The sequence below is a fragment of the Indicator indicator genome, chromosome Z, assembly GCF_027791375.1.
Source record: "Indicator indicator isolate 239-I01 chromosome Z, UM_Iind_1.1, whole genome shotgun sequence".
Taxonomy (NCBI): domain Eukaryota; kingdom Metazoa; phylum Chordata; class Aves; order Piciformes; family Indicatoridae; genus Indicator; species Indicator indicator.
In genome coordinates, this window is record NC_072053.1 from 20,707,121 (window position 1) to 20,758,136 (window position 51,016).

Consider the following 51,016-nt stretch of genomic DNA (forward strand, 5'->3'; position numbering starts at 1 on the left):
GCTTGATCTCAGATAAAACTTCTTAAAAATGTTCCCTTACTTTCCTTAAAGAGTAAGACCTTTCAACAGCAACTGAGAGATTGGCAGAAATCTTGCAGGTGGAGGGCTCAAAGGGTTTTAGATCTCAAACTAACAACCAAGACCTGGGACTGCAGCATAAAGTGCTGACAGAAAGAGATGCTTCGGTACTATTAAGTGACATAGATTTCTCTTATAATACCTTATGGTTGTAATATTTCACTTCTTATATCTGTAACACGTCTAGTGTTGGGATGCTTTTTAAGTCATATGAAAAGCAAGCTAACTTAAAAGAAACCCCTGATTTACGTTTGATCTGGGTTTATGATCAGGGTCCTTTAGCCATAAGCCCGGAATGTTCCAGCAAGTATAAGCATTAGTTGAGAAGGCCTAGGGCAAAACTTGTACCATGTCTGGAGCATGAATGTACTGCTGTTGTTCCCATGAATGCAGTAGGCAAGCAGGTGGTGAATTTGTTCATGGGTATTTAAGGTTAGCCTACAGCAATAATGTAGGGCTGTGGCATTAAGCATAGTGTTTCCCATCTCGATGTGAAGAAGAGTTTGGGAATACTACTTGGTAGAACAGAACAGATTAATCACTGTGGAAACATTGTATGAGTACTAGAATTTGATACTTTACTGCCTATAGTATAGCAAATACAGCATTATGTTATTAATGTGTTGTAAGTTGTTTTGATTTTTATTAAATTTAACAATGTAAGCAACACCTGAGTCACTAATGGGCTTGTGCCCCTTAAAGACAAGTTAATGGGTGATACATCTTTTGAAAGCTGAAGTAAAGGAGTGACTGGAGGACAGAGGATACTGGATATTCTGCTGCTTCACAGTTTGCAGCCTTGGGCTTATGCCTTAACTTAGTTTAAGGAAAAGGGTACATCTTTACAGCACAGTACTATTGTTAATTCTATTCTCTATGCACAATGTAACCTCATACAACTTCTGCATTTAATAAAGATCTAAGGAATCAATATATTGTACAAAATGACTGATGGGTGGGATAATACTTTGCCTGACTTGCCTTTATGTAATGGGTTTAAAAAAAAAAAAGGAAATCTGTCCAAGTAACGTCTAAACAATTTTTTACAGGACATGGTGTCATCACCAATACATTTAGCATGTGAAAGTCTATTGAATATTAATAGTATTAAAGTTCAGTGTTGGAAGAGAACAAACCTTTCTATTGCAGGTCTTAGTTATGATGCAGATGTAAAGGACATAATGGAAGTCCTCTGGCTAAGATGCACCACTGACCTTTTCCCAATTTAAACTATTTGGTAGTTCCAGGCAACTCATACCAAGAACTGCAATGTCTATAGTCTCTGCACTTGCTTGAAGTCTTAAAAACCATTATTAAAACAAACTGCACAGAAAGTGAGAAGATGGTGAGCACATGAAACAGTTTTGAAATATGACACAGGACAGCTTCATTATCTTAAGTTTTACGTTTTTATTACACAATGTATAAACACTTTAAAAAAAAAAAACAAAAAAAAAAACAAAGAATGACAGGTCAGGTCTAGTTTTACAGAACACAGTGCAGACTGGCACTAAATGAAAAGACCATGGATTTGATTCAGTGGGTAGAACACGTGCACAGTTCACTGCTGGTCCAGGCATATTAAATCACTGTTAAGCCAATACTTAGTCCTGTCACAGAATACTGTCTATCAGGTTAAGGTGTCTGTACTGCAGTCCTTTGTAATAAAGGATTCTACAATCTTTAATTAAAATAGGTAGCTGCTTATTGTTTATCTATTATAGATCTCTGAATCATCCTAATTATTTAAACCAAGCATTCACCAGTAAATGCTTCAACAGATATGCAATTAAACAGACAAAACCAGTAGAGGACACTCATGAGTTGGTCAAGTTTCCATTTTGCTATGTTAAGAGTTTGACGGAAATCTCACTAAACCAGATGGTATATTGTATCTGTAGGGCCTGAGAATACTGCCTTTTAACTTTATGATTCCTATTCGTAATAAGGAATCACAGTTTTCTTTGAGATGCCTAATCTGTCTCCATTAAAACACTGCAGCACACAAGTCTCCGTAAATAAATAGGGAACTTGGTTTCTGCTATAAATTGGCCTATGCAGGTATTCAAGGACACTTTCAATACCTAAAATTTTGATGTAAACACAGTTGTAAAGTCATAAATTAGAGCTAATGGCATTAGTGTGTGGTTTGTTACCGTAACAGCATCTCGACTAGTGCACTAGTCGGAGTCACACAAGCTGGTTATAGGTGGAATAACTACAACACCCTTGTCTCTGTTCAGCCATCTTTAATGAAAGATTAGCCTTTTGCATCTTTACCTGTAGACCAGTTTTGCAGATTCTTTTAGACATTAAAAGTTTTCTTCTGGTAGTTCCTGAACTTTTGATTTTTTCCCTGTGGTCTGCAGTCGAGGTAACTCAAGCAGATAGTGTTGACTCATTCTGCAGCACATTTAAAAGGTGAAAAGTACACCAAGAGTGACAGCTTATTCAAAAAGTTCCATCACTACCACATTTTCCTAGAAATGAATGGTTTGGTGAAATCAATTTCCTCTTAAATTCTGGTTTAGAGTGAATACACTTTTATAGAAGGAAAAAATTCTTTATCCACTTCTTAGAAATTAAACTGGCCGCTTCCGTGAAGGACAACAAAAAGCATTTTTATAAATATATTAATGCTAAAAAGAGGGGCAAGAGGAGCCTCCACTCTTTACTGGACGTGGAGGGTAACATTGTAACTAAGGGTGAGGAGAAGGCTGAGATTCTAAATACCTTCTTTGCCTCCATTTTCAACAGTAAGGCAGGAGGACTTCAGGATAACTGGCCTCCTGAGCTGGTCGATGGGGTCAAGGAGCAGTGTTGTACTCCTGAAATCCATGTGGAATTAGTTCGAGACTTGTTGAGTCACTTGGATATTCACAAGTCCATGGGACCTGATGGGATACATCCTAGGGTGCTGAAAGAGCTGGCAGATGAGCTGGCCAAGCCTCTCTCCATCATTTTCCACCAGTCCTCGCTCACTGGAGAGGGCCCAGAAGACTGGAAACTGGCCAATGTGATGCCCATCCACAAGAAGGGATGGACAGAAGAACCTGGGAACTACAGGCCCGTCAGCCTGACCTCAGTGCCAGGGAAAATCATGGAGCAGATTGTCTTGGGGGCAATCACTGCGCACCTACAGGATAGCCAAGGAATCAGGCCCAGCCAACATGGATTTAGGAAGGGCAGGTCCTGCCTCACCAACCTGATCTCCTTCTATGGTCAGGTGACCAGCCTGGTGGACGTGGGAAAGGCTGTGGATGTAGTCTACCTGGACTTCAGCAAGGCCTTTGACACTGTCCCCCACAGCAAACTCTTGGCCAAACTGGCAGCTTGTGGCTTGGACAGCAGCACTCTGCGCTGGGTTAGGAACTGGCTGGAGGGCCGAGCCCAGAGAGTGGTGGTGAATGGTGCCACATCCAGCTGGCAGCCTGTCACTAATGGTGTCCCCCAGGGATCAGTGCTGGGCCCCATCCTGTTCAATATCTTTACTGATGATCTGGATGAGGGGATTGAGTCCATCTTCAGTAAATTTGCAGATGACACCAAGCTGGGAGCAGGTGTTGATCTGTTAGAAGGTAGAAGGGCTCTGCAGAGGGACCTTGACAGGCTGGACAGATGGGCAGAGTCCAACAGGATGGCATTCAACAAATCCAAGTGCCGGGTGCTGCACTTTGGCCACAACAACCCCATGCAGAGCTACAGGCTGGGGTCAGAGTGGCTGGAGAGCAGCCAGGTGGAAAGGGCCCTGGGGGTACTGGTTGACAGGCGCCTGAACATGAGCCAGCAGTGGCCCAGGTGGCCAAGAGAGCCAATGGCATCCTGGCCTGCATCAGGCATAGTTTGGCCAGCAGGAGCAGGGAGGTCATTGTACCCCTGTACACAGCACTGGTTAGGCCACACCTTGAGTACTGTGTCCAGTTCTGGGCACCTCAGTTTAGGAAAGATGTTGAATTGCTGGAGCATGTCCAGAGAAGGGCAACGAGGCTGGGGAGAGGCCTTGAGCACAAGCCCTATGAGGAGAGGCTGAGGGAACTGGGACTGTTTAGCCTGGAGAAGAGGAGGCTCAGGGGTGACCTCATTGCTGTCTACAACTACCTGAAGGGAGGTTGTAGCCAGGAGGGGGTTGGTCTCTTCTCCCAGGCAACCAGCACCAGAACAAGAGGACACAGTCTCAAGCTGTGCCAGGGGAGGTTTAGGCTGGAGGTGAGGAGAAAGTTCTGCACAGAGAGGGTGGTTGGCCATTGGAATGTGCTGCCCAGGGAGGTGGTGGAGTCACCATCCCTGCAGGTGTTCAAGAGGGGATTGGACGTGGCACTTGGTGCCATGGTTTAGATAGTCATGAGGTTTAGGGTGACAGGTTGGACTCGATGATCTTTGAGGTCTCTTCCAGCCTTCTTGATTCCATGATTCTATGATTCTATGATTCTTCTACCTGTAAAGATCAGTTTAGCTTTTGTGTTTAGCAAATTGGCCATTCTGGAGAACATTTCCATCAGACCCAAGAACATCTGCTACAGACGTCTTCATTCAAAAGTAGTTTGAAGAAAACTCACTTCTGGAAATAGATCTGTAGTAGGCAGGACAAAACACATTTGTTTCAAGTCATGTAATAGAAGAGCTGCTGCTGTAGAGTCTTTACTTCATCTAATTCTGTACCCTCTATGCAGTTGCACAGCACAAGACTTTCAAAGGCAGTCACAGTTCACAGTTTAAAATATTATCCAAAAAAACACTTGCCTTTCTATAATGAATTTTTCTTTCCATTATCAACTTGCTTACCTAACACATGATCAGAGGCATGGAAAGTGAAAATTAATATGTTGGAATTCAAAAATTCGGCATAGGATTGGAAATGTGTAAAATATATAGTGGGGAGACACAGAATCATATAGTCCAACCCCCTTGCCAAAACAGAATCACCTTATGCAGGCCACACAGGAACACATAGGTATTAATTTGTATTCCAACTACTAGCACCCAGCATATCATATTCTTCTTCAATTATAAAGAAACTCAGAACCTGAAATTCCAAACCATTCAACCTAGTAAGGCCAAATAGCTTTCTTAATGATAGCAACCTACACACACTGTTGTGACTGAACACCTGCTAGCCTGCCAATTCATTCAGCGAACAAGCTATTTCTTACTTTTAACAGATTTCTATAGTTTGTATATTCCTATTAATGGGATCAGGAAAACCCTTGGGTTTCAGGTACCTCCCTGGCCAAAAAGAAAAGAGCTACTTCATTAAAGATGTGATTAGAACAGACTTTTACTTTATATGTAAATCTATAAAGTAGAAAAAATGCTGGAAGAGCAAAAAAAATTGTCACAAGTTGTATGAAACTACAAAGTTGCAAAATTTTTGAAAAGCATACAAAAGTTTTGTATTTCCATTTCTATTACATCAGCATCAGGATTTACCAAAATCTATGTGTCCTTTCATCTAATTGCTAGATTGACAGTCAACTTTTCTACAAAAGTGAATGTATGAAGGTGTTTAGATTTATCAGTCCCAGACTGTTACTAAAAAAATGTACATCTGAATATTTACTGCTACTGACTTAATACTTGAACCCATTTACCTGTGTTGAAAAAGATGGTCTTTCATGTTTGCCTTATAGGTTAAAATAAATTTTAACTGAAATCAGAGAAGAAGACTTCAGATACATTTCTAACCAGATACAAAAGAATTATCAGGCTAAGGTTTCCACAACCCAAAGGAATGAAAAGCATCTCAAGTGTCCTACAAATGCTTTTGCACCCAAAAAGGCCAATTTCCAATATAGTGCAGCATTGTGATGTGCTGCATATCCCCAGGAATTCCCTCTCTGGATCCAAAATTGTTTCAGCAGGAGACACTAGAGTTCTTCATTCTTCCAGCAGAACAGTGCACAGTGCGTCCTCTTTGTCGATCATTATTGAAGCTATCGCCCCATCATTGAACTCAAAAGATGTTCCTCCATCTACAACCATACAAGCATCCCAACAACGGGAACGAACACAGACCCTGCAAAACCCCAAAGAAAGAGTTTTCAGAAAACAGCTTTTAAAAATTAACTATTTCACAAAAGCACTCATCTTAGGACTGCTTCTTGGTCATTCCTTTGTGTGGGTCAGTAAATGGCCTAATCACATGGCAGCGTACTTGGAGAAGAATTTATCATGGAAGGATGGATGGATTTAGAATCCTCCAACCTATCAGTACTTTGTATAGACTCAGCAAAGCATCCAGAAAGGACTGAAGGACTTGTTCAAACAGAGGCTGTTGTCTCATCATTCAGAGAACTGCCTATAACATAACACTTTATAATGAAAGCTGGACTTGAGGCATATTCTTTAAATAAAACTACTCACAATCCCATTTAACAGTGATTTACTTAACCTTTCACAAAAATAGTTCTCAAATAATTTACGATACTAATATATAGTCTTCACGTTAAGTGAAACATGCAGTTTCAACTAGCAATGCTTGGGATTAATATAATCTGGATGTTAATATAGTCTGTTACATATCTCTTACATGAACCATTCACAGAAAGAAGGGTAAGTAATCGCAAGCACAAAGCTCAAGACAAGAATGCTTGCTGGGCAACACCATAAATATGTTTTGCAGCCTGTTACTGTCAATATTATAGTTTGTATCTTTAAGCTGATAAATTTAGCTCATGAAATTTCAGGCAGTTCTTTAAGAGCTGCAGAAGGCAGAATAAAGCTACCAACCATCTTTCTCTTCACTTACCTTTCAAAATGCATTTACTGGAATTTATCTTACTTGAACCTCTCACCACCTCTTAATATTTACTCACTTAAGAACTCACAGATCCAAATGACTAAGAAGCAATAAATGTTTAAAGCCATGATCCATACACAATGGGGATCTAATATTTTAATATTTAGTCACAGTAGCCAGAGATATCCTTTATTACTAAGTCGTAAAACATTGTTGAAACACTGATGTGGCTCAAAAGGAGCAGAATCTGGGTCTCAGTTGAGACAGAGCTCCTTTAGACATCTGACATAAAAGGCTGAATTAGTATCTAATTAACACTGAAATACTGTAGTAATTCTGAACATAAAACTAACAGTTGTGTGCTTTTATATTTAATTGTGGCATGTTCCAGAAAAATCAGCCATAGAATTATTTAGGTTGGAAAAGACCTTTAAGATCATGGAGTGCAACCATGAAGCCAACACTGCCAAGTCCACCACTAAACTGTGTCCCTCAGTGCCACACTTACATGTCATTAAAATGCCTCTAGGTGTAGTGACTCCACCACTTCACTGGACAGCCAGTTTCCATGCTTGATAATCCTTTTGGTGAAGATTTTTTTCCCTAATATCTAATCTAAACATTTCATAAGTTAAAATGACTGAACTATCAAACCATTTATAAGTTGGAGGTGCATCTAGTCCAATCTCTCACTCGAAGCAAGTCTTCAAAGACGGCTTAGGTTGCTTAGGGCCTTGTCCACTCAAGTTCTTAGCGTCTCCAAGGACAGTAATAGCACTACTTTAGATGTCCTGTTATACTGCCTGACCATTCTCACTGTGAAAAAAAATTTCCTTTTTTTTATCAGACCCCCAGATCCTATCATGTCATATGTATTGCCTCATATTCTGCTCTGAAAACATTTTAACTTGGTCACCTCTGTAACCCTCTGATGGTATCTGAGGACAAAAACTAGATCTACCCTGCTTGGTCTTGTCTCCTGCAGCCTAAATGAAAGGCATAACACAACTTGGAAATATTTTCTTCCTGTTCTGATAACACTCAAACCCCTCAAACTGGATGTTGAAAACACTTCAAGAGCAACTCCTGGATCACTCATACTTTGACAAATACAGAGAATGAATTAAATCTGTAGTGACTCTTACAGCAGACACTTACTTTGAAGAGAAACCACGCTGCCGGCTACTTGAAAAAACTCTGTTTACAATAGGTTCCCGAACACTGAAAAACATCTTTGGCTCTTCTGGACTGTAGAGCAAGGACTCATTATAATCATTTGTTACTGTAAATAGAGAAATTATCCATTAGGTTTTCAAGAGAAAATTAAATTATTCTCAAAAACACAGATTCCCCTAAGAAAAACCAGATTCCCTGAGAGGGAAGATTCATCTGCCAAAAAAAATAAAAATTCACTCAAGATTGCTTTCAGTTCTACTGCATGACAAACACTCAACACTCAATAGCTCTCTTCAGGTTATTAAAGTGTCTAAAATCTAAAACAAAAATACGAAAATCTAAGTAAGTGCTTTCATATGAAGTCAGACATTTTTTACCAAATGTGGCTAAATAATGTTTGCAAGAAAGACTAATATTGCAAGAGCACTGAAATACTGAAAGCAGTGCTGAGTATTAAGAGTACAGACAAAATGACCCAGTCAAAGCTAAGATGTCTTAAAGAAACGATGCCTTTTTCACTAACCTTTTTGTACTAATTCCATGTTCAATGGCAAATTCAAACTTCCATGTTTTTTGCCTGTTTCAAGAGAAAGAGCCTCAGTGAGCTAAGATTATCTTTATATAAACTCAACCAGTAATGCCACACTGTTCACTCACCAATCTTAAGGATCTCTTCAACAGCTTGATGTGCTACCTTGTTAATATTATAGGACCTAGACAGAAAAATAGAAGTCTTGTTTGCTAAGGAATACAAAGATGGGAGAAAACCAAAACCAAAACAAACTAAAAAATCTTTCAGACAGATAACTATGTTTAACATTCAGGAAGAAAATAAAACAAAAAATGCTATTAAGTGTGAGCTGACATCAGTTGCTTTAAAAAAAAAATGCTTTAAATTGACTCTTGGTTTGACATCTACCTATAGGTTTGTAAATCTTAGTAATAAAGTGAAATCTTCAGGAAAGAAGAGCATGACACATAGGATGTAGTCTCCTTACCATTAATCCTCCTGCCCTAAAACCTGAAGAATTGCTGATTTAAGTTTGCATTAAAAAAACACTGAAACATGACATTGTACAGATTGTGTGTGTTCTTATCCCTTCTGTCCACCTCTTGCTAATTAATTCCTACTGTTAGTTCTCATTTATGGGAGCTAACATTTCATTACAAATATGTCTTCTTGTTCTTACCCTAAGGTGTGGGCTTGAATCTCACAAGTGTCAGTATATACAGAAAAGGAACAGTCAGATCAGACACTTTTGCCACATTTGGATGCACAGCAAGTCAACATGAAGGCTCAGTCTGAACCAAGTCTAAACTCCAATAAAAGTCTCTTTCACAGGATAAAAAAAGGGATTAGGTACTGATCACAGTCTCTGTGTAGCAATACTGAGAACAGCTCAACTGCGCAGGTCTCAATATAGCTTTAAAACGCTCAGTCCAGGACTTCTGTCATGGCAGTTAAGTATCTCAGACTGCAACAGAATATCCACTATACATCTTTACAGACTACAGTGCTGCTAAGGGTGGTGGTCCAAGGTTCTCTCTTATGCCCACCAGCAAGCCTGAGCAGATGAAACTGAGCAAGGAACTGAGGATGCATACTTTGAAATGGTTCTCTCTCTCATTTAGATATCCTTTTATGCAAGTTTTGGCAGCTGCAGGAAGTACTTGGACATTCAAATGCCTCTTGGTTCTAGGAGGTGTGAAATCTGAGAAGAGCTGGTAAACTACAGGCTAAGAACATCACTCCCCTGAGGCTTGGCCTCAGTTTAGAGGAGTCCAGCAGCACACAGTGATTACAGCAATGGAAATGGGCAACCCTGGAGTTCAGTCCCTGCTTCTAGGACTGCTCAATACAGAGTATATAAGCAATGAAATACCCAAGAACAACTTTGAACTAAAACTGTACATTCCCAAAGTACTGAGCACTAGGAAAGTTCCCCTGGTAGCTGTATGCCAGTTTCATCCTTGGCAGCCTCCAGGACCAAGTTATGCTGACTGAATACAAAATTCTGAATTACAATGAAGAATAAAACCCAGTAACCCTGGTTACAGCATGAATATTCATTTTTTTAAATTTCATTAAAAGCTTCAGTCTTAATTCATCTTAGCCTGCCACACAAATCCAGGGCCTGTTGTACAATTTTAAACTATAAGCAGATTTCCAAATGAAAGAGGCTCTCACTGTACGTGTCACTCACATCTCAAGGCTAAATTGATTAGATTTACATGCAGTACTACTACTAGTTTAAACTGAAGTTAAGGTAAGTTATGCCTTTGATTAAGCTAGCATAGCTCTGTTTGGATGCCCATCTTTAAGAGGAATATTCTGGCAAAAAGTCTGAGCCCTTTTAGTTAAGCCTGAAAGAGGCAAAAGGCTTGGAAGGAGAATGGACAGTAGATGTGCCAGAGAACACTTAACACTGTTTCCAAGTACATGATTTCCCATTCTTCTTAGAGCTTAGGAGTTTTCTGAGCTACTTCATTTAACTATTTTTATCTTAGCAACATGAGTAGTTCAGATATCTCTCCAACATACTCTGCAAGTCAGAGCACAATCTCTGTCCCCGACTACCCCAAATCATTCACCTCCATATGTGGAATGTCCTCTTTCACCAAAATTACACCTAAGGTAAACATCTGTCTTAATAGCTCAGCACTTCAACCCTTCCACCCTCCATGCCTGGAAGTGAGGGGTGCACTGCTCTTCTCATACACTTAAAACAGCCTTGAACCACACCAACGGTGAGCGTATTTGGACGTAACTGGCACATGCTGACTTACCCACAGCCCAAGACAGTCTCAGTATGGACAAAATGCTTAAGGAGAATAGGTCCATCTAGCTTATCTGAAGCAACGTTTTGTATCAAAGCAGCAACATGCACTTACCATGCTTTTGATCCTGTTCCAGTACATACATTAAGTCCTGAACTCTTCTGTTTTTCCCAAGGACCATCATCAACTGATATCTCATAATAGGAGGCCCTATGAAGCGAGAATTTAAAACTGGGTTTGCAGGACTTAAAGTTCTCCCTGCATAAGACAGAACACATAGCCTTATCAGGCACATAAAAATTTAGAGGGGCTAGTTTCAAATCTGGATGAATATTTCACAGGCTTTGAACAGTGCTTCCAATTTGGCAGCCACTTTTGATTCATTGTTTTATAGCAGTGTTTACAGTGGACAAAAGTGATTTGCAGCATGAACTTGTAAGCAGTTTTTCTCAACCACTTTCCATATTAAATTATGCACAAAGAACTCCATAGTTCATCTGGGAATAGCTTTGTATACAAGCAGAATTTGCTGGACTTACAAAAATGAAACGGCAAATACATTAACCTTCCTTGTATAATTGCTGAACTACTGGAAAACCCCCATGTGTATGCTGTGATTTGGTCTCATAAAATTACTTCAGGGAATACTAAAAGGCCAGACAGTCTACAGTCCATTTTAAGCTGATTTCTTGATCACTTCAGTAATTAAAAACCCACTCTGATTCTTCAGTTTTAGTTTTACAAGTCAGCAGGCTTACATTTCTCTCTTTTCTTCCTAAAACTCAAGTGTACTAAGTCTTAGAGCGCATCGCCATTACGCGTGACATTATTCATGTATCAGGGGATTCCTTATGTTAGGCCTAAAGAGACCAGACAATCTCTCTCTGTAAACTTCAGAATATTCAAGAGTACATTTACAAACTAAAGTTGCTACTATTCGTAGTGCCTAATTCAAACAGCATAATATAGTCTTCAGATAATAGATACATTCCTAAGAAAAAGTCACATTCACTGTGTTTGTTACAACTAAGTTTCACATTTCTTAGTATAAGGAACTCACTGAGCTGGTTAGGATGATGAATGTCCCAGTCCGGATAGACCAGGAAAACACCTCTTGAGTATCTGGTGTCAAACACTTTAACATTCTGTATACTCGCTCTTGAGAAGATCGGAAGATAAAAGAACTAGAAGCACTAGGGGTGCACAGCTCTATTCAGTTTCTTTTTTGCAAGCTGTGTGTGAAAGGTGTTTTTTTCCTTTCAGTTTCCTTGTTTTCTTAACTGACAAGCAGAATAGGGCCTCAGAAGAAGCACTTAAAGAGTCATTTTCTCTTAATATATAGCAGACTCATGTATTTGAACCTTACAGAAGAATTGTCTCTGTGACATTATCTAAGTCTTCAAGTGTAAGGTTCTGTTAACACAGCATTTATTACTAGAGAGCTATTCCTACAGGAATTGTGTTCCCTCAATGCTTCTCAGATGTAGAGGAATCAAAAAGCACAATGTATTTTGACACTCTAAAGGAGGGGGCTATTATAAAGTGTTGTAAAGCAGTTCTGTGTTCCTCTGTCACTCTATATTAAGGAAACATTTTAGAATATTGATTTTTAGAATATTGATTTTAGAATACTGATTTAGTAGAAAGCAAAACTGTAACTCTGAGACTAATTCCTTCTGGCAGTCTGAGGCTGCAGTCCAGAAAGAGGATAAAGCACTCATGGAATATTTATACTGTTGTTAGCAGCAATCACAGTGTTCCAGGCATTGTACAAACACTCTGTGTTATGATGTTATACTCTGAAACTGGTTTGTTGGGCCTTTTGGGGTGTTTTGGTTTGGTTTTGGGTGGCTTTGGTTTGTCTTATTGTTTTTTAATACCAAATAAAGAAAGACTCTAAAGTACAAGTAAAAGTTTGGCCAAACCATGTTCAAGAATCATGTTTTAACTCCTTTCCCACAGCCCCAATCACATTCCTACATTCCTTCTTGTTATTTGGCTGGCAGAAATGCATTGATCTTCAGGACAGAAAGGACAGTCAAAAGGTAACCTGGATAATACTGGATAGTACCACTGTTTAGAATCATAGAGTCAGTCAGGGTTGGAAGGGACCACAAGGATCATCTAGTTCCAACCCCCTGCCATGGGCAGGGACACCTCACACTACATCAGGCTGGCCAGAGCCTCATCCAGCCTGGCTGCAAACACCTCCAGGGATGGGGCCTCAACCACCTCCCAGGACAACCCAGTCCAGGCTCTCACCATTCTCATGGTGAAGAACTTCTTCCTCACGTCCAGCCTGAATCTCCCCACTTCCAGCTTTATTCCATTCCCCCTAGTCCTATCACTACCTGATAGCCTAAAAAGTCCCTCACCAGCTTTCTTGTAGGCCCCCTTCAGATACTGAAAAGCCACAATAAGGTCACCTCAGAGCCTTCTCTTCCCCGGACTGAACAGCCCCAACTCTTTCAGTCTGTCCTCACAGGAGAGGTGCTCCAGCCCTCTGTTCATCCTCATGACCCTTCTCTGGACACATTCCAGCATGTCCATATCCATCTTGTAATAGGAGCCGCAGAACTGGATGCAGTACTCCAGGTGGGGTCTCACCAGAGCAGAGTAGAGGGGGAGAATCACCTCCCTTGACCTGCTGGCCACACTTCTCTTGATGCAGCCCAGGATCTGGTTGGCTTTCTGGGCTGCAACTGCACATTGACAGCTCATGTTGAGCTTCTTGTCCACTAGCACCCCCAAGTCCCTCTCCTCAGGGCTGCTCTCAAGCCAGTCACTCCCCAGCCTGTATTTGTGCTTGGGATTGCCTCGACCCAGATGCAGGACCTTGCACTTGGTCTTGTTGAACCTCATGAGGTTGCCTTGTGCCCACCTCTCCATCCTGTCAAGGTCCCTCTGGATGCCATCCCTTCCCTCCAGTGTGTCTGCTGCACCACACAGCTTGGTGTCATCAGCAAACTTGCTGAGGGTGCACTCAGTGCCACTGTCCATGGCACCAACAAAGATGTTGAACAAGACTGGTCCCAGGACTGAGCCCTGAGGGACTCCACTTGTCACTGGCCTCCACTGGGACATGGAGCCATTGACAGCCACTCTTTGGGTGCGGCCATCAAGCCAGTTCTTTATCCATCTTGTGGTCCACCCATCAAACCCATGTGTCACCAGTTTGGAGACCAGGATGTGGTGTGGGACAGTGTCGAAGGCTTTGCTCAAGTCCAGGTAAATGACATCAGTTGCTCATCTATGAAGGTTGTGACCTGCTCATAGAAGGCCACCAGGTTTGTCAGGCAGGATTTGCCCTTGGTGAAGCCATGCTGGCTGTACCCAGTCACCTCTTCACTATTCTTCTGTCTCAGTAGTGCCTCCAGGAGAATCTGCTCCATGATCTTACCAGGCACAGAGGTGAGACTGACTGGCCTGTAGTTTCCTGGTTCTTTCTTCTTCCCCTTTTTGAAAATGGGAGTAATGTTTCCCCTTTTCCAGTCTGTGGGGACTTCGCCAGACTGCCAGGACTTTTGGAATATAATAGAGAGGGGTTTAGCAACCTCCTCTGCCAGTTCTCTCAGTACCCCTGGGTGTATCCCCTCGGGTCCCATGGACTTGAACACTTTCAGGTTCTTCAGGTGATCACGAACCTGATCTTCACTTATGATGGGCAGTTCTTCCTTCTGGTTCTTGCCATTAGCTTCCATGACTATTCCAGGAGTGTGGCTGGAGGACCTTTCAGTGAAGACTGAGGTGAAGAAGTCATTGAGAACCTCAGCCTTTTCCAGGTCACTTGTGACCATTTCACCTGTTTCCTTTCTGAGGGGGCCCACACCTTCCCTAGGCTTCTTTTTGCCATTAATATACCTGTAGAAATTCCTAGTGTTCCCTTTAACCTCCCTGGCTAGATTCAATTCAAACTGTGCTTTGGCTTTCCTAACCAGGTCTCTTGCTGCTCAGGCAGCTTCCTTATATACCCTCCATTCCAGCTGTCCTTTCCTCCATTTCTTGTAGAGCTTCCTTTTAAGTGATAGTGTGTCCAGCAGCTCCTTGCTCATCCAGGCAGGCCTCCTAGCATTCTTCCCTGCTTTTCTCTTTATTGGTATACATTGCTCCCGGACACAGAGGAGTGATACTGACAGTAATTTCTTAGAACAAGGAAATAAGGGTTTTTTTGCACAATGACAACGTTTCTGCCAAAAGTTTCTGATACCTTTGCCTCTGATGACAAAAAGGAGTACTTGATCATGCTATAAGCTACTTCTGCCTGGTCATGCTAAAAGCTTTTTCTGCTTGGTCATGCTAAAAGCTTATGAAATGATATTGAAGAGGAGATGCAGGAGAGGAGGTATTTTAAGTACAAATATTTAAATCTTCAGCCCACTGTAAAGATAGAAGGCATTCAATTACATAAGAACTAACCAGGAAAGATGTAAAATAATGAAGATGAAAGGAAATGACCAGGAATAATGAAAGAATGGCCAGACAGAAAGGTAGAAAACCAGAAACTAACATCACTGTGCTTACATCTCTGAAAATATACTTTGTAATCAGCAACAATAATCAGTGTTATATATTCATGGAGTAGAACTGAAATTTGACAGTAAAGACTGTCACTGAGTCTCCACTGCAATGTCACAAAAAGAAGTGAAGTCATTTACGCCCTCCTTCAACAACAAACATACCTGGATGAAAGAGATTCCCCAATGAAGACTTCATTGAGTGCTCTCACCGGTAAAAGATGTGGACCAGAAATGTCAGATCCTGTAGATAATGAATATAACAGTTTTTAACCATGGCTTGAAACCCCAGATTTTCAAAACAAATCACAACTCAATGGAGGATACACTATGGGTTTGTGCTAGAGACGTAGTGCCTGATTTTCTTCAAGGGCTCAATTTTTCACTGATTTACATTGCAGCCAGTCACTGCTCTTTACTGATACTATAAATACTTGAAAAAAGGTCAACAAGGCAATGACACTTACGTTCAGACACTACTTTCACTGAAAACCGATGGGCAGTCAGAAAGATTGAAGTCTTCTGTCAAATCACTCTTCCAGTCTAGTTACATTCACTCACAGTGACTTAACAGACACTTCGAATAAGAGTTCAAAGAATTATACTTTATCGAATCATGGAATCATAGAATCAGTCAGGGTTGGTAGGGACCACAAGGATCATCTAGTTCCAACCCCCTGCCATGGGCAGGGACACCTCACACTACAGCAGGCTGGCCAGAGCCTCATCCAGCCTGGCTGCAAACACCTCCAGGCCTCAACCACCTCCCTGGACAACCCAGTCCAGGCTCTCACCACTCTCATGGTGAAGAACTTCTTCTTCACATCCAGCCTGAATCTCCCCACTTCCAGCTTCATTCCATTCCCCTTAGTCCTATCACTACCTGATATCCTAAACAGTCCCTCCCCAGCTTTCTTGTAGGCCCCCTTCAGATACTGGAAGGCCACAAGAAGGTCACCCCGGAGCCTTCTATTCTCCAGACTGAACAGCCCCAACTCTTTCAGTCTGTCCTCATAGGAGAGGTGCTCCAGCCCTCTGATCATCCTCATGGCCCTTCTCTGGACACATTCCAGCATGTCCATATCCCTCTTGTAATAGGGGCTCCAGAACTGGATGCAGTACTCCAGGTGGGGTCTCACCAGAGCAGAGTAGAGGGGGGGAATCACCTCCCTTGACCTGCTGGCCACACTTCTCTTGATGCAGCCCAGGATCTGGTTGGCTTTCTGGGCTGCAACTGCACATTGACAGCTCATGTTGAGCTTCTCATCCACCAGCACCCCCAAGTCCCTCTCCTCAGGGCTGCTCTCAAGCCAGTCACTCCCCAGCCTGTATTTGTGCTTGGGATTGCCTCGACCCAGATGCAGGACCTTGCACTTGGTCTTGTTGAATCTCATGAGATTGCCTTGTGCCCACCTCTCCAGCCTGTCAAGGTACCTCTGGATGCCATCCCTTCCTCCAGCGTGTCTGCTGCACCACACAGCTTGGTGTCATCAGCAAACTTGCTGAGGGTGCACTCGATGCCACTGTCCATGGCACCAACAAAGATGTTGAACAAGACTGGTCCCAGGACTGAGCCCTGAGGGACTCCACTTGTCACTGGCCTCCACTGGGACATGGAGCCATTGACAGCCACTCTTTGGGTGCGGCCATCAAGCCAGTTCTTTATCCATCTTGTGGTCTATCCATCAAACCCATGTGTCACCAGTTTGGAGACCAGGATGTGGTGCAGGACAGTGTTGAAGGCTTTGCTCAAGTCCAGGTAAATGACATCAGTTGCTCATCTATGAAGGTTGTGACCTGCTCATAGAAGGCCACCAGGTTTGTCAGGCAGGATTTGCCCTTGGTAAACCCATGCTGACCATAGAGTAATTTATACCATAGGGTAATTGAGGGGATTAACAAATTATTCCTGTTGACTGAGGGCATCTCAGTGAGGAAATGCTAGACAGAAGTTAAGGACAGAATCATTCATCTTAAATTCATCATAAAGAAAACATTTCAGCTACCTAGGGAGAAGATTCTCACTTCTAGCTTCTCATTTGCTTGCTGAGAGTCTGTGACCAGCTTTTTCAGTTGTGAAGTAACCTACCTCAAACTTAGCGCAAGCTAGGAGTGTGCAGACACACACAGACACAATATGGAGCAGCTAACTACAAATGTCTATAGTAACCCTGAGACAGCATTTTTTAAAAGCTCACGTATTTTGTCAGCAGATAATACTATTTAAAAACATCTCTAAACTAACTGTTAATACTGAAAACTGATTCTAAGTGTACAGTCCAGAACAAACATGTAGAAACAAAAAATACTCCCTTCTAAAAACCTAAATCTGAGTCTTCAGCTAATGAGAGCTGTCTGTCTGCCTCTCAAACACTGCAACCACATTTCAACTCCTTCAGTTCTTAGCAATCTTCATCTCCTATTTCAAGTCATCACAGCAAAGTGATTATATTCTGGTCAGATTTTAACCTACTTTGATCTTGGAATCTTTCATTTATGTGAGCCCTGCTGTGTTGCTCTTGGCTCAGCTGCTGTTCATGTAAATCTACAGGGGCTGGGTTAATACCAGTTCCTTCAAGATACAGTCGGATTCTTTGCCGCCACTGCCACCTTGGAGAGGAGAAGAATTTGGTATCAGTAGCTGAAATATTCATTACATAATTAGACAGTATCAGAGAGTCTTGACTCCCAAAGAAGAGTTTCTTAAAATTAGAAGACAAATATATTCAAAGTCACATTTAAAGTTTCATAGCTTTCACTGTAATTTTTAGTTTTAGAAAATTAATTTATAATGTAAATACTCTAAAATTATCCATTTTCTAACTATCCTTTTTTTTGTTAAGTGTAAAACAAGAGGACACAGGCCAAAAGTAGACTACAAAAATTATTAATAACTCCTCTTTTTAGGCATGTGATCCTATCTTAGGAATTCATGACTGATGCAATGATTTTGAGAACAAGCTCTCAGGATTTCATACAGAATACATGCTGTATTTTTACCACCTTTTATTTCTATTTGTAGCTGTCCAGAAAAGCAGCTCTATCCACCCATTTATACATAAAGGCCACAAGCATCCCCTCATTTTAAGAATCTCTCCTACCCTAGGAACTTTAGGATGCCTATGAGGAATTCAAATGAAGAAAGACAGGGACATAAAAGACAATCTTCCTCAGGCTGTTACAACATTCAGGTTTGTTTTTTTTTTTCCTAGAGGTGGTATCAATTCCTTTTTCCTCCTACAGTTTAGACACTATATAAAACAGTTACAGTAGCTTTGATTAAGAAAGCAAATCACAAAGGAGAGTTAAGAGCACATCTTTTCCCAGTTCATACTGTTGATACCTGAGTGACATTAACCAGTTTCCTAAAATTACAGTAAAGAAAGGCTTACACTTTATATAACTACCTTAATAGTTTTTCCTCCTTGCAGAGCTTCATTTGACACATCTTTAGTATAGCTACCTACCTGCCCTTAAATTCCAAGTGTGGTTTTAGGTAGTTATGTAGACAGCATGCATTGAGTATCACTGTGCCAGCCTCCTCAAAGTGCTCATGCTAGAACAGGTCAAAACTCCCAGAAAATAAAAAAATGGGACTGTACTTCTATTATAGCTCTAGTCTGATATCCTGTTACACCACTGACCATCAAAAAAGAATTATGGGTAGTGTGACATAGTTTGCCATTTATAAATCAATAGTGCTGGGTTTTTTCATGGGACTGCAAGGTAAGTGCTTACACACATTGTTGCACTGACTGATACCGCAAGGATAATGAGAAAAGACAATCCCACTTTTCCACTTTCTGGCACTTCACTGTCCTTAAGCAACTCTGAGCTATCAGAAGCTCTTCCAGACAGGCTGATCCAGTGCAATCAGAGACTGAAGGTCAAAACAAGAGCCTTTTTGCTGAAATTGGCAGTCACTTTTATCTTTTGTCCTCCAATCTCACTCCTGACCACAAATTCATTTCTCAACATGGTAGACATCTACACAGAACTCATAATCTGAGGCATTAGGATCTCACTAAGCATCATCTACTCCTTAGGAAGTGCACACCATTAAGTATTTTTCAACCATATTATGTTTTACAAAACCAAGGATCAGTGAATCCTACCTGAACTCACCACGATAAAGCTTCTGCAGTGCTTCAGGAAATGAGTGTGTATATCTCACAGGCAAGCATAAGTGGCCCTCTGATCTGTTAGCAAAAGGGACAACAAAAATGACAGTACAGCTATAAGGACTCGGTACCTTTAAAACAAAACAAAACATGAAACAAAACAAGGACCTCTTTCTGTTACATAAAACAAAGCTAGACTTTGACCTTTATGAACATATACTATTCCTACATAACAGCTCATCAGCAATAACACACCTCTTTCAGCTCCTGAGGTGTATGTGTGTGAGACAGGATGTGTCTCACACTTTCCTTTAAAAACTGGCTGTTCAGCTACTAATCCTGCAGGAATATGAAGGTACTAATATAGTTCCTGTAACCATGGTTCGAGGCAAGGAATTGAAGCTTAATAAACATTGCAAGTTAAAAAGAAAATTTCCTCCATTTATACACCAGTTAGTGATACAAGACAGGTAAGCAACATGCCTAAGATCACAAGAATCTCCTGTCAATGCCAAAACATTAAACACTGCTCCCTTTTCACGAGTGGTATTTGATAGCTGCAGGCACTTGCTATTTGAACCCTGCTATTCAGGCTTCATAAAGTAGAGTATCTATTCACAGCATCTGAAAAGTGGCCACAACCTTCCTATCTCTTGAGATTAAATTCACTTGTAATATTAAAAGCAGAAACCTAAATCTGGAAATCTCAGCAGACAGAGCCTTAGTGAATGCTGAGATTTATCTGCCACCCATTTGAAGGTTATACCAGCCATGCAGGACTGCATCCACCTGCCCATATCAGTCTTCAGGATAGGTGGATGCAACTCGTAGAGTTTATAATAGGACATTAACTGGCTGTGGAGACTGTGTCCTCTTAAGACATGGCATGGCCTACCAGAAAAAACTCCTTAATCTGAGGCCCTATCAGATTTCCAGTAGAATTTACATCTTTTTAAAGAAATCCATTTTCTGTGTGCTTAGGCACCAAATTTAGTTGGCTTTGTTCCTGTTTCCTGTTCTATACTGCCTTCTGTAGTTGCAAAGTTTTGGTTAGAGATAGAAGCTAATTAGCTTCAAGTGCTGTTACCCTGGTATGTGAAAACAGCTCTGGCAGTTTAACAGTCATGCTTATCCAATACTTTGTAACTTTGTAACAGGGTAACTTTGGGGAAACTTCTTAACAAAACAGCAGGATCACTTGATATTTACAGTGCACTAAGCCAGACATTTAAGCTACCAAATGCTGCAAGCATGCCTCATGCATCATGAGCACAAATGCAAATTGTGCCTGGTATTAATGAAGTACTGCCTTCCCAAATGTGTTTTTACCTTTCAGGATCAGTATTTATTCCAATAACTGGTTTAAATTTATCAAAGACCTTACTGGCTGCCAACAACATTGTACCATCTCCTACAGAAAAAAACAGAACAAAAGTTAGTTTCACTTTACTTTCTAGTATCTGAAACAAAACAGTCTCACATGTACTGAAGCATTATCGCTATTGACTCTTCTATCAACAACTGATGAGGTAAGCTGCACAAAAATAAAATGGGACCACAAAACTACTGACACCTTTCAAAGCAGAGTAGTGACAACTGAATTTAACATGAAAAATGTAATTGGAAAAAATATGGCTTATCTGACAGCTGTACATAATTTGACAGGAGCAAGTTTGAGAAGATATTTATGGAAAAGTCTGCATGTTTATCAGCTTGTAAAAAATTTAAGGAAATAAATTCATAAAGTATTGTTAATCAAAGCCACAGGAGACAGAAAATAACATCAAATTTGATATTACTTCATGTGGATTACATGAAAACAACTACTTTAGTTTCATCTCTGTTGCTCTGCTAGAAGCCACAATTTAAAGGTCTTACTTGGGCCCCAATAGGCACACTTGACAAAGCAGTCTTAGATAAAACTGTTGAAGTGAAAATCTTTTAAGTGTCACTGGTTTCTTGAAATATTGATATTCTTTCCTGCCTGTCAAACAGGACAGCTGAATCAGTCCTTGCACGAAATACAAGCTTTGAAAACTTCAGATGATGTATCACTTCCCAGCTGTGTACCACATAACCATGACAAATGTTGCCACAGACAAATAGGCATTTTAATCTCCAGCTTAGAGGAGTCATGTGAAATCTATGGGAGTTTGTTAGGATGCTTCAGGAATGTACACGTGTCCCTTTCTACCCATTCCGCATAGTAACCTTTGCTAAGGGCAAAGTAGACCAGTACAGAGGAAAGAAAGGCAGAGCAGTGGTAAAGTCTAATGGCCACAGATGGCTGAACATTATGTCAGAGCCCAGCAACATACTACATATTTCACAGAACCACAGAATTGCCTAGATTGGAAAAGACCTTTAAGACCATTGAGCCCAATCATTAACATAACACTGACTAAACCATATCCCTAAGCACTATGTCTACACAATTCCAGGGATGGGGACTCCACCACTGCCCTGGGCAAGCCTTTCAATGCCTGATCACCCTTTCAGTAGTGAAATTCTTCCTAATATTCACCTTAATTAGCCCTTGGTACAACAGGAGGCCATTTACTCTTGTTACTTGGTTCAATGGGGTTGTTGTGACCAAATCTGGCATTTGGCCTTAGTGAAATTCCAAACAATTGGCCTTGGCCCATCAATGCAGTCTGACCATGAGCAGCCAAAATCACAAAAATAACACTGAAATAACTGCTGTGATCCAGTGTTAAAAAGAAACAACTTGGCTGCTCTGTTGGTTAGCAGCTCTGTTGGTTCATTTGAAAACCTCCAGTCAGTGGTACGGGCCGCTCAAAGGTTGCATACTTTGACTTCTATCATCCAAGATACTCCAGTCACCAGAATTAAGTGTGAAAGCAAGAAAGACAGTTTGAGAAAGGGGAGGAAAAAGTTGTATGTTAGTCCACCTCATATATGAAAACCCAAGAAGTAGGGTTTATGGCTATGCATAATCACAGGACATGAAGCACTGTATCTTCTTTACTAGAAAACTTACAAAGTCCACAGTTAATACTGTTTTACACAAGACAATTGAGTGTTGTCAAGGTGGTCATGCACTGGGATTCAACTCCCAGTGCTACAATTTTAGATACTAAAAGCAGAGAGAATGACAGAATCTCAAGACATTTTAGACTGGAAGCAACCCTAACAAATCAACCAGTCCAACCTTCAATTGTCACAGCCATTTTATTTTGCCATATTTTCTGACAATTAGGTAAGAGATTTGTTTTCTCAATGTGCATACCCACACATGCTTCAAACACTGCAAAATATTTTTGAAAAATGTATAAAAATATACTGAAATAAATCCTTCTCCCTTCCCTGAAGCGTACCTCCTGCTGATATAACAGCATCTGCCCATCGAACTGTCTCTTCATTATATTCTCGACGTTTAACAAGACGAACTTCTATCCTCTCGTTCCTACAAAGTGCAGAAAAAGCTTGTATGTGTCCTGTATTGCTCCTTGTCACATCATTCTGAAAAACTGACATGTAATTAAGGACCAATTACAGTGGCATTTGGCCTGTAAGCATTTGACACGCAAATCCTTTACATCTTTTTGTTTGTTTTCAGGATAATGTAATTGTTTCAGGAATGACTGGTCATCTGCATCATCCTGGTTTCAGTATTCTTATTTTATTAGAACTTGTAGCACAAAGCTTCCTTTCATTGTTTCACACAACCCACAGTTATTTGCACTGTGTCTGAAATACTCAACATCCACGCATTCTTACCGTAAACTGTCTACAAGATGTTCCACATTTTTTGTATGAATGCGATGCCGCTCCAGTAGACCAGCATAGTTAGATCCCTTCAAGGCAAGCTGTAGGAAATAAAATAATTTTGTCAAAGTTAATCACTACAGTAAGTGCTCTTGAATAATACAAATAGAAGCTATGAAAACCATGTAATTTATCTCAGCAGAGACATGTGCTTTTAGAAGCATTCCATTACTTGCATCTATATACACATACCAGTCAGCCTCCATTAAGCAGTTCACCACATGAGTTACATGGCTGCGGTAGTCAAGAATCACAGACCTTTTAAGGGCTCTATACAAATAAGCAAACAAGTATGCTACACTGTCTTCTGTGCCACTTCAGACACTTTGCTTTCCCTGAATCTGCTAAGTAATTTAAACTGTAGGTAATATCTACATAAAATATTAAATAACTATACTCCTGTCACGCACTCAGAATTATAAACACTGCGCTACAGAGGACAACAACAGAAAAAGCAACAAGAATTATAATTTTGAAAATAAGATTCTTTGAAATATGTAGACCATTAACTTTCACATTGTATGGGAGCACCGCCAAGTGCTGACAAAGGTGACATTTCCCCTGCATCAAAAAAAGCTTAAGGACAATCTACCTTCTACCATTGATACCATCCCTGGATTACAGACCAGATTTTTCAAAGAAATTCACATCAATAAGACAAATAGTATTTAGCAATTGCATTCTAGTAGCACTCTCCTTGGAAGTTGGAGAATTTAAATACTTCATCTTAACCTTGACACACTTGCAGTTCATACAGGCTGGGAGCTATAATTGCTGGCTGAAGATCAGATATTTTGAAACAAATTTCTGTGAGACTAATTCAGTCACCGACTCTATGCATTCATTCTTCACCTCACTTTGTGCTCATCTGCATGTTTTCATGGACATTAAGCAAGCAGAAGAAAGAGTGAAAAAGAGGTTAAGCAAATGGAGTTTATTGATACATTCAAAAAAGTGATCCGGCTTTGAGCAGGCTAGACAAGATGACTTTCTGAGGCTCCTTCTAGCATGAATCATTATACAATTATTCTGCCATTGCTTACTATTCCCCAACCAATGAAAACCAATTTACTAGCACAGAAACAGAATTTCTCCTTGAGTTTGTGAAGAGAAATTCACGCATGCCAGAGGCTTTGAACAGGCATTTCCAGCAATTTATTCAAGTGCCTTTACTCAAAGTTGCATACTGTTCCAAGAGAAAGTGGGTGCCAGTCAGCCACATCTAATCTCATGTCCACAGAGACTACCATACCACAGAACTACACGGAAAAGGGGAGAGGACTGACACGATACGGCAATTACAGTTAACTGCAATCCAGCAAATACAATCTTTATTCATCTTACATCTGCTAATGTCAAGAAATCCAACCATGAGCTATGCATGAAATCAGTCTTGGTGCTGAAGAAATTCCAGAAAAGAATGGAACTGGCCACTCTGGAATGACATTAGTGTCCTGCTCAGTGTGTTAATCAGTGATTAACTTGCAGGAAAAAAATCTTTAGGTGGTCTTACAGCTGGGGTCAGGAAAGCACCTCCAACAGAGAGGCTCCTGGATGTTGTCTTGATGCCACCAACAGCGCTACAGGCAGACAGTGTGAGTAGATGCGCTTATTTAGACTCACACAAGTGCACGGGTGATTAGAGAACATCCAGATAATGCTTTTGGATAATTTTCACAAAACCTGATACTACTGGTTTACAGGGGCATGGCGTGTTATGTTCCATTAATAGCCTCACACACTTAAATCCTTCCTATTACCCAGCAACAACGTTTCTGCACATCCATATGTCTCTTGCTCTTTAAGAGTTCATGGTGTTACACTGGTAACCTGAAGTGCCACTGTGCGGCCATGAGGAGGGAAAGACTATGCAAGGCTATAGGCAGTTACTGCATTGCCCATAGCTGCATCTGCTTCAGCCTCTCATGATCCATTTGGAGTAGAAAGTGGAAAGCAGAAAAGTATAGTTATTCACCTCCACAGATAACATCTGCTGCTGCACATAATACATCTAATTTGCTAGAAGAGGGTTTTTCAATTGCATATTTGAAGCACAAATTGACCTCGTTTTACCACGAGAAAGAAAAAGAAATCCACATGAAATAGTCTTTAAAAATTCAACTGCTACTAGAATCAGTGCTTGCATCCAGGCTTCCTCTAGAAATATCCACTGTGAATGAAACAAGCAGCCTGCCCACTGCAGCATACGTGTTTCCAGCTGCTATTTTGACAGACTGTTAGTTCCACACACAACAGAAACTGCAAAGTTCTTCCAATTTTATGTGCCTCATTTATTTGGCTAATTTGTCAGCATGCTATCTTTCAGCTTGGTTGAAGAGAGCTTTTATCTCGGAATAAGGACAGTGTAATAAATCTCTGTATGACCATTTGGAGGCTTATGAGCCACCAACACCACTGTTGAGCCTACAACTAACATTTCATTGGCATTAGTAGCAAAGAAAGGTACAGAGAGTGTCACTTCTATGGAACAGAGTCTGATCTGTTCTGCACCTTACACACATCTTAGGTGTGTTAAATTATTTCATCAACAGCTTCGGAAAGCAGAGTTGGATGCTCAGTAGTTAAATTGCCAGTATTCTGACAGCTGTACTTCTAGGTTTGCTAAGAGCAGCACTGCAGAAGAGGTACTTTGTGCTCTATAAAAATCAAGCAGGTATCACTAAGCATAAGATAAATCAAAAGTTAGGGCCTTGATTTTAGACAGCTAAGATACATCTACGTAATTAATGAATGGTCCTAATCTACAAAAGACTCCAGAGATTAAAACACCCTGTTCATCTCTAGCCTCATCCCTCTAGCTTAAGAGATAAATAACTCACAAGTTCAGTCACCTAAGAACTCAGAGAGAAACAAGCTGCCTGAACCTCTGCTATATAGGTATTACACACAAACATAAATCATCAGCCACTCTTCATGCAACTGTGCCAAAGAACCAGAAATGCCTATGGGCCTTGTGGTCACAGACCACAAAAGGTGGGAAAGGCACTTGGAGATCATCTTGTCTAAAACCCCTGCTCATGCTTGGTCACCTGAAGCTGTATGCCCAGGAGGATGTCCAAAGGGCAAGATCTTTACAGGTGGAGTCTTGTTGAGTTGAATCTGCTGATGTGTATTCAATACAATGCTGCCATCATGCCAACTTCAAAATGAAAGTGTTGGCTGAAGTAAAATATCATGGGGCTTGAAGTTCAGGTTGTAACATGAGAGGCTTCCTGTTCTGGTTGCTGCTTCCAGTTTCTGGGCTTGGGGTGTTGGTCTTTATTGCTGTCTGGCTGCTGTGTGCTTGGATGGCGGAACCATTTCATCACTGGCTTCTGCTGCTGCTTCTGCTTTTGCTAAGCTCATTGTATAGCACATGATCTCATTAACCCTTTTATCTCAACTCACATGTTTTTTTTATGTTACTTTCCCTTCCATTTGCGTGTGTGGGGCTTGCTTGTGAGAGCATGCTGTGTTAACCCAGGACAGACCATTTTTTGGAACCCAACATGGAGCTCAAAAAGCAGGCTGTCTTAACCAAGACAGTCTCTTTTGGCAGGAGATGAAAAGGCTGAGATAATGAGAAGTGAGGTAACAAGATTCACTTAAGGCTTGAGGCTTGTTAAGGGAGTTTTATATATGTTTGTTGTTGTTTTTCCTGTGGTATGTTCATGGTGTTGATGCATTTGCTTTACCAGGGCAGCTGGGGTTGATGTGCACTTGTATTCGATGTGCTCTGTGTGGTGATGCTCATTATCTCAGCCAAATGGCTTAAAGCTACATTCTTGCTGTGCTGGTTACTGGCATATTATGGTACGGTAATTCCACTAGCCACTTGGTTTAGATGTAATCCCACCCAATTGATGGGCTGGCTTTTATTCAGAGTGATACAGGTCTTTCCCAAGAACACCACCTGGAGATCTGCCCTGAGGCTAGATATTTATGAGTGGCAGGGTGTGGGGGAGAATACAGGCAAGTGTGTAGGTCAGTGGTCACTTCCAGTGTTTTGAAATTTCATCCTTGAGCAAGTGCAAAATCCTGACAAGATGGTGAAATGCTTGGGAAAAGTCTGTTGTCAGCCCAGAAGTTCCCAAGAGACAGAAATCACTGCAATGTGTTGGGATCTGGTCCATGCCTATTGAGCCTTTGTCATGCCTGTTCAGAGCAAGCAGCACAAGAGAAGGTCTCTGAACCAACAGCAGGCATGGCAGCTGTACATGAGAACCAGCCTGTGCCAGTATTGGTTGCCCCTGTATAGAAGAGGAAATATACAAGGAAAGCAGCTCATCTGGCAAAGGATGAGAATTAATCAAGGTCATCAAAAGAACAAGAGGAAGAGCTGGAGTGGTCACTTGGTCTTTATCTCTGGCTTTGGTCTTAAGATGGCCAAGGGCAAATGGTGGATGAAACAAGGAGTAGCCCCCAGCAATGCAAGGGAAGACTCTCTTCCTCTGTACAGACCTGTGTTTCCTCTGTGAAAGAACTGTCCCCAAAGCTCAAGTGAACCCAAGAGAGTATGTTCTATTCCCTACATGTATGCTCTCATGTTGATGTAGTCTACCTGGACTTCAGCAAGGCCTTTGACACTGTCCCCCACAGCAAACTCTTGGCCAAACTGGCAGCTTGTGGCTTGGACAGCAGCACTCTGCACTGGGTTAGGAACTGGCTGGAGGGCCGAGCCCAGAGAGTGGTGGTGAATGGTGCCACTGCCAGCTGGCAGCCTGTCACTAATGGTGTCCCCCAGGGATCAGTGCTGGGCCCCATCCTGTTCAATATCTTTCTTGATGATCTGGATGAGGGGATTGAGTCCATCATCAGTAAATTTGCAGATGACACCAACCTGGGAGCAGGTGTTGATCTGTTAGAAGGTAGAAGGGCTCTGCAGAGGGACCTTGACAGGCTGGACAGATGGGCAGAGTCCAACAGGATGGCATTCAACAAATCCAAGTGCCAAGTGCTCCACTTTGGCCACAACAACCCCATGCAGAGCTACAGGCTGGGGTCAGAGTGGCTGGAGAGCAGCCAGGCAGAAAGGGACCTGGGGATACTGGTTGACAGCCGCCTGAACATGAGCCAGCAGTGTGCCCAGGCGGCCAAGAGAGCCAATGGCATCCTGGCCTGCATCAGGAATAGTGTGGCCAGCAAAAGCAGGGAGGTCATTGTACCCCTGTACACAGCACTGGTTAGGCCACACCTTGAGTACTGTGTCCAGTTCTGGGCCCCTCAGTTTAGGAAAGATGTTGAATTGCTGGAGCATGTCCAGAGAAGGGCAACGAGGCTGGTGAGAGGCCTTGAGCACAAGCCCTATGAGAAGAGGCTGAGGGAACTGGGACTGTTTAGTCTGGAGAAGAGGAGGCTCAGGGGTGACCTCATTGCTCTCTACAACTACCTGAAGGGAGGTTGTAGCCAGGAGGGGGTTGGTCTCTTCTCCCAGGCAACCAGCACCAGAACAAGAGGACACAGTCTCAAGCTGCGCCAGGGGAGGTTTAGGCTGGAGGTGAGGAGAAAGTTCTTCACAGAGAGAGTGGTTGGCCATTGGAATGTGCTGCCCAGGGAGGTGGTGGAGTCACCATCCCTGCAGGTGTTCAAGAGGGGACTGGACATGGCACTTGGTGCCATGGTTTAGATAGTCATGAGGTTTAGGGTGACAGGTTGGACTCTATGATCTTTGAGGTCTCTTCCAGGAATCTTCTTGATTCTGTGATTCTATGTTTCATCCATGAGGAGCAGCCACCTCCTTGTCCAAGGGAGAGAACCTGGAAGGTACACACCACAGCACACCCTGTGGCTTTACTTTTCCCCTGTGGCTTTAGTAGATACAGATGGACAGTCTACCCTGATACCATCAAACCTACGACGGGTGGAATATGTATTTCTGGCATGTCAGGCAGATGCAGGCAGCTGGATATGTTGGAAGCAGAGCATCAGAATGGAAATCAGAGTTTGCTTTCACTTGGAGGGGTGGAAGGAGTCACTGGAATCAACTGCTGCAGGGGTGGAAACACAGGCCCACCATTTGGACTGGTCATGGACTGATCCAGACTGTACTGGAACAGGGTGGAGCTCCAGAGCATTTGCAGTCTTCTGTGTACCGCAAGGCGATATCATTTTGAGTGAGAATGGACAGTGAACAATGTAAGATATCTTCTGTGATGTTCATTGCTGCTGGGCATGCTATAAATGGTATAGAATAAGGGGTGAATAATGTCATGGGTTGAGTTGAATCTGCTGATGTGTATTCAATAATATGCTGCCATCATGCCAACTTTAAAATGAAAGTGCTGGCTTCAAGTTCAGATTATAACATGAGAGGCTTCCTGTTCCTGTTACTGCTTCAAGTATTGCTTCTGGGTTTGGGAAGTTTGTCTTTTCCACTGTGCTGGCTGCGGTGTGCTTGGATCGGGGGAACTGTTTCATCACTGGTTTCTGCTGCTGCTTTGGCTAAGGTAATTGTATAGCCCATGATCTCATTAAACTCTTTATCTGAACGCAGAGGTTTTTTGTGTTACTTTCCCTCCTTCTGTGTGTGGGGCAGAAGGCTTGCTCATGAGAGCAGGCTGTGTTAACTCAGGATGAGCCTCCACCACCTCTCTGCATAAGCTCAAGATCTGAGCATCCTAACAAGTAGGAAATTGAGGAGAGCCAGGAGACCTGCATGATCAAGTAGGGAACTGCTGAGCAAACTCAAGTGAAAGAAGAGAGTCTACAGATCACAGAATGAGGGGCTGGCCACTTGGGAGGAGTATAAGACTGTTGTCAGAGGATGCAGGGAGGCAAGTAGGAAGTCTAAGGTTTCCTTAGAATTCAACCTTGTGAGGCAGGTCAAGGACAACAGAAAGGGCTTCTTCAAATAAATCACAGGGAAAACTAACACCAGAGGCAATGTGGGCCCACTGCTGAATGAGGTGGGTGCCTTGGTAACAGAGGACAAGAGGGTCATTAGGAGCAGTCAACATGGTTTTACCAAGAGGAAATCATGTTTGAATAACCTGATAGCATTTTATGAAGACATAATCAGGTGGATAGATGATGGTAGACCAGTGGATGACCTTGATTTCAGTAAAGCATTTGACACTGCCTGCCATAGCATCCTTGCAGCTAAGCTGAGGAAGCGTGGTCTGGATGATCAGGTAGTGAGGTAGATTGGGAATCAGTTGAAGGAAAGAAGTCAGAGTTGTGGTCAGTGGGATAGAGTCTAGTTGGAGCCCTATATCTAGTGGAGTCCCTCAGGGGTCAGTACTGGGACCAGTGCTATTCAATATATTCATCAACAACCTGCATGAGGGCACAGAGTGCACTGTCAGCAAGTTTGCTGATGACACAAAACTGGGTGGAGTGGCTGACACAGCAGAGGGTTGTGCTGTGAGGGAGAAATTGAATGAAATACAACATGGGCAAGCATAGAGTCTTGCATCTGGGAAAGAGCAACCTCAGGTATCCGTACAGGTTGGGGACTAAGCTGTTGGAGAACAGTGGAGGGGAAAAGGACCTGGGGGTCCTGGTGGACAGAAGGATGAACACGACCCAGCAACATGCTCTTGCAGTCAAGAAGGCCAATGTCATTCTGGGGTGTATTAGAAGCAGTGTGGTTAGTAGGTTGAGAGAGGTTCTCCTTCCCCTCTACTCCAGCCTGGTGAGGCTGCACCTGGAATACTGTGTTCAGTTCTGGGCTCCTCAGTTCAAGAAGGACAGGCAACTGCTTGAAAGAGTGCAGTGCAGAGCCACAAAAATCATTAACGGAGTAGAACATCTTCCTTATGAGGAGAGACTGAGGGAGCTGAGTCTCTTTAGCTTGGAAAAGAGGAGACTAAGGGTGACCTCATTCACGTTTATAAATATGTCAAGGGTGAGTGTCAAGTGGATAGAGTCAGGCTCTTCTCCATGATGCTCAATGACAGGACAAGGGACAATGGGTGGAAGTTGAGGCATAGGAAGTTCCATGGAAATATGAAGAAGATTTTTTCCACTGTGAGGGTGATGTAACCCTGGAACAGACTGCCCAGGAAGGTTGTGGAGTCTCCCCCTCTGGAGATATTCAAGACCTGCCTGGATGAGTTCTGTACAGGTGTGTGATCTGTACAGGTGATCTTGCTCTGGCAGGGGGGTTGGACTAGATGATCTTTTGAGGTCCCTTCCAGCCCCTAACATTCTGTGATTTTGTGACTCTGTGATTCCATGACCCTCCAGAGTCACTCCAACAGCTCTTTGTCCTTCTTCTAATGGGGACACCAGAACTGGGAGCAGTATTGGAGACAGGGTCTCACAAGAGCAGAGTAAAGCAGAAGAATCTCCTCTCTTGACCTGCTGACCACACTCCTCTTGATGCAGCCTAGGATGTGATTTGCCTTCTGGGCTGCATGAGCACATTGCCAGCACATGTTGAGCTTCTCATCAATCAATACACAAATACATACAAACCTCTTTCTTCAGAGCTACTCTCAACCCACTTTGCACCCAGCCTCGGATTGGCCTAACCCAGATGCAGGACCTTGCACTTTGACTTGTTGAACCTCATGCAGCTGGCACTGGCCCACTTCTCAAGCACAAGAGTAGTCAGCTATGGGTGGCACATTAGTAGAAGTACCCAAAATCCAAAGTATTCATGTAGAGCAGGAAGAAACAACAAATAAAACGGTGGGCCTATGAGGTACATTAACATATCAAAACAGAGACCAACTTGCACAGAATACATTTAGTTGTATCTTCAGAAGTGTTCTTAAACCTCACAGTAGAGGTGCAATGACAAGCATGCTTCCAGAAGAGCTTGGAAAACTCACTCAGGTGTGCAGAAGTCGGGAGTTATTTTCCCTTCAATGCTTGAAGGAGAAAAGGTCTTGACTGAATGCCTAAAAAAACCCTCTTCTTGTGACTTCTGACCAGATTCTGTTTTTATGAAAGGATAATTTTTCACCGACCTCCTTTAACAGTCATTTCAGCAAGAGACATAGAATCACAGAATCGTCTCAGTTGGAAAAGACCTCTAAGATCATCAAGTCCAATCATCAACCTAACACAGCCATGGCCATTAAACCATGTCCCAAAGTACCACATCCAGATGTTTCTTGAACACCTCTCCAGGGATGGTGAATCCACCACCTCCTGGACAATCTATTCCAATGCCTGACTTGCCTCTGGTAAGTCTCACTGCACTTGGTTTGAATACTGAGTCTGCTGTCCTTGAATAATGCTGCCCCTCCAGGAATGATGCTGCATGACAATGACATGGCTTGTTGCCATAAATACATGAGAATATAATATCAAGAAGCATCCAAATATCCACTGTTGTCTATATATGTGGATTATGACCCTTGACATAGGGAGTGGGGAAAAGAAAACCACAGCCTAGTCTTACTGGCATTGCTAAACAAAGCATTATCATAAAATTGTACGCTGTCAGGACAGAAACGTGGATGTTATACAGTGTGAACTATGAACTCAGTACCGTCTACATGTCACTCTAGTACACTACAGTTAACAGGAACATTTCAGATACATTTTAGTTATAGTCCAGTATATATATTACATATATATTTATATACATATTCTCATTACAAGGCCATCCTGAATTTATGGCAGTACCTTCACATTGCCTTAAACTGCCAGTGCACCAAGGCAGAGTTAATGCCTTGGTGTAGCAATAAATCATTTTACAACTGCCACTCATTCAGCAGTTAAAATAAATGTCTGACTAGAGAGAATAAAAAAAAAAAAAAGAAAAAAGCTCATAGATCTAGACATGATTACTCTCTCAGATTTCCACAATGGACTTGCCCAGGCATGCACTAGAGCAGAAAAACAAGAACAGACCACTACTTTACAATTTCTAAAGAAAGATCCTCCAAATAAATGCATTTAGAGAGCAACTATGAAACATGTAAATTTGGATTTTAACCTGAAGAGGAAAATACTATGACCACTATAGGTATAATCATCTAATAATTTCTGAGTACTGCTCTATTAAAAGTCTTGTATTTTCAGGTATTGCTCTTCTAGATCAACCACGTCTCCCATGCACAGACAAATCTAGTGCTCTTGGGTTTGCTTCTGATTTTTTAAAAATACTTTTGACAGTGATATACGGAAAAAAAACTATTTCCAAAACTGTTAAGTTTTGAACTAGAAACAGCTTTGAATATAGCACATGCTTTAACTAATACACTCTTTTGAGCCACTCTGACAAAAAATTAACACTGATTTAAAAATTTCTTAAATACCAAAGTCAGAGACTGACAATCTATATGCATGCAAGTAACGTTCTAGTTTCAACTACTAATTAAGATACATCTCCACCTATTATGCTAAAAGCAAATGTTTTGATTTCTTGGGGGCTCCAACCATAAATTAAACTTCCCTGTTCCATAATGTAAAAATAATCTGCATACAAATAAATGGGATTAAAGCATGATTCAGCTTTTGAAACTTAGATAATTAAGTGGAAGAACCAAGATATATAAAGTTACAGTTACCCATTGCTGAACCTGCCTAGTAGAAATCCACACTTGGAAATATTTCATGTTTCACAGAAAAGTCTTGCCACGGAGGACAGCCACAGCAACCTTGAAACACAACCCTGAACCTTCAATGGTTTTTCCAGCATCACTTGGAACTAACAGGGGAACAGAATTTGGTGGCTGTATGCAAAAGATGTCCAGATACGGACATGATAGCAACTTTTGCAGTAACTATAGGACAGCAGGTCCAACCTCAGTTTCTTCTAACTGGGAAAGAATTACCAAGACAAGTATAACTTACAAGCTTCAACTGCTGTATTCATAGTAATGAGAGCAAGTTTGTGGATGACATCAAGCATGGTGGCTCACGGCTTAGACAGGTGAACTCTTCCTGGATAAAAAACTTGGCTGGATTGCCAAGCCCACAGAGTTGTGGTTCCCCAGGGCTCCACGCCACTCCTGTTTAATATCTGTACCAACGATCCAGAGAAGGAGATTGAGCAGTCCCTAAGTTTGCAGATGAACCAAAATGGTTAGGAGCATTGATCTGCTTGAAAGTAAGAAGGCTTTGCAGAGGGATTCTAGACAGGCTGGATTGATGGGCTTAGATCACTTGTAGGAGGTTCACCAAGGTCAAGTGCTGAGGGCTGCACTTGAGTCACAACAACCCCATGCAAAGCTACAGGCTTGGGGCAGTGTTTGGAAAGTTGCCCAGTAGAAAACGACCTGGGGTGCTGAATGAGAGATTGCTGAACAGGAAACAGCAGTGTACTCAGGCGGCCAAGAAGAAAGACCAGGGAAGTGATCATGCCCCTCTACTGAGCACTGGAAAGGCCATACCTTGAATACTGTGTTCAGTTTTGGATCCCCCACCACACAAAAGACATTGAGGTGTGTGTCCACAGAAGGCCAACAAAACTGGTGAAGGGTCTTGAAAATAAGTCTTACGAGGAGCAACTGAAGGAACTGGGTTGTTTAGTCTGAAGAAGAGTAGGCCAAAGGGAGACCTCATTGCTCTCTACAACTACCTCACAAGATCCTGAAGTGAGGTGGCTGTTGGTCTCTTTTCCCACACAACTAGTGATAGAGTGAGAGGAAATGGCCTCAAGCTGCAGCAGGCAAGGTTCAGACTGGATACAAGGACAAATTTCTTTACTGAAAGAATGGCCAAGCATTCAAACAGGTTTCCCAGGAAGGTGATTGAATCACCATCCATGGAGCTGTAAAAAAAATGGCACTTCAGGGAATGGTTTAGTGGACATGGTGTTGCTAAGCTGATAGTTGGATTTTATGAGTAGTGGATGATGGTTCACAGGGACAGGATGCTATCCAGAGGGATCTGGACAATCTCAACAGGAGCACCCATGCAAACCTCATGAAGTTCAACAAGGCCAAGCTCAAGGTCCTGCACCTGCACTAAGGCAACCCACAGTATCAATACACGTTGAAAGATGAAGGGTTTGAGAACAGTCCTGCAAAGAAGGACTTGGGGGCACTGGTAGACAAAAAGCTGGACATGAGTCAGTGCTCACAGCCCAGAAGCCCAGTCATATTTTGGGCTGCATCAAAAGAAATATGGATAGCAGGTCAAAGGAAGTGATTCTGCCCCTCTGCCCTGCTTTGGTGAGACCCAGTGTGGAGGACTGCAGTTTGAGCACTGCTCACATTGGAGTGATCCACAGGAGGGTCACAAAAATTACCAAAGGGATGGAACATCTCTCCTGATAGGACCATCAGAATCAGTTGGGGCTGTTTAGAAGGCTTTCTTGAGACCTTACAACATCTTTTCAATACTTAAAGGGGACTTGTAAGCCAGACGGGGACACTCTTTTTAATATGCCCTGTAGTGATTTCCACTGAAAGAGGGTATTTCCACTGTACAGGGGTCCAACAAAAGAGCATAGATTTGAATCCAGATATTATGAAGAAATTCTTTACTGTGAGGGTGGTAAGACACTAGAATAGGTTGCCCACAGAAGTGGACGCTCCCTCCATGGAATGTTCAAGAACATGTTGGATGGGAGTTTGAGCAACCTCATCTAGTGGAAGGTGTCCCTGCCCATTGCAGGGGTGTTAGAAATAGATGATCTTTATGGCCCCTTCCAGCCCAAAACATTCTGTGATGCTTGGACTCTACTTGTCAAAGAGCTGCATGACTTAAACCTCTCGAAAAGCAGAGTGTGTTTTCTTACTTACTTGCATACTAAACGCATTAAATCTGATCTTATGTGGTCTGCTATACAGAAAAAATGAGATAGTAGTATCACCAAATTTGGAAAGAAAGTCTAGTCAAACTTCAGTCTTTGCAGAAAAATTCCAGGCTCACTGATTGTTTGATAAGTCTCTGTCTCAACTTGTTCCAAACAACAGCTAGATTTCAGCAGCATCAAGCCTGTGTTGCCAGTGCATTAACCCATTTTGAACACTCAGCTCTTTCATGCATCTACAGTCCAGCCCACTGAGACCAGCAGGAGTGCTCTGAAGCACTCTCTCAAGTGCACCTGAGAACTAGCTTCACTGAGCAGTTGCAAGTCCTGGGTGAAATTAAAATGCATTACCTTATAATAACAGGTAAAAAATAAAATCCACAAACACAATATATTGTTTACAAGATAGCTTTAACAATTAGCATTTGCCTTACCTAAAGTAGCACAGAAACCATGCAGCTTCCCAAAACAAAGTTTTACTGAGTATCAGCATTACCTAGGCTCAGGTTTAAGTTTCTGCAAAGCTTTAAACATGAATGAAGTCTTCAATTATAAACTACTGTTGAGCTGCAGGCCACAGGCATCAAGTCCAGTTCCTTCTCCCATCCCAGTCTGGGTTATTAGATGTTATGCAGGTCACTACTGCTCATAAGAATGTGGAAGGTTAAACAATGCAGTACCTAAAATAAAAGAAAGGTAGTAGGCTGCTCCTACCCACCCAGTATCCATCTGTTTACTGTTGACTAACCAGCTGTCAACTGCTTAGAAGTGTTCCTAATGCTGTTCCGGGCCACTTGCTAGGATTCCACCAGTCATACATCATCCATTGTGCTGCAGAAGCCAAACAGACTGCTTTAGTTAGGATTTTTTTCCTTTGTACTTTCCTCAATGTTTTCTTCTCCAGCTTAAACCTTTCACTTTCATTACATAGTCACAGCAGCATTTCAAATGCTTCCTCTGCATGTGCTATATACGCTGTATCATATGATGAATGATTATGAATTCATTCACATTATAGCATTTCATCTGTTACTACTTCTGTAGATGACTCCAACAAATTCTTTACTTGGCAGAGTGAGTATTATTTTCCTGAAGCTTTTCAGAAATTCTGCTTTGGGGCAAGAGTCTGATCTATACATGAACTAAAGTAAAAATATCAAAAACTGTTTACTAATTCTTCACCTACCTCATTTCAGTATTATTATCATCTTAAGCACAACCAAACAATATAAAATTATTGTAATTCAAATGCTAATGGGGAACAAATTGTTGTGTTAACTATAAACAGAGCAGAAACTGCTTTCTAGTGGTTTCTAGAAACCTGGTAGAATCCAGGCAACATAATGTCATAAATCACAACTACAAAGTACTTACAGACAATATTAAAGTCACTTCCAAAAAGCAACTGTATGAAGTATCAGATGCTTGGTGGCATAATCCATGTAGTCAAACTTAGGTATACTGAAATACCCTCCCTTTGCGTGTTTGGTCTATGAGTAAGCACTTCAATGGTGTACTGGAAAAAAACAAACGTCATGGAAAAAGGAATTACTTCATCTCATTTTTTTCCATATTTTCCAAACTTCTCTAATGACAGAATACCACCATAGAAGGGATTTGGATTGAAGCAGATGCAACTACAGTTACTGAACACTGATGCGAGTACATGGGCTTCAACAAGGCCAAGTGCCAGGTTCTGTACTTGGGCTGCAACAGCCACGTGCAACACTATAGGCTCAAGGCTGAGTGGTTGTAATGCTGCTTGGCAAAAAGGGACCTCAGGGTGTTAATCGACAGCCAGTTAAACATGAGTCACCAGTGTGCTCAGGTGGTCAAGAAGGCCAACAGCATCCTAGCCTGCATCAAGAATAGTGTGGCCAATGGGAGTATAGAAGTGATCGCACCACTGTACTCTGCACTGGTGAGGCCACACCTGTGTTCAGCTTTGGGCACTGTAGTATCAGAAAGATGTTGAGGTACTAGAGATCATGCAGAGAAGAGCAACAAAGTTGGTGAAGTCTTGAGAACAGGTCTTATGTGGAGTGGATGAGTGCTATGGTTTGAGGGTATATACCTTTAAGAACCATAGAAAAGTCTTCCAGGAGGACCAGACAGTCCAGAAGATGAACACCAGAAAGTGTAATCTTTTGTTATTTCAATCCCAGAATGCCTGCATCTCCCGTTTATAAGGGAACAGCATAAGCTGTCCAGCCCCTTCTCACTCTCTCTGTCCCCTTCCCAGCGTGGGCTCTCTTATCTTTGCTATGCAGGGAAGTGGGGCCTGGAGCTGGCAAGCTGAATTTTAGCTGCATCACTCGAGTTTGGTACAGAGAGGAGGAGTAGAGAGGCATGGAGGGTGGGAGGGCAGGCACTTGAGGCCTAGAGGTTTGGCCTGGTTTGCAGGGAGGAAAGCTTTGGCCTAAGGAGGTTTTTGGAGAACTATGGCCAAGGTGGACTATGAAGCTTTACGTATTTTATATGTTTTTGTACAATTGTATGTAGTTATGAATAGTACTTCCATTTAAGCTTCTAATTCTTTCCAATCCCGTGTGGAGTGTTTTCTTTACTCCTTTGGAAAGGGGTGAAGAGGTTATGTCTCACTCCTTAAAACAAAGGCACTGAGAGAGCTAGGATTACTTAGTGTGGAAAAAAGGAGACTGAGGGGAGACTTGAAGCAAGGTTGTAGTGACATGGGTGTTTCTTCTCACTTCATAATTTAGATACTTGCAGAAATGGTTGTTACTAGCACATTAAAGTTTCCATGTTTCTTAGAAAATTCTCTCTTGGAAATATACTATTTTACTTGTAACTCAATATATGATTTTTATTTTTTTGTTGTTACAGAGGGGTTTTTTTATTACAGAACAAAAAATGAAAGATGTATTTTTTAGTTTCACTCTTGATCACTAGTATTTTCCCACGTACTAGAGTTTCAAGGTTTGTGAATGTCACACCATTACCCCAAGGAAGACTTTTGGAAACTAGGAAGTTATTCTTAGATTTTTGGTTTAGAGGATTGCACTTCAGTCCAAATGTGTGTGATCCACTAGAACGCTGTTTAGAAAGGGTTATGTATTTTCAAAAGACTAGAATTCTTACAGCTGTAAGGCAGGCAACAGAAGGAAAAAGTAATATACAAATTTCAACGTTCAACTGAATTCTGATTTTAAAATTACATAATTCAGCAGGTGTTTGTTTTGTTTTTTTTTTTTCCCCAAAAAAATCATGTGGGGTTTGTTTGTTCGTTTGTTTTTCTTGAAGGGAAAAAAAAAAGTTGATCTACTCTAGAAAGCAGCACGTATTAATGTATTTACCCCTATATTCTCTTGTGGATCCAAATGTACAGTGGTTCATTTGGAGGTAATATCCTTAAAAAGAAAATTGGTCAATGAAGTGGTACTGTAAAGCTTTTCATTGTCGAGTTCATACACCCATTTTTGTTTATTTTGTAATGTGAAGTATTTCAGTAGATGCTCTTCATGTAAAGTGTTTCAAAGTTAGGAGCACTGTACTCAAACTAATATTGAAAGGCAGAGGAAATAAATATCAATCAACTGAATTTGAAGCATACAGAACTCAAAACACAGGTTATACTACGCCGAGACTATATAAAGCTAAAGACGTTTTTTCCCAGAGAATTTTTGACATAGACCACTGGAAACTATGCTTTTCAATGTTACACGATGACAGTGTGCATTCATTTATCTTCACTTTTGAAATTTAATACAGAACCACTATGTTCAGAAAAGACCTCCAAGATCACGAAGTCCAACCAGGGCATTATCTAACTCTACAAGGACCACTACTACACCAAATCCTTCAGCACCCTATCTAGATGGCTTTTAAATACATCCAGGGATGGCAATTCAACCACTTCCCCAGGCTGCCTCTTTTCAGACTTTGATAACCCTTTTGTTATAGAAGTTTTACCTAATGTCTAACCTAAACCTCCCCTGGTGCAACTTGATGCCATTTCCTCTTGTCCTAGTTGTGACGTTTGAAAAGAGCCAAACACACTCCTCAATACAGCCTCCTTTCAGGTAGCTAGAGAGAGCAATAAGGTCTCCCCTCAGCCTCTCTTTCTTCAGACTAAATAACCCCAGCTCTCTCAGACACTACTTCTAAGACTTATTCTCAAGACCCTTCAACAGTTTCACTGCCCTTCTCTGCATCCACTTCAGCAACTCAGTATCTCTCATGCTGCAACACCGAAAACTGAACACAGTACCCAAGGTATGGACTCCGCAGTGCAGAGTACACGGGGACAATCACCTCTATACTCTTGCTGTCCACACTATTCCTGATATGGACCAGGATGCTGTTGGCCTTCTTGGCCACCTGAGCACACTGCTGACTCATGTTCAGCCAGTTGTTGATCAACACCCTGAGGTCCCTTTCTGCCAAGCAGCCTTCCAGCAACTCTGTCCCAAGGCCACAGCATTGCATGGGTTTTTTGTGACCTAAGTTCAGATCTTGGCATTTGGCCTTGATGAAAACTATATAATTGTCCTCAGCCCATCAATCCAGCCTGGCCATATCCCTCTGAAGAGCCCTCCTACCCCTGTCAGACTGACAATACTGTAGTTTCCAAGATCCTCCTTCCAGCGTTGCTCACAAATGCATAAGAACATCATACTGTAGAAGTACACAGGAGCTCCAACTGAAACTCTCCTACCTGCTGGAAAACATTCCTTCCTTCCTGCCCAGCTCTGATTGGCATGTTGTTGGTGCCCTGTGCTGAAGATGAGTTTGCATTGTGCCTCTTTTTGTGGAGACAATATATCCTGCTAACAGGTTACCTTTTCTTTACCCAGATACCAGTCTTCAAGAAAGCTCTATGAACTTTGCATTTCTGAAATTACTACCCCTCCTGATTTGTTGCACTGGTTCAGAAGAACCAAAACTTGTTCCAAACCTGCAACTCCTTGCTCTCCTTCCCCACTGTGCAACTCACACTAAGTCATTTTCCTCCAATTAAGACCAAAACAAACATAACTTTTCATTCAACAAGACACTTTGAAAGGTAATTTAAACTGCAAATGAAGCATGTCTGGAAATCTAAACTGTTGATCTTCCCTAGATACCCTCTAGCAGTGAGAAGTGAGCAGCTGCACTTGACTGTGCTATGAAACAAACAAAAAAAAACCAAAACAAAAAAATACCCCACAAACCAACCAACCAACAACAAAACAGGAGTAATAAATAAGATTTATCTCCTACTAAGATATTAAGTTTTCTCAGTTCACATATGAACAACATCAATGCTTGCTCTTTGTGGGTTTGCTGAGAGAGAAATAAACAGCCAGGACACACACACTAGCCCACAGTACTAGTTGACCGGATCATTCGTTTTTTTAACCAGTCATATTTAGATGCCAATCCAAATGAACAGGTCAGAAGAAATTCAAATCACTGAATTGTTGTCATTTCCAGTAAGGAAACTACTTGTAGTGACTTAGAAAAAGGACTAGCATTTGTATTTAACTTAAAGCTGGTAACTGCAAGTGTTAGAAATCCAATAGACTCTTTAAATCTCATGAAGGCCAAAAAATTACTCCTTGTGTGATTTTATTAACAATTTACTGGTGCAACACTTTTTTTTTTAAGAAGTGCTGGGGCATTTTGAGGCATTTTTATTTATTGGTATTAGAAGTAGCTCTCATTTTTATAGGTCTCTAGTTGAGAAGAAATGAAAACCTCTCCTTTACAACAGCCATCAGAACATTTAATTATGCTTTTCAGAATATTTCAGAATTAGAATACTCATTACGATAGTCACATGTACAAACAGATTTAAAAGACTCATTTGTAATTGTGTAAGAGTATCTGACACAACATATTTCAAAGTAATTACCTGGAGCAAGCAAGTATAACATGTATGCAGAGATACAATGAAAGATTTACTCTTCCACAAGTCTACTTTCAAGTGTTTACCCTTGCTCTCTTGTCTGTTCTGCTTCTGCTGTCTGAACTGCTTCTTCAACCTCTACCATCTCTGAACACATAATGACTATAACCTTGCAGCTTTAACTCTGAAATGTTTAATAGTGTTTGTACAGTACAACTCACTTGGTGGGTCAAAAAGAAAAGCCACAGTATTTAGATGATCAGGGATTCTACTGTTCATTTTAAGTGTCAGCCAGCCAGCTTCAATACTGAGATATTCTGCTTCTTGGAGTATATTGTGATTTATGTAGCGTGTTATGTATGACACATGCTATGTTTTGTATCATATATTACTATCTATCACTACAGTGATTCATCTATAATCTCCTTAAATATGGAACAAATTCCATCCTAATTGGGTGCGCAATTAGGATGCGCACCCAAAGACGCGCATGCAGTATCATTTCTGCATAATATGACTTGCCACATCTTCTGTCTTAAGATGCAAACACACTGATTGCAACAGCCAAGTCAGGTCTGCTCGCCTGCCTCAGTGATCTCACACAACTTCTTAGATCCATGATGATCACTACTGCGCTGTACTAAAACCTGAAGCTTCCACATAGAGACATCAGTCACCATCTGCAAACTTGTAAACAACTCCTCTGCCCGCAACTAGCAGGCAAACAAGCTGTTTGGGCTTCTCAAATATAAGCCTCTAACACACTGCCTTGAAATTTAATTTCTGTACTTCAGACATACTTCAGCATCTGGACATCTGAAGACTCATGACAGTTAACAGCTGGCACTAGTACAGACTCGCTCATACCACAATGCTGCCACACCACAAGCCAGCTGTAGGGTCACCTGAGCCCCTTGCACTGTAATATGATTCCCACCATCACCACTCCTTTCTGGGTTAGCTAACAGCTTACAGTACCAGGCAAGCCAAACTTCTCCTATGTACTTTTGCGTTCAAGTTTGATGCAACCCTAAAAGCAGGCTTCTATGTCAGTCCTGACTCCCACCTTGCCCAGTGTGGCCATTCTGTGTGACTGAGCTCCCATGACAGACTCATGACCGCTTCAATTCACAAATCTTCAGGATAAACAGAGCACCACCCCTACATAGACAGTAAAGAAAATTCATTCACTTTCTTAATTCCTATACATACAACTCTTCACTGTGTTCTTGCATAAATCTCTGTATTTCCATCCATACAGCAACAGCCTAGCAATGTTACACGATTTGGCACCTTCGGTTTTGTCTGCCTGGCAACACTGGGTTTGATTGCTTCAATTCCTCACATAAAAGTATTTTCAAGGAAAAGCTGCACGTAAAAAAAACATCATTCCTAGAATAAAAATCTAGGATTCTCCAAAATATGGAGAATTATCTTAAATCTGTACCTTTCTCCAAAAGGACCAACTTGTGTTTCTGTAACCACTACATACTGTGTATCCCACAGAATCACAGAATGTTAAGGGCTGGAAGGGACCTTGAAAGATCATCTAGTCCAATCCCCCTGCCAGAACAGCATCACCTACACCAGGTCACACAGGAACACATCCAGGCAGGTCTTGAGTATCTCCAGAGAGGGAGACTCCAAAACTCTGCTGGGCAGCCTATTCCAGTATACTGTCATTCTTACAGTGAAAAAAAATTTCTTCCTGTTTCCATGGAACTTCCTATGCCTTGACTTCCACCCCTTGTCCTTTGTCTTGTCATTGAGCATCACCAAGAAGAGCCTGACTCCATCCTCTTGGTATACACCCTTGACATATTTATAAACATTAAGGAGGTCACCCCTAAGTCTCATCTTCTCCAAGCTAGAGACCCAGCTCCCTCAATCTCTCCTCATAATGAAGATGTTCCATTCCGTTAATCATTTTTGTGGCTCTGCACTGGACTCTTTCAAGCAGTTCCCTGTACCTCTTGCACTGAGGGGCCCAGAACTGAACACAATATTCCAGATGCAGCCTCATCAGGGCAGAGTAGAGGGGGAGGAAAGCCTCTCTCAACCTACTAACCACACCCCTTCTAATACACCCCAGAACAGCATTGGACTTCTTGGCCACAAGAGCACACTGCTGGCTCATGGTCCAACTTCCATCCACTATGTCATTTTCCTTTTCACTGCTCTCGAGTGATCAAGTGCCAAAAGTTACTCAGAGTAATTTTTTTTTAAATTCATCTTCAGACTGAAACAGGTTGATGATGCAAAACATGTAACAAGAGAAACTGCACCTATTGCTACATTCAGTCAAGAACACTACTCACCTGGTCCAGTCTTGCCTGTACACCAGTGGTTAGGGAAAGATGACTAAACACACCATTTTAGTTTTCTTGGTTTTAGCTGCACACTTAAGATGACTTGATTCTCTGCATTTAGTAGGCAAGAAATACTTCCTCAAAGGAGGTTTAAATGAGGACAAAAGCAGTCTTACAGAGGAGGTCTGCAAGACATTGCTATTCCACAGCCACCATATGAAGGGAAATAGGAGGACATCTCAGCAACTGGATCCCATGTGTAGGTGAGAGCAAAAGCACATATAAAAATGTCTGGAAAGGAATCCTATAGGAGGTGGATGACCAAGTGACATATGCAGGAAAATATAAGTATTGTCTTGCTTTAGATACTGTACTATTTATCACAGTGGATTACAAAACAAGATGATTTGTCACTACTATGTAAATTAAGCACATTTGCAAGTTTAATCCAAACAGGACAAACCAAGGTCTAAAATATTTCCAGCTGTACGAGATCAAAAAGTTAGAGAGACCCAAATTAATGTTCTTATTCATAATAAAGGCAATAATACAAACTCATGATCTGGTGTGCAGAGACTGCTTGCAAACAAAGCAGCTATGGCAGGTACCATCCTTTAGGTGACCTGTGGCAGAGCAGCACTGGAAGGAGGCAGTCCCTGTCTATATGGAGGACAGGATGGGATCACTGAGCTTGATGGAGGTGAAGACACTAGACACCAAGTGCATACATCAATTTTCAGAGATACCAACTCTCCTTATTATACCTTCATTAATGGGAGAGGCACTTGTTTTTGCACAGTACTGCCCTTGTACTCCTTCTCCAAGACCAAAGAAAAAGGCTTTTCTAAAAATGGTAACAAGACACATGGATATGAATAAGAATCAGCTGTTTTGTTGGAGGAGTTGTTAGAAAAATACCTGAAGGAGGCAGTGAGGCAAGAATACACACCAAAGGAGCAAGAGGAAATGAATGAGCCCTCTCTAAGCCTCAGAGGGAATATTCACATTAGTGCTTTCCTCAGCGTGCCTTTCTTTAAATACAGCCTTTATACTACACAATGAGAGAAAAAAAAAAACCCGGCAAGTCACTGAAGGCAGCTAGAATCACTCAGAGGATAAAACACAAACACGCTTACTACACAAATCCCTCAGTAATTTGCAGCAGATGAATGAATGGCGCTGAAGCGACGAGGCTCACACCCTCTCTCACAGGCTACCGCGGCGGATGGTGCCACTCGCCAGCTCAAAGTCGGGCTCACGGGCCCGGGGAGGTGGCGGGACAGGCACAGCCGCCTGGAAGCGGCCACGCCCCAGCCGCCAGCACCGCTCTGCGAACTGAGCTGAGGTGAGACCCCAGGCCCACACCGCAAAAACTGGCCTGACGGCCCACTCGGGAGCCCAGACATCGTCCCGGTAACTCCTCAACGTTACCCCGCGCGGGCCCATCCCCATAACCGGGCCTCGCCGCACCCTGAGAAGGCCGGGACCCTCCGTCCCCTCCCGCCGCTCACCAGTTGCTTGAGGTCCTCCTCGGAGAGCCCGGCGTAGCGGTACCGCTGCTGCTCAAACTCGTACCGCGTTGTCTTCGCCACCACAGCCACCCGCGACGGCCGGAACCCGCTGCCCGCCGTCCCTAGCCCGCCGCAGTCCCGCCGTCGCGGCGTGCACGGCCCGGCCCCCACTGCCCCTCGCCCTGTTGCCACGCTGAGGGCGTCGGGGCTCAACCCATGGAAAGCGAAGAGGCGCTGGTGGGCGCCGCCAAGAAGCGGCAGCCCCGGCAGGGCGGAGAAAGTCCCCGCCGCCCGCCGGCAGAGCAGCAGAGAACGACGAGCGGCCGCCCGGTTGGTGAAGCAGAAGTAACCGTAGAGGAATCCTCGCACGGAGGACATGGCCCGGGCTCGCTCCCCGCCCAGAGCAGGAGCCCGCGGCCGGCAGCCCGTACGGCAGGAGGTCCGGCACGGCGCTGCCTGGCGGCAACTGCCCCCACTCTGAGGCGGCCTCCGCGCGCAGGCAGCACTCAGCACACATGGCACGGACGCCCCACGGGACCCCGCCCCTCCCCGCGCGCAGGCGCCGCCTCTTCCAATACCGAAAGAGCGGCAGCAGACACCCACCCGCGGAGGGGCGGGGCGAGGGCGGCAGGGAGGGGCGGGAGCGGGGTGTTAGAGCTCACAAATCGGACTCTGCACTGCACGCGCGTGCGTCCTTCTCTACCAACCGCGGCGTCCAAAGGGAAGGAAGGCGGGGACGGCGCGTGACGAGTGGCGGTCCCCCGGCCGGGTCTTGTCAGTATCGACTGCGCGTGCGCGGGGCGCGAGGTGTTCCACGGCCTCCCGTGAACGGGCGGTGTGGTCGTCGAGGCACGTAGGCTGGGGTGGCGGCTGCGCCTACCTGGCGGCACTGGAAGCAGTGCGGGTTTGAGTCTCCGCACACGGGCTCCTTGGCTTTCCCGTCTCACAGGGATGCCATTATGTCGCCTCGCAGCCTTCCGCTTGGCTTCTGTCTGTGCTAACAGTTCGTAAAATAAATCATTTGCGTCTTGTGTCTTAGGTGATGGAGACAGGAGTTGTTACTAAGCAAACTGAAAATGCTGAGGTGGGTCTCGGTGAGGTGCCTCACTGGTAAACTGGCTTGCTTCGTTGTTAAACTTCTCTAAGGAAAAGGCCTCTGAAAGAAAACAACTTCAGGTTCTTTGTTTTGAAAGGCCTAAATACCACATCTTGTGAGGATCTGAGGATTAACGTATTTTGAGAAGTCCATCTCAGGATTAAGCACAGAAATAGGCAGGATGGTGAAAGTGGCAGGCATAGGTAAAGTGCCTGTTCAGCAACAGTGTGAGTGTGCATTTTGCAAGTCCCAAGTGAAAAACAACTAATCGATCCTGAGTCATTTTGTAATGCTGTAAGCAAGTTATCCAGAAATACCTTGGTTTTTTACATCATTAGTAATAACTGCCGTCTCAGGCATTGATTTCCACAGTACTTTGGCACTGGAAGCCTCACGTATACATTTTTTCTCATTACTCACCTTGTGCCTGATTTACCCTGGGGGAAGTCACGTCCCCTCACTGTGGGGAGGGATTGAAGCTGCAGCTTTTACCTGTCAATGCATCGCCCTTCTACACTGCTTTATTTAATAGAGTCTTAGGAAATGAAAGTAGCTAAAACCATTCAGTCCTTCCCTGCTCTTGTGTAGCAATGCAAAATCTCCATGCAATCTTTACTGACGGGTAGGAGGATTTTCAGTCTACTGATTAGCTTAGCCTTGAAGGAAACTGCCACAAACCAGATTACCAGGAAAGTAATTAAACATAACTAATTCCTTTGCTAACTAGAAAATGCCTCATTGTGTAACTATTAACTTTTGGATTTTAAGAAGCAGCAGATAATACAAGGTCCTAGAGACCAAAAGGATAGAAGAGGTTTTGAAAATTTACAACTCTGTTTTGAACGATGTCTGTTTTATAACTTATTTGATCAGTGATCTGCTCTTCTAGGATTCTGTACTTCATGTATTACCTATTTATATTTAACTGTTTTGATCTTTGTTTGAAAACCGAATTAGCTTCAACCACTAAGGCAAGCTTGAATATGAAACGGTATCTTACTCTGAGGCCATACAGTTATGACATTATAGTCTTTTGAATTAATGACCTCAAAAAGCATTATAAGCATAAAATATGAAATATTTATTTCTGAATGCAAATTCAAAAGAGTAGATTATATCTTAGTATTCTGGAAGCAGAACTGAGATACAGAGCAGAGTGATTCATCTAAGGTCCCTAGAAGGAAGTCTCTGACAGACTAGCTGAAGGCTACACAGATCATCTGATACCCCATCATCTATATGGAAATTTCCCACAACACTGTAGAGTTTGCAGAATGTTACTTATAGTTTTCATCTTACTTTGTAGGTGGACCTATTTTAAAAATGTTCAATAGATGCTACTTAACCTTTCCCTTAATACACAAGACACAATTATCCGCCAAATGAAATTTTACTTATTTGGAGATGCAGTCACAGTTTGTGACATGTGACAAGTCCCCTGGCCCCATCTTCCATGACTTCAGAACAATACACTCTGTGCATTAAGAGACAGATTCCTTCATACATAGTTAAATTAATAAGCATTGATATTTTAGTTTGGTATTCCTAGAGGATACAGGAACAGGGCTCAATTCTCACTGCACAAAGTTTTTAAACCCTTGGCTGACTACAACCAATTTTGTTTTGGGCACAGAGTACTTAAAAATTCCTCATGGAAGTTGACACTTCAATACTGCTGGCAGTAAGGAAAATGTTTCTGACTAATGTCCATTTTAGCTATCAAGGAATTGTAATACATGAGGTAAATTTCAAGATACAAATCCATAGAAAACCAGGCATTTTGAGATCTACATTCCTCAAATTATATAGTGGACTTAAAAAACCCAAACAAGTATGTAATAATCTATTCTGTGTTACGAAACAATCTAACAGTAAAAATTTCTCTGTAAACACTAAATTATTTCAGCCATTACAGTAGCTGCAAAACTGGCAATGTATGACTGTAGCAGCAGTTTTACATCAGAAGGTCTCTAAATGTAGCCTTTTGTTCATCCAAAGGAATGTACATGCTGTATCGAGTGCAGTTACAATCTAGGACAACTGCTCATTTCTATTCCTTATTGAAGTGCATGACCAAAGCCTTCTTGTGATCATTTAAATAATAACCAGTTAAATAATTTCCTAATCAAATAATTTACATTCTCTAGCCCCTAAGTACTACTGGTACTGGAAAACAATAGTGTTATCTTTGTGCTGAAAATAACAATGTTATTAATGTTAGTTACATTCACAGAGGAGGAGGTAAACAAACCATCATGCTAATGTTTCACAAAACTGAGTCCCCAGATTTTGATTCCAGCTGGTCTGGTAGATGAAAATATTGGCAGGTGTAGTCTGACTGAATTTCTGATCCCAGATTCTATGTTTACTTGGGTTTTGCTTGCAACATATATGCCCTAATCAATGATTATGCAGTTATGTCATATAATTTGCTTCATAAATTCCAAAATAGAGAAGGATGCTTCAGAAGAAGCAACATTAATGTAATTATTCTTATGAATGAAAATTACTGAACATTTTTCACACAAATGCAATGAGAAGGGACAGGCTTTCTTGTCTAAACTTTCATTAGAATATGTTTTAATGAACAGAAATTTACTTTTCTTCCCACCCTTTACTTATCACAAAGCAAACTACACCATCCCTGAAGCAGACCAGCACAACTGACTTCACCATTTTAGAAGCAATTTGAATATGCTCAAACAGCTGAGACACATTGTTTTGTAAGAATAACTTTAATATTGTGAAAGAACTCATGAATCTGAATGCCACTTTTTAGACAGACAACTGCTGCAGAACAGGCAGTGTATGTTTTTTCTAGGTTTTCCCTCCAGCATGCCCCAGTGGTAGGTCCTCTAAAACCTATCGAAGGAAAAGACGATGATGCACTGTTCTTCCCTCTCTGTATAGTACAAGCTGCCAGACCATTAAAACCAATGTCAAATGTGTTAAAGGTTTTCCATGTACCCCTTCATTCAATAGAGACATTACCAAACAATTCATACAATCACCTAAAACTAATTCAGCGGTCACTATAGACCACAACATAAAAACCTGAGTGACGAGATGTAGGAAGTGATACAAACACCTCCAGACTGTAAAATAAGCCATTTAGGCTATTCCACCCAAGTAGATTTTGCTCATCATCTCAGTGGCAGATATGTGCACATTTATCCTTGTATTAGGAATTGTTAGTTTTCTCTCCTTTTGAAAATTATTATTACACTAATATATATGAGCTTCCAGCTCTGTATCCTTTGTGTATATAAATTAATCTCTACATTTTGTTATATATAAATAACAATTATCTGAAAATAACACTGAAGAACAGGCTGCTCCACAAATAGCAAAATTAGCGGCATCTAGTTTATAGGGATTTGGGTCATGTCCCTACACCCCTCTTCAGGCCTAGGTATGTATCTTTACATAGTTTCATTCTCCTCCCTCCCAGCAAATGGTGGAGCATATTGACAAGCCAGAATGTGCTTCTGAAGCCCACATGCCTCGCAGAAAATACCAAGTCTACCTTGAAACCTTCTTCTCAAAGGATACTTCTCTGTAATTTGTGTCACTCAGCAACTGCCAGTTTAATGAAGAACTTAAACTGGGTTTGAGCTTTCTACCCCCTGCCCAGTTTTTCTGAACTTGAACAGTAGATCGTGAAGTGGGTCTGATGGAAAGACTGTACACAAGTATTCAAAGCTTGTTTCCTTGGGAAAACAGGCTTGAAATTCTGCAGCATGAAAGAAACTGTCTGTAGGGAGCTCTAACTGGAGCACAAAATAAGGTAACTATTTTGTTAAACAAAAATTAAAGTTGTGAGAAAATTGTTTATTGTTCAGGCATAAAAATTGCTGCTGTCATAAAATGACAAACTTCACTTTTTAATAACCAAGTTAATATAATACATATTATCATACCTTCAGTCCTGAGAAACAATTTTAATGCAATGGGAGTAAATAGAATAAATAATTAGGATATCAAGAATAAAAATGTATACCATATGTCTGTACATACATGAAGTTAATTTCCTCCATTACCACAGTATCAAAACATTTCAAAACAGTTCAAGGTCTCTTTTTCTCCTCAGTTTTTAGGAGAAGGAGGAGCTTCATGTTGGAGTCTGTGAGTGCACATGAGCATGTATGTTTCTGTGTACACTTTTGTATACCTGTAGAAATCTTGGGAAGAGGCAAACCAGGAGAGTTTATTTGTGAATGATCCTAAAGCTTATTCCTTAAGATGTGGGAGCAAATGATAGAGTTGAGGTCCTGAGTCTGCAAAAGTCCTGTTGTGTCTCTGCTGTAATGCTCCTTCATTTGCCAAGGATTTTACAACTGTAGTAGAATTTAGAGGGATACCGTGACACTCAAGTGCTTAAATCCTACTGCACAGAAGGCTT

At 42.0% G+C, this 51,016-nt stretch overlaps 1 protein-coding gene across 1 annotated transcript; it reads right to left on the bottom strand.

The window, feature by feature from the left end:
- Positions 1-5,952: 5,952 nt before the first annotated feature.
- Positions 5,953-45,896, bottom strand: NADK2 (NAD kinase 2, mitochondrial). The gene is made up of 12 exons (XM_054397532.1): positions 45,519-45,896; positions 23,145-23,233; positions 22,742-22,830; positions 20,733-20,814; positions 19,398-19,481; positions 17,756-17,892; positions 15,448-15,526; positions 10,883-11,026; positions 8,648-8,703; positions 8,514-8,567; positions 7,973-8,096; positions 5,953-6,091 (listed from the first exon to the last, which is right to left on the bottom strand). Exons 1-12 carry the CDS (start codon positions 45,894-45,896, stop codon positions 5,953-5,955), a joined length of 1,455 nt encoding a protein of 484 aa, XP_054253507.1.
- Positions 45,897-51,016: the final 5,120 nt, after the last annotated feature.

Coding starts and splice junctions, on each gene's coding strand:
- NADK2 (XM_054397532.1), bottom strand. CDS start 45,896: ATGTCCTCCGTGCGAGGATTCCTCTACGGTTACTTCTGCTTCACCAAC. Junction 8,568..8,647: donor TGAAGAGATCCTTAAGATTG/GTGAGTGAACAG, acceptor CTCTTGAAACAG/GCAAAAAACATGGAAGTTTG. Junction 8,097..8,513: donor CATGGAATTAGTACAAAAAG/GTTAGTGAAAAA, acceptor CTCTATTTACAG/TAACAAATGATTATAATGAG.